A 72,089-nucleotide genomic window follows, 5' to 3' on the forward strand; every position below is an offset into this window, starting at 1 on the left:
ATCGCAAATGCTGAAGGTCTTCGAGTGAAAAGGGTAACTCGGCGGTGTCTATATCTATGTATGGGTCGACCTCAAAGTCGAGGACTCGAGCCTCACGTATATGCTGGAACCTAGCTTTCATTGCCGGATCGGAAGTTTTCTAGATTATTTGCTCAGCATCAGGGTAAGTTAGTGCTAGGTCGAGGGCTTCCTGACATGCCTTGGGTAGTCCGTATAAGTCATTGGCAAAATATTTCTTATGAAATTCCTGCATGTACTCCAGGGATTCACCGAGGAATGGAGGGTGTAGATTGCATCGTACTTTTACTAACGGTTCTTACGGTGGTAGCGGGAGAAGTTTACTTTCAGCCTTTTGTCTAAAATGCTCAAGACGAGCTCTCATCTCTCCGGGCCGAAGAAAGAGCTTGATGCGTTTCTCGGACTCTTCAATGGTGGTCTCAAAGTTGCAATCAACTGCCTTTTTCTCTTGAAGTAATTCGGTCATGATGGTCGGGGTAAGCCGATCGTCGCCGCTTCCTTCTGCCTCTTTTGGCTACCACCGGGTAGTCGAATTAGCCTGTGCTTTTTGTCGTTGAGCTATGCAATCTATCCATTGGTGACGACGTTTTTGAGACTTAAATAACGCCGTATACAGGCTAATTGGAAATTGTAATTGTACCAACGTTGGTCACGTGGCTTTGGTGGCTTAAAGGTTTTTCAACTTACTAATGAACTCGAGCTGCCTGAGTTGCGCAAGTAATAGTTTTCATTACAGAATAGCGCGTCAAAGTCAAGACATTGTCCGACTGGGGTTGGGTCTTTTGCTTATTCCTGTGGGCCGAGTCTCTCAAACACTTGTCGTCGTGGGCCAGCACCGAGTTCTTTCAGCGATTTTGCTGCGACTGTGGATGGCGGACATGAAGTTGGCACCGGAGATGCTCTTTTTTTAGGTTCAATTCGTGTTTTACAGTGGTCGTATAAAACCATTGATTAATCAGTTTCTTTGGAACTATAACCTGACATGGGTTCAACGATGGCCGGCCCTGAAGACTCCGTGGGTGGTGCATTTGAAAATAAATCAATCTTCAGTCTCGGTTGACCATTCTACTTACGGACATGTTGCACTGGGACGAATTCGGCCTTCCATTTTCCTTTGTTTTTAGGGAGATGAGCATCCAGCATACCAATTGTCGTCGTGGGGAAGGAATTGACGTCGACCGCCATCTGTTTCTCCGGGAATTTTAACTTACCCTTCTCAATCCAACTTTGAATCGCGTCATGGAACACAACACAATTATTGGTAGCATGCTTGTTTGAATTATGGTACTTGCAATATGTTTTGCTCTTCAATTCTTCGGCCTTAGGGATGTTTTGTCCTGGCCGAAGTTTGATGATTTTTGCTACCAACAATTGGTCGAACATTGCATTAGTTTTGGTGATATCGAAAGTGAAAACTTTTGATGTTTTAATCATCTCCTCGGAGGCCGAGCGGGTCTTGACATCGTTGGGACTTACTTGAGCTAATGCCTTGCAAACGTATGGTTTATCTATCACTATTTCAGCCGCGTCCACACTGGCGTATTGGGGGTCCTCACTTTCGGCCAATGTGTAGCTGACCGTGGGATTCTTGTATATTGTTCCCTGGGATGGGGACTTTGATATTTTTTTCCTCTCGGAGCAAATAATCGTACTGCTCAACGTGCTGAGCAAGTTCGTACATATCTCGAATATTTGCCCCCAGGAATTTCTTTTTGTATTCCACGTCCAGGCCGTTTAAGGCAATTCTGACGAATTCAACTTCAAGAAGAGGTACTCGGCACCAAGTTCTGGCAGACTTGAACCGTGTTAAGTATTCCATTAGCAATTCGTCTAAAGCTTAAGCCATCCTAGCCAAAGATGAAACGGACATTTCCATCCCTAGTCGATAGAATTGTTCATGGAAATTCTCGACCAATTCCTCCCAACTCTGGACGGAGTTTGGTGGGAAATTAATGTACCAAGCAAAAGCTGAACCTGTCAGTGAAAAGTTGAATAGCCGTAGTTTATGGAAGTCGCTATTGACATCCCACATTGCGCCGTGAACCGAACTACATGTTCTAACGAGGATAAAGACGATTCTCCGGCGAACAGACTGAAGTCGGGGATCTTGAAGCATTTAGGGTATTTGAACTTTTCCACATAAGCCGGGTACAGATGGATGAATTTTGGGAACTTCGGCCCCTTTTTTTAAGGCCGAGTCTATCATTCTTTGGACCTCGGTCATATTGATAGATGCTGCTTCTACTCCCTGGTCAGGTCCGTCAGATCTACTGCTTGATCCGCCTTTTTTCTCCAAGTCAATTGGTTGTAGCTGAGCGGATCCCTTCTTGGCTTGTAATGGAACATTCTTAAAAGAAGGCTGTCGAGGTTGGTCGACGTGGCCATCCTCGAAGGCTTTACTGACCAATAGTTCAAGCATCCTTGTCTGTGTATCACTATTGCTTCGTATTGCGTCTAGTAAATCATTCATTTTCTGGCCAATCGACTGCTCGACCTACCGAGATTGTTCATCAAGTCATCTTCGAAGAAACGACCTAGTTGGCAGATCAGAACCTTCCTCATCATCTTCGTCGCAATCTTTCATTATTCCTTCGATGAACAATAATAATTTCAATTCTTCTTTGTTCAGTAATAACTTAACTGTTCAATAAAATACTTCTTGTAAAAATATCAATAACCCGTTGGTTTCACGTACGAAAAAAAAAAATTCTATATTAATTAATGAATTATGACACAAATTATATAACTATTAATATGTATATGGGAAAGAATAAAAGTAACAAAGAATAAAGAATAAAAGTAACAAAGAATAAATAAAGTATATCTTTTCTTTTTTTTTTTTTCGTTCCTATTCTTCTTTCTATTTCTGAGAAAAAGAGGGCTTTCAAAATAAAGTAAAGGATTATTTCGTTTCGAATAGTTATTTATTAAATCCCTGCCGTCTGGTTCGGAATTTCTGGGTTGCGAGGCTGTCCGTCGAGACAAATTTCCTTTTCTCAGCGTGTTGCACTTGTAGCCTCGGGTGGTGCAACAATGATCGGATTTTGTGCCTGAGATAAATCTTGTCCAGGGCCTTACACTGGTAAGTCAGTTGTTGACTTTCCCATGATTGTTTTCTTCTTTACGGACCGTGTCTCAATGGTCATGAACTCCGAAGGTCTAGCATAAGGTCCCACTGGGCGTGCCAAATTATTGACCCTAAAAATTACAAAGCCTACGTGGTGCGCAGGTCGAGTAACTAGTAAACTAACTACGTCCTTCGGTTGAATACGAGGCATGCCAACTCGTCGGCCGAGCTCGGCCGAAGAGTAAAATTTGTTGATGTTACGTTGAGCGCGTTGCTGACTTTTTTATCTTACGACTGCGGCCGAGGAATGAACAAATCTTGGCCTTTGGATTCTCGAGCCTGAAGACAAGGCTGCTAGTTCTTTGAAGTTCACGAATCGTCGGCGTTGAATTCAGTCACGGTGATTATATTTGTGAAAGTATAAGCACGTCGAATCAAAATTCAAAGGTGATGTATGTCTTGATGGTGAATGTGGTTCGGCCGTTAGAATGTCGAACTCTGAAACTCACTCGTGAGTATCCAATCATAAAATCACTCGGCGTTCAATGCGCCAAATGTCGTAACTCATAACACCTCACTTCGCCAAGAAGGCTAATAAAATGACCTCTGCCAATAAAGATTCGGAAACCCTTCTTGACCGAGACTTGGATAGGTAACCAATCGGCCTCAACGTAGTGCTGTTTATCCAAACTGAAGGTGCTTCTCAGTCGGCTGATTCTATGGCAACAGTGTTGTTTATCCAAACTGAAGATGTTCATCGGTTGCCTTCACAGTGCTGTTTATCCAAACTGAAGATGTGTCGGCGGAGAAAAGAAAATGAAAAATCTCAAGATGTTGAGAGGTTTTGTGCAGGGCAATTGTGTGTTGAATTGGTGGTCCCTCAATTGTTGCATGATATCTTGTATTTATAGCACCAAACCCTCTTTAAGATCGAGTCAAAATCATATCTGGATTGGGACTTCTTGTTTTGTTCCAACTCTATTTCGACCAATCCTACCCCTATTAGGACTTTAAACTCACCTCCTTTTTGAGGCTATATTCATTGTTGATCCAGAATCCAAACTGCACTAGGACTTCTTCGACCCCTTTGCTTATCCGAATTACTCTTTCTTGCAATAGGACTTGACTATCCCTTCTGAATGGCCCGGGATCACCAAGCAGCCCATAGTATATTTGAAACAGCTTTGGGCAGAGCATAAACCTACACTTGGCCTAAACAACTATATAAAAACATATTAATGTAATTGGTAAAGCATTATGAATTGTATGTGTATTTGCTATAATAGATTAACTAAACAACCTTAGTTTTAATTCATCTTTTGCATAGATGATCTTTAGAGAAAACAAGAAAGATGTGTGGAAAAACGGCATTTCATATTCTGACACGAAGTTGAAAATTAAACAAATGTTGGATATTTCTCAACAATCAATGACAAATATATATGTATATATAGAAACAGATTCAATCACCAATCTAATCCATTTGGACCAATCGATTTTTTTTTATGTTGGATTTGATCATATTAGATCTTAGCTGTTAGATTCAATGAATTTATAAATATAAAAAGAAAAAAGTATACATATATGGTAGGCCAACCTTACTAACCTGGGGGAATCCTGGGCTAAATTTGCCCTAGAAATGAGTTTTGGTCAAAACTCATATTTGCCCCAAGGGTTGGAGCAAGTTGGAGTAAGTTTAGAACCTAAAGTTTGAGTTTTACTCTAAGAGTTGGATGAAGCCTTAGTGTAAATAACATCGTTTGTTACATAAAAAATAATAGAGAATCCCCCAATTTTTTAGGGGGGTGTGATCAAACTTGGATTTGAGAGGATTTTAAAAGACTATAAAATCCTAGTATAGTCAACTAAAAGATTTTAAAGGATTTTAAAATCCATGCAAATCTAGGTGTAGTCCATTGAGATTTTATTAGAGATTTTAAAGTCAATCCAAATCTAAGTGTATTAAAAAAATTAAGATTTTGTAGGATTTCAATAAGTGGTGGATTTTGTGGGATTTGAGAGTAAGAAGTATATATAACCAAGACCAAAAAGAATCCAACATCAATTCCTAGGATTTCAAATCTTATTCCATATGGGCAGTCCTCAAATGTCTACCAATCCCATCCAAACACACAGTGACGAACCGACGAACACCAAATGCTACTGAAGACGTATATGCAGAGAATACATGGCCACATTCATCTATTAAGAATTTCAAAAATACTCATTCCATCATAAGAAAAGGACTTATCCTAATAAATTCCATGTCAGTAGCTCAAACGCATGCTCTACACTGAATAGTGATGGTGCTTAGAAATTTGAGGTACCAACAGCAGAGACTTTGCAAATGGGAAATTTGTTTCATTTTCTTTCTATCATAGGCCTCAAAATTCAACAGCTGTTAAATCTTTGGGACGATGCCTAGAACGTGAATTCAATGCAGAAAAGGATTTGGGTAGCGATCAATGTGGCCATGTATTCTCTGTATATGCATCTCCAGATGTCAGTGTTGGTGCATAACCAGTTTTTCATCTAAATCTCCAAATGTCGATGAGAATGGGTTCGGTGTTCCTCCAAATGTTGCCAGAATTGCTAATGAAACAGATTTTGGCGACGAGGCTGATGAGGATGATTTTTCGAAGGTTGCTTCAATTGCCTGTGAAATAAAATATCTACTAAATAAATAAAAAAATCAAATGATCAAAAGGCTAGTCATTGATGAGGGTTGCTGGTGGCGTAGCAGTGCTCAATTGAGAGAGAAATGGAGCTGTGATGGTATGAAAGGGGACACGAAATAAGGAGGGGATAAAGTGGCTATCAAGTGCAGTATGGCAAGGGAAAATATTTTCTTTCTTTTTTTTTAATAAAAAAATTATATGAAAATCCACCAAAATTCATCAAATCTACAAACCAAATTCATTCAAATTCTTTAAAATTCATAAGGATTTTGTAGAAGTCTTAAATCTTCTTAGGCTTAAATGTCAACATGATCCCTATGTTTTACTCTATCGGCTAATTTAGTCATTGTTTTTTTAATTTGGCTTGTGTTTATATCTGTTAGCCAATTCAAGATAATCAGTTAAAAGACAGTTAAAATTGACATGTGATTGGCACACGAGAGGCCAAAAATGTAATTTTGTTGTACACCCACTAAACTTGGTCACAAGTACATAAATAGAGAAATTCATTTAAATTTAAAATATGAGATTATTGTTGACTTCTTGTTCGCTTTCAGTATAAATGACACTACATTTGTTCCAATTAAATTTGCACATAAACTTGATCACAAGTATATTCCTATCTGCACAAACGAAAACAAAAAGCAATTTCATATTTAACTCTAGCAAGATCACAAAGAAAACTAATTCCATGCTTTTATAAACGTAAAAAATAAAACTCATGCTATAAAATGAAGTTGCTTTGAACTCCACCAAAAACAAGTACTACATGGTCTTTCTCGTCACATAGATAAAACTTAATAGAATCACTACTGCCAAAGAAAAACTAAAACAACTCAAATTACAATCAACTATTCTTTTTCTTTGATCTTGTAGTTGCTTTCATTGTATAAACAACTTTGCCAGGTGGTATACATTGTACATCATTGGTAATCAATCAAGCAACATAAAAGTTTTTCATATAACTTTATATATACAACTCTTAACGCCAATAAATGATATAACGTTTTTCCTTTGTTGATCTAAAATAAAGGTCTACCCATGTTCACTAACTGAACCAAGGTCCTCAATCAAAAGTTGAAGAAACCAACACCATGACTCTTTAGTCTCCAATTCAGCAACCGCATAAGCATTGGGATACATGTTATCACTTGCATCAATTCCCACTGCCACAAGTAATTGTCCTCCCAAGGTATTGAATTAATATGCATGTATATATATATATATAGATGTTATATTAAATTAATACCACATCTACATGAGTTGATGTCAAATAAAACTACAAATTAATTATTTACCTTGGAATATTCCCTTAAGGTGGCAGCCATCTACACCGATCAAAGTCTGCAACCAGATCCAAACCCATGTTTGCATGCATCTAAGCACACATAAAGTCTTTGGAAATAAGGAGGATCCACCTTCATCATCATAGTGCTGCCTATATTTGTCTTTCTAACCTCTTCGCAGTAGTCCCATACCTTTTCATATTGTTGAGCATAAGTCCCCTCAATCATAGTTATAGCCTTCCTCTTAGCTTTGTAACATTGGTATGTTGAGACTTTATTTCCCAAGTCTCTATATATCTCTAATTGAAGTTTTGTCTTCTTAATCTTAGGATCATCTTTAATCCTACCCATATATCTTTCAAAAAGAAAAGTTAAAGTTATGTTTTTGTTATAGAAACCTTTTGAACATGAATGCCTAGGAGTTTAGCTCTTGATTTGAAAAATATTTTCACCCTGCATCACAGAAGCAAATAACCTCCAATTGCAACCTTACTTGCACTTAGCAGACAACCTGATCGTATTATTCCTCCCTATCTTACATTCATATGACCCTAGGACTCCATATTTTTGTATAGCTTGCTTTAACACCTTTTTACTTCAAAATTTCATCTCAACATCAAATTGTGGGTTTTCTATATCAGAGTCAACATTAAACTTTTTGCATCTACGACCATGTCTTTCTTCATCAAAGTTCAATGGCGAATGTAATTCATCTGAGTTATACTACTTCTCATCCATGTTCAAATCCTTAACCTGTATATCTGATTCCCATTTGTTTTTTTTTTGTTTCTTACTGCATCCAATGAAACTCTCTTGTGCATCTACATTGTCATTGAAATTGTCATCTTCAATCATTGCATCATTATCCTTATCATATAAGGAACTGTCTGTATCAGAATCACCAATGTCACCATTATTATCACTTTCCTCATAAAGGAAATTCTCTATATCAGATTTTTGCTCACCATCACCATTATATTTACACTCCTCAGTTTTGTGTCGGTACATCATAATGATATTGAGGCTCACCATGATACAAAGCACTTCTCTCTTCTTGAAATAAGAATTCATTGCTAAAACCATTTGGGCAATACATGTTTTCATCAACCTGACTAAACAATTCCGTAGGGAATTCATTGAATAATTCTTCATAATTTATTTGAGCTTGTGATAATGGTGGTTGGGTTAAATCTTCAATAACTTGAGGAAAATTTGCACACATAAAATGAAATATGCATTATTATTAAAGAAAGGCATATGCCGATTACACAATACTATGGTTATTAGAAAAAAAAAGCATCTAAATTCAAAGGAGCTAACTTTGGTAGTCATGATTTTGTACAACAAGTTGCAACCAATAAAAATCAAAGTAAAGTGATATCCTTATTTTCTTACCCAGCTATTGACCCTAAAAACTACAAAGCTTATGTGATGCGCAGGCCGAGTAACTAATGAGCTAACTACGTCATTCGGTTGATGCGAGGCATGCCAACTCGTCGGCCGAGCTCGGCCGAGGAGTAAAATTTGTTGATGTTGCATTGAACGCACTACTGACTTCTTGATCTTGCAACTGCGACCAAGGAAGCAATATGTCTCGGCCTCCAGGTTCTCGAGCCTGAAGACAAGGCTGTTAGTTTTATGAAGTTCACGAATCATCGGCACCGAGTTCGGTCATGGTGATTATATTCGTAAGAGTATAAGCACGTCGAACCGGCTCCAAACTATACAGACGCAGGTACTCAAAAGAGATGTATGTCTTGATGGTAAATGTAGTTCGGCCGTCAGAATTCCAAACTCTAAAACTCACTTGTGATTATCCAATCATAAAATCACTCGGCGTTCAATGTGCCGAATGTAGTAGCTTGTAACACCTTACTTTGCCGAGAGTGCTAATGCTAATAAGATGACCTCTGCCAATAAGGATTTGGAAACCCTTCTTGACCGAGACTTGGATAGGTAACCAGTCGGTCTCGACGCAGTGCTGTTTATCCAAACTGAAGGTGCTCCTCGGTAGGTTGATTATACGGCAATAGTGCTGTTTATCCAAACTGAAGATGTTCGCAGGTTGTTTTCACAGTGTTGTTTATCCAAACTGAAGGTGTGTTGGCTGAAAAAGAAAATAAAAAATCTTAAGATGTTTGAAAGGTTTACGCAGGGCAATTTGTGTGTTGAATTAGAAGGGCCATCAAATGTTGTTTGTGACTCTGTATTTATAGTAGCTATCTTTTGCTTGGCATGGCTTGATAACTTTGTAGAGTCCAATTGTTGCTCTAACCTTGTAGAACATCACTTGACTCAAACTTGTGTCCCATCACCTTAGCCGTCCAATATCTCCAAGATATGATAAAGGCTATCTCTTAATTTTCCTTCAAAAGATTACATATATCTTCCCACATATGTGGCCTGACCAAATCAATGCATCCTATTCCAACAAAAACTTCTCTTTCTCCACTATATTGGTCCAAGTGCAACCATGCATGCATGATAACTAAATATGGTTGATAGTTTTGTATTATCTGTAAAACCACCCTGATTCCATCACATCACCTCATTTTGACTAATCCAAAAGGCATATCCACATGTTGATCATCCAATATTAATTGCATCATTGTGGTATTGTTCCATGTGGTCCTGCGTGCAAGATAGGACTCTAATGTTGCACGACATTTCACATAACCTCTTATGCATGGAGTTTTACGTGTATTACAACTCTGTACACTTTAAGGATATTTTCAAGATAATTACTATGATAAAAAAAACAATAGTAATGTTAAGAAAAATCTCTAATCATCCGACGACCTCGATTATTTGAGCCGATGGTGTAATTTTGGGTCCAAACACCAGTCTACCAAGCCATCTCAATTGATTATAAAAGCACACAACAAATCCAACAAATCAAACCCTAGCCCCCAACAATATTGAAAACCAAAGACGATCGGCACCTTGGTTGTTTGGTTCAATTCGTTTACTTGTCATCTTCTCTGTAGTAGACCAAAATCTCAATCAGCAACCCCACAACTTCTGACCTAATGGATGTTGAAACCCTGAATCGCATAGTATTCAAGTGAACTGAACGAATAAAGCATCAGTTCTTAAAGATATGCATTGTATCTGTTTAGTGGGTGTACAATAAAATTACGTTTTTGTCCTCTCACGTGCCTAGCACATGTCAATTTTAACAGTCATTTAACGAATTGTTTCGAATTGGCTATCAAATATAAACACAAGGACCAATTTGGCTGAATTGCAAACACAATGACTAAATTAGCCGACAAAGTAAAACACAGGTACCATGTTGACATTTAAGCCATCTTCTTAAATTCTATCAAACCCATCACTTAAAATCCTTTAAAATCTTTCTAATATTAGTTTGACCACACCTTCCTTAAATAAATAAAAAACGGTTAATCTCAGTTTACTACCTTGAAGTTTCTTGGTTTTCAACATTTGATATATGAAGTTTTTTTTCGTCCCAGAGTGACACCTAAAGTTATAATTTTGGGACACTTTCATACATCCGTTAAGTTTTCTGTTAGAATTTTTGTTAACTGATGACGTGGTGCTTACATAGACAATGACTGGGCACCACGTGGATATTAAAATAAAAAAAATTAATTAAAAAAACTAATAAAAATTAAAAATCTTGGCCAATTCCTAACCATCACTCGCTTCCACCCAGCCATCAATCCCTTATCTTTTCTTTCCTCTACGCCCACCCACCTCTTGCCTCATCTTCTCCTTCTCCTGCCCGTTAGGGTCGCGTCGTTCTTGATCTCTCAGATCGCCGACACCAGACCACTATCCACGTTGATGTTCACGGTACGGACATGCGTAGGAGTGTCGCTGGAGATCGATGTGCTGTGACATCCCGTCCCGGAATTATCCGAAACGTACGTGTGAAATTACCATTTTACCCCTAGTTTGTTTTTGTTATGTTTTTGGTTGTTTTGTGTGGTGTTGGACCACACACACACACACACACCCTATCCCTATCCCTCTCACTGTCATTCTCTGTCTCTCTCTCCCCTTCCCGTGCTCCCTTTCCCCTTCTTTTTCATCATATACGTACGGACCAAACCCAAAACCCACCAAATCTTTGCAGATCGAAGGAACCAAGGACACCATCGAGCTCGTGAGGCTGTGAGGAGCACTGTGGTACCATTTTCAGGTAGGGAAACCACCATTTTCACGTCGATTCGAGGTTTTCCGATTTGAGCACTATTCATGCAAACTTATTCTAGCTTGTTTTTGGACTTTTGAAGCTTGTAGTTGTGTTTGTGAGGTTCACAGGAGCTTGGGAGTGCTTCGTTGGACAAATTTGGACGTCGGGAAAGCTTGGTTCGAAGTTGGCCGAGTTTTGGACAGGTGAATTCTCGTAGATTTTAGCCTTTAAAACTTCGTTAGACGTGTTCTACTAGTTCTAAGGGTTAAAATGGTGCAAAAATCATGAAAAACAAGCGAGAAAACCTAAGTTGCAGATTTTTCGGCGACGGCGACGGCGACGGGGACTGATCGGAGAAGAAACAGGAATATTCCGTTTAGGTTTAACGGAATATTCCTAACGGCAGTGACGGCGTCAGTTTAGGTTTAACGGAATATTCCGTTGGTTTAACGGAATATTCCTGACGACGCCGTCAGTGTGCATGGCACGTGGCCGCACGTGGGGGCGCGTGAAAGGTCCAAAAATTATTTTAAAAATATGGTTGTGATCCTGAGGTTGTGTAGATCACGTTGGTATATTCATTTGTCCATTTTGAGCAATGTATGAGAAGTTATTTTGAACGGATGGTTATGTGCTTTAAAGTTAACGTTTTTATAGTTAATTCGCATATAGGTGACACATATCCCGAGGACGAGCGTGCACACTCGAGGCAGGGGGGCTACGACCCTTCCACATACCAGTGAGTGGGCTTTTGTTTCCGTATACACCTATATACATATAAATTCCCAGAAATTAGTATAAATGCTTCGTTATATGCCGTTCTTTTTATAAAATTGGTGGTTATGCATGATTAGTGGCATATACGTTTAATTATATATTCAATTATGCATATGTCATATGTCATATATATATATATATATGTTGGTGCTGTGGAGGCATAGGTAAGTGCCAGGTAAGCGTTATTTAACGATTGCATTAAATAGTGGTTAGAGATGCTTAGAGAGCTCATAACCTGCACCCCCGGTGTTAGTGCTCCCGCCCAGAGTAGGGCACAGTCCTTCACGTGTTGTTCACCTCCCGCACCACACGCTCAGCTTGAATCCAAGTTAGGTGCACAGTCCTGTCGTACAGACCACTATCGGTGGTTCCGACTCGTAGGTGACCCACGATTATTCGCACAGCCTTCACGTGATCGTAGCACTAGAGCGTTCATATGTATTACACCCAGGCCTGTCGTACAGACCACTATAGGTGGTTCCGACTAGTGGGCAGGTTTAGTGATTGAGTTTGAGATTTGAGCTCTAGATTCAGCCGTACAGGTCACTTAGGGGACTCCGGCTGCCAGATTATTATGCTATTGATGTGATTTATACCTGAGCACTTGCATGTTATTATGAGGCTTTGAGCATGACGGCATACCTTTGAGCATGTTGGCATACCCTTGAGCATACTTGGCATATTTATACCTACGTATATATGTTTATTTTTCTGGGAAGTATACAGGTTTTACGGCGAGGGGTTAGAATGTATTTTATGAAATGGTTTTCAAAGAATTTGTTTTTGCCCACTCACGCTTTTGTTTTGCGCCCCTCCAGGTTCTAGTAGCTTAGCGGGTTCGGTGGTTTTCCCAGAGGACGTCCCGACATTTCTGACAGACATTCACCTATGTAGGGTCACCTTCGGGTGCACTATTGTTGTATCGTTTCTTTTGGACTGCTGTAGGCTTTAAGCTCTGAATTCAGCGTCTCACTTACGCTAGTACTCGTATTGTCACATTTTTGTATGCTAGTTTTAAATTATTCGTACTTTTATATTACTGTTTTTAGCTTCCGCACTGTGCACATGGCTACGTCACTTCCACGTGACGGCCAGCATGCCCTGATCTCTGTTGGGGTGTGTCATGTGCAGTCGGGGCACTCCCATTGAAGAGTGGCGGCCAGGGACTTGGGCTTGGCCAAGAGTAAGGCAGCGTGCCAGGAGGTCACGTAGGTCTTACAGGTAAGCTTCTCAGTGTCGGGCGAAGTCACCTTATAGAGCATGCAGACGCCATCTCCGTCCCAAGGAAGCTGGCTAACCTTTCCTTATTTTTCTTTTCGTGGCCGCTGCCCACCCCACCCATCACTTACCCGTTTCTCAAAACTATCTCCCCGATGAATTTGCCTCCACCATCGTCATCATTCCTTGCCTCGATTTTAGCCTCTCCTGCTTCCATGCGCACGATACCCGTGACCCACCAGAAACCCTTGGTTTCATCTATGAAAAATATAAACATTTTTCTCTACAAAAAATTGGGAAAAAAATTAATCTTTTTCCATCGGTTTGTTTTTCCTAATTTTGGGAATCGATATCGAAAAAATAAATTGAATTTGCATAAAATTGAAGAAATCATATTGGGGTTTTGGTTTAGTGGGAGCAGAATTGGGTAAATGTGCGGTTGCCTCCGATGAGGGTTGGTTGTTTTAAGAGAGAGTTGCAGATTTTGGTGTTGTGAGGGAAAGGAGATGCCATGGCTGGGTTTGGCGTGGGCGCAAGGGAGATGAGAGACGAGAGAAGGATGCGAGGGAGGCCAAAGTGGGGTGGGTAGGATTGGTCCAGATTTTTTTATTAATTTTTTCAAAATTTTTAATTTTTTTAAGTTTTTTAATATTTACGTGACGTTCAGTCATTGTCTATGTAGGTGCCACATCATTAGTTAACAGAGATTCTAACAGAAAATTTAACAGATATATGAAAATGTCTCAAAATAATAATTTTAGGTATCACTCTGGATTGAAAAAAATTTCATATAATTGAAAACCAAAAAACTTCAAGATAGAAATTAACCTAAAAAAAATAAAACAGAGGAAATTTTGAAAGGAAATAAAAAAATGAAACAGAGGAGAAATGGGAATTAGGGCTTACAGTGATAATAACGGCACCGATTACCCAACTCAATCGCAAATCCTTGGAAGGGAAGGAAGCCTTATGACTCTTGTTCAGCTGATTTTCTGCTTATTCATGTGAACTGAATCGAAACATGGCTGTCGTTGATGTCACCAAATCTTGCCTCGATTCCATTAGCGAGGTGATTATCGTTTGTATATGAATTTTCAATTGGATCATGTTCCTTCACTGCGTTTTCGTACTAAATCGAATTATGTTCTTTCACTGCAAATTACTGTATTCGTCAGGCTTTCAGATTCTACCCAGTTTTGGCAACTGCAAATCTAATGTTAGGGCTTAAATATGACTTCTTTTGAAAAAAAAAAAAAAATAAATTTAGGGATTGGAGGATGAATTCTTGGCTCACAACTCCTAAATTTTGCTTGAATTATTGACAGGGATTCATCCTCTCTAGTTGTTAAAATCCGACTATCCTAGTCCTTCGCCAATCAGTTGTCTGTATTTGATTTCCCATTTGACTTATTAGCGATTTTTTTTGGGGGTGTTTTTTTTTATGAATTCTTGTAATATGAGAATGTCTTAGAAGTTTAATGTGATTTCTGCCCAAAATGTGATTTCTGCTATATATAGTCCATTTGAATCTAACTTTTATGGCTGAGCAAAGAAGCTTTCGTTTCCCCCCTTATTTCCTTACTCTACGTAGAATCATTATGGTACAAGTTCTTATTATACTTGAGTTTTGGAGTAGAGGGGTTCCTGTCGAATTAGTTTGAATTAATTGCTCTCGTACTAGACATGTTGATGTTCAGTTGAAGTTTATGTATATTTGATTTATAAGATTGTTAATTCTTCATCTTCTCATTTTAGATATCGGACCACATTGAAGGTTCTGTTCTTTACTTAGATGCTGGATGTACACAGAGCTTCCAGTACACGGGAGCGTTTCCCCTGTTACTGAACCATGGAGTACGTGCTGTGTGTAGTTTGGAAAACATTTCTTCTCTTGATACGGTAAGTTGGTTTTTACAGGGCTACTATGAGCCGTGTTTTTTCATACATTTTGTCAAATGTGAAAACAAGTTCAACATTTGGACAGAGATGCCATATAACATTAAAACTTAAAAAGTGTGGTGAATTATCTTTTTTGGTTTTTGAAGTAGAAACTTTCTTGCGATGGTCACTATAAGAAAATTTTTGCCTTCGTGTGTTTCATGTAAACTCTCTTGTGTTGATGGAAAATGATATTATCTAAGAAACTGTTCTTGGGAAAAATTATAGTCTTGTTTTGTTTGGATAAAGCATTAAAAGACCATTTTTGTGTATTGGAGTGGAGAATCGGTGAAAATAATTAGTTATGTTCTTGTTTTCCTCTTTCTTTACAGTGGGTATATTGATCACATTACAACGATGGCCACCCCAAACTGATGCCCATGAGTCACAACACAACCCTAAACTCAAGGACACATTAGACTTTGTCCGTCTCTGATACCCTATCGGTTCATATATCTCCTTAGTCATCAAAATCTGCTTATCTACTAATCTATTAAAAACAGCTCGACTGCCAAAAAAAATAAAAACCATTTTTAACAGGCATAAATTCTCTAGAACTCTAGTAATTGTAGCTCGACTACTAATCTATTAACATTAACAAAGTACTTTGTTGTCCTTGACATAAATTCTCGAGAACTCTAGTAACTGTAGCACTCTAGAGGAAATGCTTCAATGTCTTTCCATGATGCCCCAAACTTCTAGGCCTCTATTTTGTTTTAATTATGATTATGAGATGTGGATGAACATTTATATTTAAATTATCATTTATCCTTTTTGTATTTAACTGCCTATATGCCTTATTTTTCAGGTGGTTGATTGGAATGCAAATTCTCATCCTGTAACGAAAGTTGTGGTGATCACTTCTCGTCTACTAAGTGATGCACATCGATATATTTTACGTTGTCTGAGCACACATCAAGCTGTAGATTGTTGTACTGTGTTCACATCTGTTTCAGAGGTACTTCTGTGGAATTACCACTTCTAAATGGAATTTTAATGTTCGCCCTTTTCTTTAGATAATCAGTTTTTTTTTTTTTTTTTTATCTCTTCTCCCTTGGCTACATACTCCGCCCCCCTCTCTCTCCCCTCCTCCTTTTATCAAATTCACTTCTATGCTCAGATGAGTAGATATGGTCAGAAGCTTGTGTAGTTGATCTCATTCTCCTTTATGAAACTGTGCCCTTCAAGAATTAAGTTCGTGATCTGTAATTGTTCCGTTACTTTTTAGGCAGAACACTGAAATGTTAAATTAGGTATGCAGATTATTAGTTTTGAAAACCGAAGGAAGGTGTTGCAGAACTAGAAGATTGTGGATATAGTTAATTTAGTTACATCCTTTCTAGTCTTCAAAAGTTTCAGCTGCCTTATCTGAGCCAAATTTTGTATAAAGCCTGTCAAAACCTCTTTTTTCTTTCTGGGAGCGGTGTTGGTAGTACTATTGATACCAGCATCAGCATTAGTAGCAGTGATTTGAGTTATCTTCCCATCCTTTATTCTCTGGACAATTCGATGGATGTTTCATCATCACAGTATTATTACTTTAGCTTTCCTAAATGTTGAATGCTTTACTGATTGCAGATAGCTCATTCAGCGTATCCTGATTCACCTCTGGGACCAGATGCATTTCATGAATATGAGTCCTTGCTTGTCCAAGATTATGAGGAGCTTGTTAAGAAAGATAAGAAAAATTCCAGACGGACAGAAGGCAGCAACTTAAAGGACATATCTCAACATGAAACTAGTTTAAGTGCAAGAGATTTCATTGAAGACAAGTCAGTAGCTGATACAGAAGATGTAGGGAAAAAACTGGTTGTTTCTGTGCATCACTTCCCCATGATTTTGTGCCCCTTTTCACCAAGAGTATTTGTTTTACCTTCAGAGGGATCAGTTGGTGATGCATACCTATCAGTTAAACATGAGGATGCTCTTAGTCCAGGGTTGCCCCCCTTAAGTACTGGATTGCTTTCTGATGGTGACGATATTCCTGCCGGGGCAACGCTTACAGCAAATTTTCTTTATCATCTTGCTGCAAAGGTGCTCTACACGCTACCCTTTCCCCCAAGTCTAATTTTAGTTCCTTGCATTCATTTCTTTAGTTTTCATCATATTTGAAATTTGATTATTTTCAAAAGTCTAGATTGCACTTATATTGTCATAGAGTTGGAAATGATAGCTTACTGTTTACAAGGTTGTACATGTAGAACAATCCAAAACCCTTGTATTTATGTTATCTAAAAGCTTTAGAAATTCCCAAAATTTCTACACTGTCGTTTTCCATGATATAGGCAGCACTTTAGACTCCGACAATGGTTCTTGCCAAAGTTCAGTTCCATTTCCTGTAAATGTATTTGATCTGTCGCATGGGAGTTGGGATACAATTGTTCTACGTTGTGTGGTGATATAATGTCAAGGCAAGGGAACATATGAAGGAATATGAAATAAAAAATACAAGAAGAATTTGAAATGTGTTGCTAGTTATTACCGCCAAGGTTAATTGTTATGTTGTCCGTTCAGAGTGCTTTGTTTGATTAGTATACCCTGACTATCGTGTGTTTTATTTAATTATGCAGATGGACTTGAAGATGGAAATATTTTCACTTGGTGATCTCTCAAAAACTGTGGGGAAAATTATGACAGACATGTCAAGTCTTTATGATGTAGGTCGCCGAAAACGATCTGCAGGGCTATTACTCATTGATCGTACACTGGATCTTCTTACTCCATGCTGTCATGGAGATTCACTTGTTGATTGTATGTTTTCATCCCTGCCCCGCAGGGAAAAAACAACATTCTCCGCCCACCTAAAAAGCTCACAAAACCAACTCAAGCATGGCCCTTCTAACCTGGAACGTGCTTCTCTTGATGTTCAAATACCACTTGCCCTAGTTCTACGTGAAGAAGATAACAACACAGATAACTTTAGGCTTTTAAAAAGCATTGAAGCTTTTCTGTGCGGGTGGGATTCTGGGAACTCTGCCTCTCAGGTTTTGGATTTGATGAACCTAAAGAACAAAGTTCATAATGAGAAGCCACTTGAGTTTGAGAATGAGCTTCTTAGTGGGTCTTTTGTTTCTACAGAAAGTTTTCGTGGAACACCATACATGGAAGCTATACTAGACAGGAGAACGAAAGATGGAGCCGTACTGGTGAAGAAGTGGCTTCAAGAAGCTCTTCGTCGGGAAAATATAACTGTGAATGTCAAATCGCGTCCTGGTTTTGTTACAAAGTCAGAGTTGCAACTTATGGTAAAAGCCCTAGCTAAAACGCAATCATCTTTACTGAGAAATAAGGGAATTATTCAATTAGCAGCAGCTGCTCTGGTTGCCCTTGACGAATCTAATTCGGCCAGATGGGAAGCATTTATGAGTGCGGAGAGAATATTGAGTGTTGTAAGTGCTGGAGACACAACCCAGAGTCTTTCTGCTCAAATTGATGATCTTATCAATAAGACGGCTCTGATGGGATTGCATGGACAGAAGAACAAGAAGTCGGAGGCCTCAAAAGGACTACTTTCTTTTCAGGATGCTTTGCTCCTTATGATTTCTGGATATATATTAGCAGGTGAGAATTTTCCGACATCTGGGTCTGATGGCCCTTTTTCTTGGCAAGAGGAGAAATTGTTGAAGGATTCTATTGTTGAAGCAATTCTTGAAAACCCATCAATAGCAAAACTCAAGTTTCTTCATGGTCTAATGGAAGAGCTCGAGACCAACTTAAGCAAAGAAACGTCTTCAGATCAAATAGACATCGATGATTTTGATGACGATCAGTGGGGTAAATGGGGTGATGAAGAAGTTGATAATAAAAATAACAGTAAAGAGCAAGTGTATAGTGACATGCAGCTGAAGTTGGAGCTGCGTGATAGGGTGGATAATCTTTTCAAATTCCTTCACAAGCTATCTAGTTTGAAGAGTAGGAACATACCATTGAAGGACGGGTCATTGTCTTTAGAAAATAATTTCAGCGGAGATCCATATGCAAGCAGAGGACTGCTATATAAGCTTCTAACAAGGGTTTTGGCGAAGAACGACGTACCTGGTCTGGAGTATCACTCGTCTACCGTGGGACAACTTTTTAAAAGTGGTTTCAGAAGATTTGGCCTTGGGCAGGTAAGTTCCCATGTCCAGATTTTGGTTCAATGGGTCCATATATGCTTGATAACCAACTTTTTTTTTTTTTTTCCAATTTTCAGGCGAAACCAAGTTTAGCCGACCAAAATATCATCCTGGTTTTTGTCATTGGAGGAATCAATAGTGTCGAGGTATGCATTTCTCAGATTCTCTTCCCCGTATGTTAACATTTCGCATGAAAACTGGTAGTTCCTTGGGAAAAAATTACTTATATTCACTTGCAAAAGAAACTTAACCCTGTTGTTTTTTATGTGTAATAAGGTTCGTGAAGCTCAAGAGGCATTATCCGAGAGTGGAAGGCCGGATATTGAATTGGTTCTTGGAGGAACAACTCTCCTTACTCCTGACGACATGCTCGACTTACTACTGGGCAAGTCTAGTTACTTCTGATTGTTTAACGATTGACAGTGGCCAATAGGTGAATCTCAAATATGTTTTGGTTAGCATTCAATTTACTCTCCTTGTCCCTGAATGCTTAACTGTGCTGAAACTTTCAGCCCTACTTTATGTACGCGTTTGATGAATGTAAGATCAAGGACTTGAGATCGTACAAATTAGGGTTTTGAATTTATCTCAAAGAGGGTGGGATGGAATTTGGCATGGAGATTTCGGTGCTTTGAGATCAAATTGGTTTGGGGGGAAAAGAGGTGGAGGGGTGGAGAATGACCTACGGTGGTTGGGGTTGGGGCATGTGAGTGGAGAGTTGGGTGCAACTTAGGTTGGGTCAATCCGAATTTGTCCATGTCCGATTAGATTTTAAACTTGATCGAGTGGGTCATTATGAAGTAAAAAGCCAGCCCATGTCAACCCAAATCCAACTCGAATTCTCTCATGCATATATTGAAGTTTGTTGTTAATTATTGTTTTGAACAATGAATAATAATGTTGCGTTCAGTTTCTTTGGATTGAAACTTTTGTATTCTGTTGTAATTTTATCAACTTTGCATAATTGAAACATTAGAAGTGGTCTCCCACCCTAACACTTGGTTTAAACTTTTGCGAGGATACTAAGTGTAAAATTGGATTTTAACTAATATATATTGACGTTATGTGGTACAAAATTTGAAAAATCTTACAAAATAAGGTGTTATAAGATTGAACTCAATAAAGTGAGATAAACTCAAACACAACCCATGTAACTCCGAATTCAATTTACACCCGAACTTGAATAAACATGCATGAACTTGAACCTAACCCTAACTCGAATTGTGAATGTTGAGTTAAAGTTGGGTTGACCATCTAACATGTCTGAGTTCCACCTTTAGAAGAGAGAGAGAGAGTCCAATGGCTTGATATTACTTCAACAAAATTCTAAGACCTGTCAAATTTTAAACATAAAATTTAGATTTTACGGCCTATGTGTCACTTTGACATCTTTCAAAGTTTTGCTGTGCATCTGATATATCAAATTAAATATTATATTATTATATTATTCCTTTTCATACTTTATGTTTTATAATTTTAAATTTGGTTACATTATTTTCTTTTCATAATTTCCTAGTTGTACACCAGAATGGGTATCTGAATTAATACCCAAGGGATAAAATACCGAGGCTTCTGAGCTGCAAAGTAATTTAAATCAGCTCGATAAGTTTCATACCGATATAACTTCAAGCCGTATGTTTTTTTCTTCTTTTCTTTTAAATTGGATTCGAAGCAAATTGAATCGATACAATATCGCTTAGCCTGTTCCTTTTTATTCAAATGCATTACAATATTCAATGGTCAAATATTCAGTACTCAAATACAAACCAAATCCTAAAATCTATTTGTGACAAAGCTCAAGAAGAAGAAAATGAGAAATTACTGACTGGAGAGAACGCCAAGCTTCCAAGATGTAGCGGCGAAGTTAAATTTTCTCTGAACCAAGAAGCTGGGTTTGCCTTCAATCTAATATTTTCAGACCTGGGTTTGCGGTTTGCAGACTGATATTTGCGATTTGGTAATTAATCAAAAAATTTTTGACGCTGCCGTCAATTTTGACAACAAAGGTAAGGGTTGTCAAACCCATCTTATACCACATCAGATCTGCCTTTTCGGATGAAAAATATTGTTGCTGTCTTTTTTTACTGTTAACAACGATTTGGACAATTTAACATCTCATTTAGAGATTATAAAGATGTTTTTGTCCGGTTATAGATTTCATTAATGTGCCAAAAAAATTGCTCTCAAATCTAATTTGAGAGTTTATCAAACAGTTTAGGGATTGTTTGATAACAATTTTGTTTTTCAGTTTTTATTTTTCACCTTTTTGAAAATTAGAATTTTGTTTGATAATTACTTTCAGTTTTCATAAAAAAAAATGAAAACTCAATAGAGTAGTTTTTAGTTTTAATTTTTTTTTAGAAACTTGAAATAGTTACTAGACAATATTTCAGTTTTCAAAAAAGTGAAAAGTGAAAAGTGAAAAGTGAAAATGAAATGATTATCAAACAACAAACTTAGAGAGCTCACAATATTGACGAAAAGCTAAAATCTGACGCTAAAAGCTCTACCAAGTGGTACTTAGACGTACAACTCTTTGAGTTTTGTTGTGTATGAAAAACAGTGTAAAATCTTATGAGGTTTCAAAACCACATAGTTAAAATTCCATTAAAAAATTGGGGTTGTTATAAACATTGTTTAAAGTGTAATTGTGTAAATCCTAGGTTATATTTGATACTAGTTATTCTTTCTATTAGACTTGTATTCATTGGTGGAGAAAGATTATTCCCTCTCTTATTACTATAAATAAAGGCACTACGTAAGGGGAATCACACATTCTCTACACAACCCTACAAACACATCTTTCTCTAATCTCTCTCTGCTGCAGCACCTCCCTTTCTCCCTATCAGATTAAAATAAGCCACAACACATTATTAGCATACTCCTACCGTTGCGCTTAGGAATTTAATGTGGAAGTTTTCTGCATCAAACCAATTCATCAATATCATTAAGCAATCAGGTTCTTCCAAAACAATAGTTTTTATCTAGATATTTTTGTAGCCCTGATAGCATGAACATTCACCATAATGCATGACCCAACTTTACATTTTTTAAATTTTAGATTCTACATAAATTGTGTATGCATTATATCCATAATTGTTAAATTATGCGAATTGACATTGTCATGAATTGCATTGAAACATGTCCATGCATTGAATTATATGTGAAAATGCATAAAAATTGAATTAATTTATAATCTAAAATTGAAAAAAAAAATAAAGAAACAAATTAGGGTTTTAGCACCGCAAGTTTCAAGTCACATCGCCAGTTTCAAGGCGCACCGCCGTGCATGATCGCCAACACCAGGCCAACAGCCTACATCGGTTTGGTGAGCCCAGCTCAATCCCAAGGCTACAATCCCAGAGAACCCAAATAGTGAGTTTTGGCACCATCGTCCCTAACCCAAACCTTCGGCATGAAGCTGAGACCTTCCCATCGATTTTTTTTTATGAAACCACAACTGTTAGTCATGTGCATAAGACGAAACTCATCGTTTTCAACAACGATCTTCGAAAATTCCACAAGAATTTCTTGAGTTTTTCCACATGATTCACTCGAATCCCTTCGATTCTCACATCATTGAAGTTGAGGCTTTACCTTCGTCGCTAAAAACTTGGTTCTCAAATGAACCATGGCTTGCCTCAACCATGAAAAACCGCCTGAAGCGGTGCCATTGACTATCTTCGGTGGATTCACACACCCAATGTTGCTGGGGTGGCCTGTAGATCCAACCTTAGTCTTAACGGGCCTCGATTTCCTTTGGTCCATATCGCATAACCCTTCTTTTGGAATTGCTTGTGTTTATTGCCTTGACCTACATCACCAACCCTTTGGGCTTTAGTGATCACCGGCCCAAGAAACAGTTGAGCCCTTCTAGGCTCCTGCCTTCTCCCATGCACCATGCCACACACAATCACAGCCTTCTGCTAGTGTATGTGTGTTTGCGTTACACTGGAACAAACCTCATACTAGGACCTCCGTGCCTAGGCCTATGTGTACCCACCCACACCGAATCCATGCCCATTTGGGCCTTTGGTCTATTAGGCCTGCAACCCGTGCCTATTCTAGCCCATTTTTGGGCTAGACTTCATGGCCTCAAATTTACTCAACCCACCTGTGGCTTTGGTCCATATTTTTGGGCCCCGAGTTTTAATTGTCTATTTTTTTAGACAATTTGGGTTTTATAACTTTTTGACCCACACTTTAATTTTGCCCCGAAGTCCAAATAATTAATTACATTTTAATTATTGACCCCGAAGATCTATTTGCATATTTTCTTGTTGCATATTTCTGTATATATATTTGTGTTTGTCTACAGGAACATATGAACTTAAAGTTCATAATTCTTTCAAAACCTGAAGTTTCTAGAAACATGTCTTGTTTGAAAATCTGAAGCTTTCCTTAAAACATCACTCATGAAAACTTGAAACTTTTTCATGTAACTTTAAACCAATATATGTCTAACCACATTCTTGTCCATTTATTTTGTGATAGGGATATGTTGAATTTGAACAAACTTGACTTTACCGCTTTAGAGATTTTCGGAAGAAACTACCTCAAGTGGGTTTAAGATGTGAAGCTCCACCTCATTGCAAAGAATTTGCGCCCCATTATTAAAGTTGAGACTGATGACCAGGTTGGCAAAGCTGAGAAAGCTACTGTTATGATTTTCATCCGAAGACACATTCATGATGCATTGCAATCTGAGTACTTTGCTAAGGAAGATCCACGAGACTTTGGGTCGCTTTGGCTGATCACTTCGATCACCAAAAGGACATCTTTTTGCCTGAAGCAAGACATGATTGGTAGCATCTGTGAATGAATATAATTATGAAGTTTGTCGAATCCAATCACTTCTCAAGTTCTATAACGAGACCTTGATCGAAGAAAATCTTCTGGAGAAGACCTATTCGACTTTTTCTGCTACCAATATTGTTCTGCAGCAACAACATAGGGTTTAAAAGTTCACTAAGTTTTTAGATTTGATCTCTGTTTTACTTATCGTTGAAAAGCAGAATCAGCTGTTGATGAAAAATCATCAAGCTCAACATACTGAGGCGACTAATGTTCTTGAAACACATCATAGCACAAACAAATGCCCAAAATGCCAACATAGGCATGGTAGGGGCGGCTAAAAGCCACCCTATCAAGGTCAACAAAGCCAAGGCTTATCTAAAGGAGGAAACCGAGCTCATAAGCATTCTAACATCGCTTCCAAGGCCTCAAACTTCAAGAATAAAGGCAAAGCACCTAATACCATGGATGTAGAAATGTGTTATCACTGTGGTTCAAATGACCATTGGTCCCGTGTTTGTCGTGCTCCCCTAAAGGTTGTAGATGAATACCATTTTCGTCGTAAGAAGTTTGAATCAAACTTTATGCAAGTGGATGAACCGGAGAGTACCAAGATGGATGTTTTTGAATTTCAAAAGGCCATTAACCTTATGGAAGATTAGAATCTTAGACATAAATTATTTTTATTTGAATTTTAGACCCCTAGGGCTGAATTCCACTAAGTGGCCGAACCCCCTTTGTTTTTGGTTTAAGTTTGAACAATTTTCCTTTTATGTTTGGATTATTTGTTGGCAATTTATTTTTGGATATGAAGTTTTTTTAATTACCATCCTCGAATACTCAAATTATTGTGAACATATATTTGTTTTTTAGAACTTTTATGCATGTGACTGATTCAAATTAATTTTTATTTTTATGTGTGACTAGTGGGAAAATTAGTTGTCTAGTAGATAGTGCAACCACACACATCGTTTTGTGTGAACACATCTATTTCACTAACTTCATACCTACGAATGCACCTTCGACAACCTTCTCAGGCCCATCCAACCTGATTGAAGGACGTAGTAAGACACGTATAATGTTGTCCAATGGTACAATCGTGATCATTGATGAGGCACTTTATTCTCCATGTTCCGGAAGAACGTTGTTGAGTTTCAAGGACATTCAAGACAATAATTACCACACTGAAACCTATGTAGAAAACGGAGTTGAATTTTTGTGCATCACTTTCTACAAATATGGCCAGAAGCGTATTTTAGAGAAGATGGAACGTATCTTGAGTGGTCTATATACTACAACCATGCACCTTATAGAGAGCCACTACATGGCTAGCCCTACCTAAGGGACTGGGCACGAAATTACACTTTGGCATGATCGTTTGGGACACCCTGGATGAACAGCGATGTGTCGTATCCTCAAATCTTCACACGGGCATCCACTAACCCAAAGTTTAGGTTCGATTCAAGGAATTGCATGTCTAACTTGTTCTATGGGAAAACTTATTATTAATCCTTCTTATGAAAAAATTCGTTCGAATCCTCCTATTTTTCTATAAAGAATTCAGGGGACATTTGTGGACCAATTCACCCTTTATGCGGACCATTTAGATATTTTATGGTATTGGTTAACGCTTCGACATGTTGGTCACACATGTGCTTGTTGTCCACAAGGAACGCTGCCTTTTCCAAACTGTTGGCTCAAGTTATTAAGCTTAGGGCTTACCACCATAATTATCCGATCAAATTTATTTCAATTGGATAATGCTAGAGAATTCACATCTAAAACTTTTGATGACTATTGCATGTCGGTCGGGGTTGAAGTTGAACATCATATACCTTATGGTCACACCTAGAACGGCCTGGCAGAGGCATTCATTAAGAGCTTACAAATGATTGCTTGATCGTTGGTCATACGTACCAAGCTTCCAATCACTGCTTAGGGCTATGCAATATTGCACGCAACCATATTGGTTCGCCTGAGGCCTGTTACAACCCAACCATATAACGTCTTTCAGTTGGTTACCAGATACGAACCCGACATATCGCATTTGCATGTTTTTGGTTGTGCGGTCTATATGCTTATTTCACCGCCCTTACGTACAAAAATGGGGCCTCAGCGAAGGATGAGAATCTACGTCGGAATATGATTTTTTTTTCAATTATTCGTTACTTAGAACCTTTGACAGACTATCTTTTTACCGCTCGTTTCACAGATTGTCACTTCTATAAGACAACCTTCCCATCGATAAGGGAAATAAGAACGTCACCGTTCCTGTAGAATGACACAAATTATCGTGGACGACTCACACTTTGTCTTATTTAGATCATTCACTGCTTAATCTGAAACTGAAGTGCAATGCATATTAGATCTTTAGAGTGTAGCTCAAAGCATGCCAAATGCTTTCACAAATTTAGCACGAGTGACAAGATGACATATTCTAGCTGCAAATGTGCCTATAAAGATGGATGTAGCAAATGTACGACGAACTTCCCTTTTGGAGGCCCGGGATGTCACTTTGGCCAATCCATTTACATTAGCGACTAGCCAATCCTCTATCCCTACACAATAGCGTGGAAGACCTCTTGGTTCAAAGGATCCAAACCTCTGGAAGAAGAAACCCACGGCACAGGCTGTTAAGCTTACCATGAATCCAATTGTCGCTTACTTATTCTATCTAACTCATGAGGTAAATTCTAGATTACGGAACTGTTCTTAAAGAGGCGAATCCACCTCCCAAGAATCATGAGATTTCAGTCCATTATGCAAGTTTGGATGATGTCTGGTGTAGAAATGAGATGATAATTGACGATACATTAGCATATGCAATAACTACTGAGATCATGTTGTGCAATGACATTAAACTCTATTCCGTTGATAAATGTCGACGTAGAACTGAGTGGTCAAACTAGAAACAAGCAATCTAAGTCAAAATCGATTCATTTGTGAAAAGTAAGGTGTTTGGACTTGTAGCTTCTACTTCTACACATATAAAGCTCGTTGACTATAAGTGGGTTTTCGTTTCGGAAGCATAATGAGAAGAATGAAATTGTGCGTTACAAAGCTTGCCTTGTTGCGCAAGGCTTCTCATATCGCTGTGAGATCGACTATGACGAAACTTATTCATCCATTATGGATGTGATTACTTTTCGCTACTTTATCAGTTTGGTAGTTTCTGAAAAACTGAGTATGTAGCTGATGGATGTAGTAACTGCATATCTCTATGAGGATCTTGATACGGAAATTTATATGAAAGTTTCTGAAGGACTTACTTTGACTGGATTAAAAAGTTCTAGACCTCGGAACATGCTCTCAATTCAGCTAAGGCGTTCACTATACGATTTGAAGCAATCCAGAAGAATGTGGTATAACCACTTGAGTGAGTATTTGACTAGTCAGGGATATGTGAACAACGAACTATGCCCTTGCGTGTTCATTAAGAAGTCACATTTCGGTTTTGCAATTGTTGCAGTTTATATCGACGACATGAACTTCATTGGAACTCCTGAAGAGATCGAGAGAACTGCTGCGCACCTGAAGTCGAAATTTGAGATGAAAGATCTGAGAAAGACTTGATACTGTCTTGGTCTCGAGATAAAATACCATTTGGATGGAATCTTAGTACATCAATCGAACTACACCCAGAAGGTGCTGCTGCGCCTTCGAGTACTTCTATGGTCGTACGATCGCTATATGCAAAACGAGATCCCTTCCATTCAAACGAGGATGATGAATAGACTTTGGAACCTGAAGTTCCTTATCTAAGTACGATAAATGCTTTATTGTACTTAACTTAATGCACTAGACCTGACATTTGATTCACTATTAATCTTTTGGCAAGATACAGTAACGCACTAACACGTAGACACTAGACTAGTGTTAAAGACATCTTCCTTACCTTAAGGGTACTACGAATTTGGGCTTGTTCTATCCTTATGAATCCTCGAGTGATGCCGTAACCCCCCTCGATTCTCGAGTCGATTCTAGCCTTGTTGGTTATGCCGATGCAGGTCACTTATCTGACCCACACAAAGCACGCTCTTAAACAGGTTATGTCTTTACTGTTGAAGGCATCGCAATATCTTAGAGATAAACTAAACATGCCTTAGTTGCCACTTCGTTTAACCATGCTGAAATACTCGCCTTACACGAAGCTACTCGGGAATGCTTCTGGCCGAGGCCAGTTGTGGGTCATATTCGAAGCTCTTGCAATCTTTACCCTGTCGTTAACCTCCCGACGACTATCTATGAAGATAATGCAGCATGCATTGAACAACTCAAGAAGGGTTACATTAAAGGAAACAACACCAAGCACATTGCGCCGAAGTTCTTTTCATCAAACCACTACTGAAGGCAACATTTCAGAAGCTTGTTCAAGGAATAGGTATGGGTAAACTTTCTGAGTTATAACATTGTTAGTTCTCTTTGGAATTATGTCAAACTCTGGGGGAGTATCTTGAAGTATACTTGCTTGATCTTAATGTACTATTTTTCCTACGATTAGGAGCTTTTTTCCACTGAGTTTTTGCTACCTAATGAGATTTTGACGAGGCACCCACCTTGGTTTGATCATACCCTTGATGATGTCCCACAGACGGTTCATCTGACTTTGCTCTAGCCATTGAGATTTTTGTGAGACTTAGTTCCATTTGCAAGTTCCTTCTTTACTTTGAGACTAACTTGTTCCCAGAATTAGCGTCGACGAGTCAGCTTCCTCAACTCTATATGATGCCGAATCTACTTGAGTATTTACACACACAAGGAAGAGTGTTATAAACATTGTATTAAATTGTGATTGTGTAAATTCTAGATTAAATTTGATACTTGTTATTCTTCGCTATTAAGACTTGTATTTCTTGGAGGAGAATAATATTTTCCCTCTCTTTTATTATTTGAAAAAACAAAAAGAATATAAAAATAAAATAATAATCTATCTCAAAAAAATAATAATATATCTCAAACAAAAAGAACCGAATTTATTTGAAAATTTTGATATTATGAATGTTTCATCATTTTTGAATCCATTCTCTACACAATCCTACAAACACATTTCTTACACAACCCTACAAACATATTGTTGGAAATGTGCCCTAAAACCAATCATATGATGATACTTTACGGACATTTCAAACTAATGTAGTTTAAATGTAAAGGGCAAAGATTATTGTTTGAGCCGTCTCATATAAATGTTATATGCTTAAACGATAAGTCCAAGGAATATGTGATTGGAAGAATGCGATCTAAAGAAGTTAGATTCATGAGACCATTCTTTCGTTGACACATCCTAAACGTTCCTGATCATAGGATTGTCAATTGGGCATTGACAGTCCGTTAAGATCAGTACGTGCTATGTCTTCTCTCAGGGAGAGTGACTAGTCTCGAGTCATTGGTGTGTGTGACATCAAGACAAGTACGTAGGTGCTCAATAGAGAATGAGTTCACTGAACACGATCAACGAAGAGTTCTCATATTCATGTCACATGAGAACTCATGGTTGGGATAATGCAAATTAGTCTTTTGACCTGAGGCATCACAGTTGTCTTGTGATTAGGTCCTTAATCTTGGATTATGTCAAAGTCACTCCATCAGGAGGGTGTCCATGGCATCGTTGGGGTTAAGCCACTTAGCCATGGAGGCAAGTGAATGCGCAACAAGGGATCTCTAACCTTCAAACTGTTTGAGGGAGAATACTCTATGATATGATTAAGAATCTTTGGCCAAAGTATGAATGAGATTTAGGAATGTGTTCCAAATCACATTCAAGGTAATCATATAAGCACAAGACTCACATTGGATAGTAGACATGAATAAACTATCAAACCAAACAATGTGGTCAAGAGTATAGTATTAGAGAAAGACCGTATTGCATTTATAATCCTAAAACTGAATAGGTTCTCCACCTCTTCTGATTAGCTTGGGTAACCATGACATGCTGCTAGGCGTCAACCATGGTTTGTGGAAGCCCTAAAAGTGTATTATCACTAACGGGAGAATTGAAAGTAAGTTTCAATTCACAATCGATTTGAAAGAGTTTGAATCGCCCACTGCCTCGCTAAAAGGAATCTAATGGATCGTACACCGTGTAAAGTAGAGATTGAATATTCAACGGAGATGAGTAAGAATAATTAAATGGTTTAATTATTTATGGCAAGGATTAATTAATATGTTAATTAATCAAACGAATAAATTCGTTAAAGACCTCGGGATAGTTTTGGACCTTAAGGCCCAATAGGCTTCGAACGTCAAGTCCATTGACTTAAGTTGTATGACAACTTAATGAATAATGATTCACAAAGACCCAAATAGCCCAATAAATCCCCTTAGGCCGGCCATTTAGAGGAGGGTAGTGAACTTGGCTTAATTGCAAGTTTGCCACTCCATTGTGAGGTGGTATAAAGACATCTTTATAGCCATTTCATCATTAGGGTTTTCTAAGGAGTAAGGATGAGAACACAAACTCTCCTTTCTCTCTAGGAATGGCCGGCCACCTTGAGGAAAACATCTAGCAATCTTACTTCCTCAAGGTCACTCATTTCTTCTACAATATGCCTTGGTGTGGAGACTTAGAGGTTCTCAATTTTGGGAACTTGGAGAAACCTTTTCATTCATCCAAATCCATGGATCTAAGATGCAAAGAATGAAGGCCCTCTCTTTGGGTGATTAGCCTTTGCTTATGCAAAGAGGAATCTACAAAGGTATTGATTTCTCAACTCACTTTGTTTTGAGTTGAGTCTTGGTTCACCTATCTACTAGGCTTTGAAGTTCATGGGTTAAGTTTTGTTTTTGAGTGCATATAAACATGATTCCGCCTTTTAATTGTTAATTGCATGTTGTTGATGTTGCTCAAATGAACTTGTTTTTCACAAATCTTCCTTCACATATATCTCTCTAATCTTTGTCTGTACCTCCCTTTCTCTTGTCAGATTAAAATAAGCCACAACAAGGATTGTTTTCTTGGCAATTGTTTTTTTCAAATCTATAAATTTAACCTCAAAAATTAAAGTGGGCGTACACCACCTCAGTTTTTTTTTCTTCATATTTTTAAATAATTCAAAAAACTTGTTTTTTCATCTTTGAAAAAATCGGCGTCAAATAATTTATTCGAAGTGTATGTTATAAACATTTTTTACACGTCTCTGCGGATGTTATTGATTCATAAACATCTTATTAATCTTGACCGTTAGTCCATTCTCTTTTTTGAACAAGCGATATTATGTACATTAAGAAGGAGGATGTGAGTTTAGTCTCATAATGAGAATGAGTTACCAATAATGTGGTTAAAACTTGCATTTGAACGCTAGTCCATTATTATTCCATCTTATGTTTGAATCATTTTTTTTTTTTTTAATACATCGAAATTTTTACACTAGAAGGAGGGGGAGTTTAACTCATCATACAATGAACAATCTAATTTAGTATCAAATTCGTCATCCATGAGTTTGAACTTAAAACATCTCACTTTTAAATAAAAAAAATACTGCTAGACTGTAGTACTGAATAGCTCTTATATTCGATTCTTAAAAATAGAAAATTCGCAACTAGTTTAGTTACTGAGTATGTCGTTATATAAATAAAAATAAATAAATAAATGAAAAATGCAATTAACCATTTTTTGATTTTTGGGTTGTACTTACTGGTTACAGCTTACTCGTCCAAACTGAAAGCGGGGCACATTTTTCTGAAGAAAACGGTGTTTGGCTTAAGGCTTAAACCTCGTAAACCCTTTCCATGGCCGCCCTGAAGCTCCTCCTCTCCTCCGCTCGCCGTCACTGCCTCTCAAACCCTCACTCCCGTCTCCACCCATCTCCATTTCTAAGCTACCACAGATCCCTAAGCTCCGAATCCGACCCAAACCCGAATCAGAACCCTCCGCAGCCTCCTAGACGCCAACCCGTGCCGGTCGAACCCGTTTCTTACACTCTCAAACCCAAAGAGCAATCCCTACCCGATCCAGATGCGACTCCCCAAGCAGCACCAACATTACCGCCGCCTCCACAAAGCCCCGGTGACTCGCCCAACTCATCGAGTCAGGACACTCGCGCCACCTGGACCCGTGAAGAGGCGCGTTTCATCAGGGATGTTCCATCTATATCTCCGGTATCGTACCCGGTGAAAGTTGCTCCCTTACCGGAAGATAGGGTCGCGGAGGAGAGCGGAGGTGGCGAAGGCGGAGCTGAAAAGGATGTGGATGGCGTGAAGGACTTGGAGGGAGAGAAGAGGAGGATCGAGGCCGATGGTCGGATGAGGAGGAGGCTTTTTAGGGTTCCTGAGGAGGAGGTGGTGGTTCCTTTTCCCGCGTTGATTAAGGTTGAGAAGAAGGAGAGCAAATCTATTCTCGAGGTCATGGACGCAATTCGCCAAGTCAAGGTCAGTGTAACGTTTCCTCTCTCTGATAAACTGATTGCTGTTTGGTTGCTGAGAAATGTGGGAAAGTTAAAGGAATTTAAGTTTTACTGTTTTGTTAGATAATTTTGGATTTGGGATATCAAATTACTTCTACTTAATCGAACTAATATACTGTTTATTTGGCTTGGTTGCAATGCGCTTTCCTTCTCTGTTTTGATTTTGTTTCTCAGAGATTAAAAGGTAGTAATGTGTTGATTGGCAGAACAAAATGTAGGTTATTAATAAGCAAAATGAAGTTTATCTTTTTAAATTTATCTTACGAGCTGTGATTGTGATCGAGTTTTAAGACTAAGTTAAGTAGGAGCATATAGAGATCATGCTTGTTTTTCACATGCATATTGCGCTAACCGGTGTTCTTGCTCTTTTAATATAGTTGGATGCCCCCCGAAAGGACTTTGTTTTGTTATTGTTTACTTAGAAGTGTTATGTTTTATTTCAAAGTATTTCTCATTTCTAATCTCTTTTTCACATGGTTAGTTGTTTTACAGGCTAATGCCCAGTGCAAATTTGATGAAACTGTTGAAGCTCATGTACAATTGGGTATTGATGCGAAGCGAAATGTAATTTGTCAACTCATCTGAGTAAAATCTTCTCTTATCTCAAGCATATGTTTTTGTGTGTCAATATAGATATGTTGACTTTTACTTTAGATATGTGAATATATAATAGCAAGTCCTGAGTTTAGATTTTCATTTCATTTCACAGTCCAACAACATCTAGATTTAAACGATTGCCCACATGTGTTTCTAGCTAGTCGTGTCCGTTTTGAATAAGGTGAAATCATTTGTGTGAGTGAGTGTGAGATGGCTGTTGGGTATTAACTGTAGGGCAGAATTCTTGAAACAATGACGTAAAGGAAATATTAACAAATGTTTATAAAGGTTGGACCCAAGATGTTTCATTGGCATTTCAGGATTTGAATCAACTCAATGGTTTGGACTCCAGATGTTATTCTTTGAAAAAAGTTATTACGTGACTAAGCTGTAACCATTATTTGTAAGTTCCTTGTATTTGTTGTTTGAAGAATTATCAATGCACACCTTCCATGCACCCAAATATGGTTAGCCTTGACTGAGAAATATTGTCACTTTTTTTACTGTACTTTGTGATCATAACGTTGCTCATTTTAGCGTAGTAATTGCATGTTTTCAGTAGGGTTGTCATGGAATGCTTCTCAAAAGAGTGATAAAGAAGATATTGTTTCTGCTTTCTACTTTGTGCTTCAAATTTCTTATGGCACAATTATTTTTAATATTCCAAACTCCTGTTTAAAAGATTCAATTTACATGGACTACCTGATTGAAGTGCAGGCGGTTCGTGGTAACATGACTTTGCCGCATGGTAGTGGGAAGGTAGTTATCTTTACTTTGGTAAATCAATCTTTCTCATCAACTTTCTAGTTGGTTACTGTATTATGTCATTTTTCAGGTTGTCAGGGTTGCTTTCTTTGCTGAAGGCTCAGATGCAGAAGAAGCTAGAGCTGCAGGAGCAGATATTGTTGGCGGTGTTGAACTGGTTGAGGAAATTGCAAGTAATGAGCTAACCATTGTTGCTACTAAATAATATGCTGAAAAAGAAACTCCTGTCCACCAGATATACTATGCAATGATATTGCCATTCTAACTTTTTTGAGTTGTGGTTTTGCAAAAAATAAAAAAATAAAAAAAAAAAAAAAAGAAAAAAAGAAAAAAAATGAAGTTTGTATTTTAAATTTGTGTTTATATGGGTTTATGTGAATCTTGCATTGATTGAGTTCAAAGAAATCAAACAATTTATCGTCTGCCTTTTATCATGCAGGCAGTCATAAGCTCAATGTTGACAAGTGTTTTGCTACAAATGAAATGATTATGCGCCTGGCAAAGGTTTTTGAGTTGTAATTCTTTACTTGTGGGATTAGTCAACTTTATTGTGTTTTTAATCAAAAGTGGATGTTTGATGTTTAACAGATTGCAAGAATTCTTAGAGAGCGTGGTTTGATGCCTGACCGTAAAGTGAGTTTATATTGTTATAATTTTTATTCAGTTTGCAGATCTATGGGAAAATTACTAATTTTTGTTATACTATGTATCGTATAGCTAGGTACTGTCACCAATGACATTACTGGAGCACTGCAGAAGGTAAGACAAGGTCATATTGAGTATAGAATGGACAGAACATCAATTGTACATGTGGGACTTGGAAAGGTACCATAATTACAAACACAATGTTTTCATTTCTTCAAATGTTTGCTGGAGACATGGATATCACTTTCTTTCTTTCTTTTCAGGTGAGCTTCACGGAGGAGTATCTGCAAGAGAACATTGGTGCATTTATGAGTTCTCTTTTGCTGGCTAAGCCTACAGGTTTAAAAAAGTGTAAGTGGCGCAAATGTCTCGTGTGTTTCCTATATTGTTGTTTTTGGGCTAAACTAAGCAAATGACTCGTGTGTTTCCTATATTCTCGGTGTCGTGTTAGCTTTGATATATGTCGTTGATGACCTAAGTTGTTGAAAGCGCAATACTTTGCTAGGAGTTGTAAATGATCAATTTCCATAAATGAAGTGCAGGTGCATGACTCTGCATAATTGTGTTTTATTAACTCTACTATGCATAACAAATCTTTGTGTTGCATTTGAGTCTTTGACCCACCTTCATGGTTATGTGGTAAAATTTGTTTGTCACCCTTTGATCGCATGAAGCACCTTGTAGTATTATAGTCGTTTCTTTTAAGGCCAAGCTGAGAATGGCCTTATATCTGTCGCCCACCGCTGAGCCAGACCTGAGCTCAACTTTGTTCGGCTAGGTTAAGCCTCTGAGCCACTTGAATCCACATAACTTCCCTATTCAATCTAGAAAATCTTAGAGCTCAGTTTGGCTTAGCTCAACCGTTAACCTATACATTCTGCACAAGCAATTGCAGTGTTAACTCCAGGGTACAGTTATGATCTTGGTTAAATCTAATTATAGCATATTCTGTGAAATCCTGGATGGAAGATAATTAGCTCAATGTGTTAGCTGTATATAATATTTTCCGTTATGCCCACCTATGTATCATTAAGAAGAAAATTGAAGAGATGTTTAGGACACTGCAAATAATCGTTGTGGAAGGACGTCCCTCTGTTTACTAGATTGTGCACTTTTAATGAATTGATGAGAATTTTTGTTGCAAGCTTTTCACTGAGCATCGGATTGGACTTTTTCTTTTGCTTAAATATGTACGTATTCTTTTCACGTTTATTAAAATCATTCACAATTTTCATTTTTCACAGCTTCCAAATATGCGGGGTATATTAACTCGTTCCATATATGTAGCACGGTGAGCTCTTAACCCTTGTTTTTGTATACTTTGGTTAAATGCGGTCTTGTAAAATTGAAACTAACCAGTCCATCATTATGTGCAGATGGGTCCAGGATTCCCGGTTTCAATACAGTCATTGTCCAAAGCTGCAGATCACTACAATAAAGTGCACCTCAAGGCTTAAGTGACGTGATTTGTTAACATTTCCAACCAAGCTCAAAGGTTCAGCATTTACTCTATTAGTCTTTTACTCTTTTAGGTAGCGACGGCTCTCCTTGTCTCTCTCGGAGCGGGATGTGGATTGACTAAATTGGAATACTATATTGACGGGTTTCCGTGAATCTGCAAGCCGTCCGAGTGTTATTGCAAATGGCATTTCGCTCTACTGCTTCACATCATCACGATCTTCGTGTTTCCCTGCAATGTGTGTGTTTTTTTTTTTTTTTTGGGTCTTTTGAATTTTTCTCTTCGTTATTTATTTGTATAAATTTTACCGTTACAATCTTCTAAAATAGATGTTCCATGATTTTGATGTGCGGCACGTTATCGCAACTTCTCGATTTGGACGAGGATGTTCAGCATACTCCTGTGTAAATGCAATGATGTTCTGTGACTATATGGAAAACGTGGAGGCGACACGGGTCCTCATTCGTCACTAGGAACTTGCTACCTGATCCGAACTTGATCTGTTAAATTTAACGGGTAGTATGAAACAATCCATTACCCGTTAAAGAAAGTATATTGTACTTCAATAAATAATAAAATGAAAAACATTAATACTAACTCTGTATTTATATACAAAGTTGTCAATACATTAGTATCTACCTACCTAAACTTTAAAAGTCCAAAACACACACACACATGCGCATGCGCGCACACACACACACACTATATTCGTTATATAAATTATATTATATCTATAATATGTACTATTGGGGTCAAATACGGAATGAACATAGATCGGGGACCCTTATAACCATATCCTAAACAATAATCGAATAATATTTATGGTTTTCCTCAATCCTAAATATAACCGAATTCTCATCCTCAAATCTGTTTAGGTGGTTATATACTGTTATCGAGTTTAACAGTTTGAATTGCCATACTTAGTTGGAAGGACTAATACAAACTTTTAGAAAATATTAAATTATAATTTTTAGATATATTATAAATTAGTATAAAATATAATAATGTTTACAATTTTTTTTCCATAGGTGCCTAGATCGCTCGATGACTACCGCATAAGGGATGACGAAAGAATGAATGTTGAATACAACTAAAGAACATATGTGTATCAGTTCATGCAATATTGAATCACTTGATAGGAGCCCTCATCCGCATGAGGTGCCCCATGACTATAGATAGAAGGAGGAATATCCCCTCCGAAGTGAAGTAGGCGCTGATGGCAGAGTTATCAATACATGTGTTTTTTTTTAGTTTAATATTTCTAATAATTTAATTATCCTAGATAATTACTTAATGTGTCACAACCCAGTTTAACTCCGCCATAGCACGATATTGTTCGCTTTGGGTCACATCCTCACGGATTTGTTTTTGGGTTTTGGCACGAGAACCTCCCAGGGGGGGTCACTCATCCTAGGACTGCTCTTGCACAAACTCGCTTAACTTTGGAGATCTTATGGGATCCAGAGCCAGTGAGTTTCCAAAAAGCCTAGTGCTATAAGGAGGGGAGCATGTACATATAAGGCACATCACCCCCTCTCCGTTGGTCGATGTGGGATCTTACAATCCACCACACTTAAGGGGAACCTAGCGTCCCCGTTGGCACATCCGCACCGAATGGTAGAGTGACTTTGATACCAAATTGTCAGATCTCAGCTTGACTCTGTCGTAGCACGATATTATCCACTTTGGACAACGCCCTCACGGATTTGTTTTTGGGTTTCGGCACGAGAACTTCCCAGTGAGGTCACCCATCCTAGAACTGCTTCCGCCCAGACTCGCTTAACTTCGAAGATCTTATGGTACCGTTTGGTACGCAGACGGGACGGGACGGGACGGGACAGGACGGGATGGAACGGGACGGGACAGAACGGATGTTCTATGTTATGTTTGGTACGTGCAAGACGGAACGGGACGATTGTTCCGTTCTGCGTTTGGTAGCGCATGGACGGAACGGAACCAAAAGATGAAAATGACTAAAATACCCATGTTCCGTTTGTTGTTTGATACAATATTTATGCGTGGAACGGGATGAGACTTTTTTTTTTTTTTTTTTTTTTTTTTTTTTAACTTGTTCAAATTTTAACACTATATGCTTATCCATTATTTGTTTTTCTTGGTCCAAATTTTATTAGGTATATGTTGTGTTCCACTTGCAAACCCCTTTAAAATTTGTAATTCTTCTATGATTTAGGTTGATGAAGTCAGACTTCTTTGAGCCAGTAAATATTGGAAGTGATGAGATGGTTAGCATGAATGAGATGGCTGGTTCTGTCTATATGGTCATGGTTGCCATGCAATGTTGAAAAATATATAAGTTTAATGATCATGCATGACCAGAACAAACAAGTATATAATTGCACCATAAGTTAACATACATCGTCATATAGGGCGGTAAAGGTAAACAAATGCCTAAAAAATTACTAATTCTACCTCAAAGTAGTGCCTCTTGATCTCCATCTCAACATCAAGGCCAGTGAACTCACACAAATGCCTATGGGTAAAGGAGTCCTCAGCTCTAAAAACAGGACCAATCTCAAAAATACGACCGAAGCCACCACGTATAGCCATTTGCTTGTGAAGCTGAGGTGACTGGGCAAGGCAGGCATCTTGACCCTTGTAGTTGAGTCTAAAAACAGCAGCTCCACCTTCACTTGAACCAGCAATCAGCTTTGGCAAAGAGCCTTCGGATATCAAGAACTGCCCAAAGCTCTACACAACAATGCAACCGACATACAGAACTAAACTCTTAACGATTTTCTCTAGCTTTAAAAAGATAAATACTGCAAATGGTGGAAAGACTACTTACATTGCCAACTTGACTCTGAATGCGGAATATCCCCTGATTCACAGGTGTTCGCAAATCAAGAACTCGGTTATTCAAGCAGGTATCCTGATTAACTCGAACAAGTGTTTCTCCGGCCTATAAACCCATCATACCACCCAACGAATATACATGTACTAAGAGAGAAAGTCCCAGAAAGCTTAACAAAGCTTCAATAATCCATTTCAAAATAAATCATCCAAATGTACCTGCAAAGCCTTTTCGATTTCGACATCACTCCGAGCAGCATCCTCAATGTTAATAGGTAAAACAGCAGCCTTACTCACACAATACAACTTCCCCACTTGAACCTCCACCTAATTAAGATCAACATCTCAATTATTTCAATCAAAACCCAATACAATCATAGTAACTTTCAATCCATTTCTTTCTTGTTTTTTTTTTTCCATTTTTTTTTCAAGAACCTAATTAATAATATTATTTATTCATCAATTTCTTCTGAAAATCCATGGATATCATCACCATCAATCGCCCCAAAATCCCTAGCAGAAAAACAACCTTGTTTCCGCCCAAACCCCATCCACGGTTTTCATTGCCTAAACCCTAGCATGGCCCGTCCAACCTAAAACCCAGCGAAGAATGCACTCGCACTCCCAGTTGCACAAATCTTAACAAAACCCAGTAATTAACAAATCAAATCTGATAATTAACAAAACCCCGTAATTAACACAACCCAAATCAGCAACAAAAGACATTAATCGCATACTTGGGTCAATCTGCAGTGCGACGGTAGTGGCTCCGTGCTGCTGCGTGCTGGCTGGGTGAAGTCGACGGCTATGGGAGAGGATGAAGAAGAAGGATGAGGAGGAAGTCTACGGGAAGAGAGAGTAGCAACAGAGAATGGATTTAGGATTTGGATGGTGTAAATATTGAAAAAGACGAGGGGTATTTTTGTCTTAAAATGTTATAAATTTGTGTCCCACGAACGTGGAACAAGTCGTTCCAGGGGGGAGAGGTGGAACCAAAAATCACCCAAAACTTGTCCCGTGGAACAGCATGTTCCACCCATTTTAGGCTCACCAAACGTGGGACGGAACGTCTCGTCCCACTCCGTTCCGTCCCGTCCCGCGTACCAAACGCTACCTATAGGATCCGGAGCCAGTGAGTTCCCAAAATGCTTGGTGCTATAAGGAGAGGAGTATGTACCTAAAAGGCACATCACCATCTCTCCGTTGGTCAATGTGGGATCTTACAATCCACCCCACTTAAGGGGAACTGGCGTCCTTGTCGGCACATTCGCACCGAATGACATAGTGGCTCTGATACCAAATTGTCACATCCCAGCTCGACTCTGCCGTAGCATGATATTGTCAGCTTTGAGCTTACCAATCCCTCACAGTTTTGTTTTTGGGTTTTGGCATGAGAACTTCCCAGGGGGTCACCCATCCTATGACTACTTTCGCCCAAACTCGCTTAACTTTGAAGATCTTATGGGATCCGGAGCCAGTGAGTTCCCAAAAGGCTTGGTGCTATAAGGAGAGGAGTATGTACCTAAAAGGCACATCACCATCTCTCCGTTGGTCAATGTGGGATCTTACAATCCACCCCACTTAAGGAGAACCCAGCGTCCTCGCTGACACATCTGCACCGAATGACATAGTGACTCTAATACCAAATTGTCACATCCCTGCTCGACTTCGTTGTAGCACGATATTGTTCGTTTTAGGCCACGCCCTCACGGATTTGTTTTTGAGTTTCAGCACAAGAACTTCCCAAGGGGTCACCCATCCTAGGACTGCTCTTGCCCAAACTCGCTTAACTTTGGAGATCTTATGGGATTCGAAGTCAGTGAGTTCCCAAAAGGCTTGGTGCTATAGGGAGGGGAGCATGTACATATAAGGCACATTACCCCCTCTCCGTTGGTCAATGTGGGATCTTACAATCCACCCCACTTAAGGGGAACCCGACATCCTCGCTGGCACATCTGCATCAAACAGCAGAATGGCTCTGATACCAAATTGTCACATTCTAGCTTGACTCTGCCGTAGCACAATATTGTCCGCTCTGGGCTTACCATCCCTCACGGTTTTGTTTTTGGGTTTCGTCATGAGAACTTCCAAGGGGGGTCACCCATCCTAGGACTGCTCTCGCCCAAACTCGCTTAACTTCGGAGATCTTATGGGATCCGGAGCCAGTAAGTTCCCAAAAGGCCTCGTGTTACAGGGAGGGGAGCATGTACATATAAGGCACATCACCCTCTCTCCGTTGGTCGATGTGGGATCTTACATAATGTATTTGTATAACTAACACTTTTTTTTTTCTTTTCAAATAACTTCGAGATCGACATGCCAAAGCTGGGTTTGTCAGATTACATAACCCGATTGTTAAATTATTGGTTCAGGGAGTGGAAGTACAAGTTGCACAACCCTTTGAAAGTCATGAAGAAGCTTTGACATATCCGCCCACTGAATTTAAGCATAGGATGGACGAGTAACACTGGCTCTATGGTTAGTTTTAGAATTTATAAATTATGGAAATGGACGTTTTTCAGGGTTAAGCAGTTGAATGAGTGAAGTAGTTTCCCATTGAGAATAAATTTCTTTTCGATTTCAATATAATTGTACGAACATTGTGGTTTTATTGATGAAATAAATTTGTTTAATATAATGAGATTAATGTAATAAAAATTAATTAATTAAATGTAAACATGTTTTAATATAATTTTTAATAATAATTACACTTTGCCAGACAAAATAAATCGTCGGGTTAAGTTTTTAAATTTATATATTTTTTAGTTTATAAAGCTTATCCGATGAATGTTTCGTTGGCAAAAATCAACAAGGTTTTTTTTTTTTTTTTTTTTGGGGGGGGGGGGGGGACTGGCCGTGTACGAACAATGATTTTTTGGGCTGTCAAAGGATTTAGTCAATCATTTTGCTTTCTTGATCATTACACTATATATCAACTTATTGAAAACGAAAGCAAAAAACCAAATTATCGTTCAGAAAAAGAGGGAAATTATCAACTGGCTCAAGCTCAGCATGGGAGTAGTTGAGTTGAACACAAGGAAAAGTAAACCATCCTTTCCTCCCACTTGGAGTTCATTTTTGTCGATGTGCATGGAGCAAAATTGACTTCATTCAAACTATTACAAAATGGATATATGCATGCCTCTCTTGACTTTTTCCCTTCCTTTAGCTATTTTTAGAAAAGAGAAGGCATGCACGCAATATTTATTAATTACATTTCTAGATATATTTGTGAGTATGACATATACTGAAGTTGATCAAATTCAAACACAAAACAGTATTTTATAATAAGTTGTTCAAAACAAAACAGCAATCTATAATTATTCAACAAAAAGTCACCTATACGAATTTGTATATCTAATTCAAAAAAAAAAAAAAACAATTTAATTTTAAATTGTATTATCAAAGTTATATCGGGCAACGTTCATGAAAGTATCATAATGTTATGGTATACAAGGAGAAATGATAACCACACATCCTCTCTTACTCACTTATGTTAAATCTTGTTCGTTGTTTCCATTTAATTATTCAATCTGAATGTCAAATATAAAGACGTGTGTAAAAGAGAAAAAATGTGTGTAGTTGTCCTTTCTCTTTTATACTTTAATAACATAGGAGTGTAGTATGAAACATTTTGAAATGCCAATATAAGTTCTTGTTACTTAGGGCTTGTTTGGTATATATGACTGTATTAGAATGGATAAGACACTATTTTTAAGGTATGTTTAAAGAAGAAATAAAAAATTGTGACCAACTTAGAGGTAGGAGATGAACTCAAGAATAAACTTATCTATTCCAATTGTGATCCATCCCAAATTATTATATATATATTTTCTCCCCTAGTGTTTAAAGTAACGATATTGCCCTCGTTGGTTTAGTGACGTAGATGTACATACGTAGATTTAAATTATTTCCCCGTCGTCATAATTAAATTGTACTTGATGTCAAGAGCACGTCGACGCTAGTTAGGGCTGAATCGGATTTGTAACGAAAAAGTTACGATTATTTAGGTGTGTAAATGGGCAAATTGTGGACCAATTATATGAGCTCCTATTTCTTTTAGCCTAGTCAGATAATTTATTTTTATTCTTTTGGGCCAAATAAAATTAGCTCTCTCTCTCTTCGCCAATCAGAACACACACACACACACACACACACACACACACACACACACACACACACACACACACTCACTTTTCCTTCTCTCTCTCCTTCTTGAGACTTCCTTTTCCTTCTTCTTCTTGCACCCGAGACACCCCCAGCTCACTTACACCTCGAATCAACACGGATCGAATAGAAAATCACCACCATCACTATCCTTTCAACTTCACGAACCTAGTGGTACCCTTAATTTCCGAGTTGGTGAGCTGCAACCCGTTAACTCGTGAAATCTGACAAAGAGCAAAGTTTCTTTGACGTGATCCCATTAAGATTAAGAGGTTTTAGGACTTGGAAAGGTTCCCACACAACTTCCCTAGCACTCTAGTGTCGGTTTGAGGTTGCATTAACGTTGGATCACACGGTTTCGAGGAACTCCAGTTTTGGCCGGAGCTGTCGAGGGATTTTCCGACCATCTTTCGTTGGATTTTGGACTTCTAATATTACGAATGTGTTCTACTCTTCAAGACCTTCAAATTCATATAGATTTCATGGATTTTGGTTGAGAAATGAAGTAGATATTAAGCTTTGAAAAATTTCCAGAAACCAGCGAACCAGACGGCGGTGGACGGCGAAGTCTGACTAGGTCCACCGGAGAAGAAGAAGAATATTCTGTCAAAGTTGACGGAATATCCTAATGGAGTCAAGTAACATCGTTAGAATTTAACGGAATATTTTGCTATTTTAACGGAATATCCCTAACGGCGTTAGGGTTTCTGTCTTGTGTGCCAGGCATATCACGTTGGTATATTCAAACATCCCATTTGAGCAATGTATGAGGACTTAATCCTAGGCTTTGTTTATGTGCTATCGAATTAACATTAAAATAGTTGTATCACATATAGGTGAGACGTATCCAGAGGACGAGCATGGACAAGCGAAGCAAGGGGCCTACGATCTTGCTACTTATCAGTGAGTGGGCATTTGTTTTCTCTCTCTCTCTCTCTCTCTCTCTATATATATATATATATATATATATATATATATATATTATGATTTCCAAAAAACATTTTTAAATGAATTTATGCCTTGTATGCCATCTCTGTACCGCTTATTACTATATTGTTGCATTAGTATGAATTGTGAATTATACTATTTGATGTTGCGGAGGCTCAGGTAAGCTTTAGGTGAGTTAGCATGTGATTGGTCATGTTGCATTGCATGTTGCTATGCATTTATGCATTTAGAGCTTATTATGCTGCACCCCGATGTTAGTGCTCCTGCCCGAGGCCAGGGCACAACTTTCACGTGATTGTTCACCTCCTGCACCGCACGCTCACCTTGGATCCAAGTTTTGGTGCTAGCCTGTCGTACAAACCACAATAGGTGGTTCCGACTTGTAGGTGACCCGCGATTTATCACACAGCTTTCACTTGATCTTAGCACTTGAGCGTACTCAGCCTATCGTACAGGTCACAATAGGTGACTCTGACTCTTGCGCAGACATATGTTGATGAGCTATAGGCCCAGTCGTATTGATCACGTTAGGTGACTTTGACTGGCATACTACTTTATATTGGTTTCACTCCTGGCTTACATCTGTTAGTGCCGAAATATTATGACATGGCATACTTTAGTTTTCATTGGCCTTGTGCCTTGATTTTTCGTACCTATGTAGTAGTATATTTTGGAAACTATATGGTTTTACGGAGAGAGGTTATTATGTTCATAAAGCTAAATATGTTTTTCAACGCTTTGTTTTTGCCCACTCACCCTTCTGTTTTGCGCCCCTCTAGGTTCTAGGTAGCTGATCATCTTTGGTGGCTCACGAGAGCTACACGGCGGTTCTGACGGTTGCATAAATAAAAGTAGGGATGTTCTCCCGGTTTGTATAATTAGTACTTAGTTAGTTTGACTACACTTTCTTTTTACCTATGCTCTGATATGGGTGTATCTTATAATTGATCACCTTCACATACTTACATAGTATCTCTAGTTAAATAAGTTTAGTTTTGGTTTTCATTTATTCACATTTTTCTTATCATTATCACTTTTGTTGTGCACTTGGCTACATCACCCTCACGTGATGGCCAGCATGCCTCGACTCTGGTCGGGGTGCGTCAGTTTGGTATCAGAGCCTAGAATAGGCAGTCCTGTATTTTTGCTTAAGTCCTAATCATTTTGGTCTCTTATGTCAGAATCGTGTCGCCGCGTAGAGAGCAACGTATTTTCTTTGAGTCTAATTTTCCAGATATTAGACAACTTGGTGCAGCTATTGCTAGTGCTATTCAGTCCTCACTACGTCCTCCCCAGAGGATCCCTTTAGAGACTGTATATAACTTGAAGCTAATTGATTTCTTTGGCAAAGAGGGGTCCAAGGGAGTTGAGCGTTGGCTCGATCATGTTGAGAAAACCTTTCGATTGATATAGCGACAAGGAAATCTTTCAAAGGACAGATGGGTCAAGACAGCCACTTGGTTCTTGCATTTGGAGGCTGCATCATGGTGGAACCAGGAATCCTATCTATTGTCAGTTTAAGATGATTCGAACTGGGAGGTGTTTAAACAGAAGTTTCAGAAGAGATTTATACCTCCAGAGTATTTGGATCATAAGAGGGATGAATTCTCAAAACTGAAGCAGGGGAAAATGTTAGCCACTGAGTATCACAGAAAGTTTACTGATTTATCCCAGTATTGTCTAGAGATTGTTGAAAATCCTGATGAGATGCTTCAACGTTTTAAGAAGGACATTCGTAAAAAGTTGTGTTATATGGCGACTTTGACTCCTGTTCCACATATCAAGAATTTTTCGAGGTATTACTTCGGGTTGAGGACTCCGAGAATGCTTCGGATGATAATGATGAGGAGGAAGAAAAAGGTAATGCTCAGAAAAATAATACTAATAAGGATAAAGGGCAGTCATCATACAGTCCTCATAAAACACAGAATTTTAAGCGAAGTGGCAACAGTTCTGGTTCATCCAGTGGTGGTTTGAATTCTGCTACACTACCAAGGGGCGGTGGGTTCATACGTGGTTCCCGATTCCAAAGGCAGATAAATCTTAATAGTTATGGTGCTCCACTTTGTCGTAGGTGTAATAATCATCTTTTTGGGAAGTGTAGACATGGTGGTAGTGGTAGATGTTTCACTTGTGGTTAGACTGGGCATAGGGCTAACCAGTGTCTGCAGAATCAGCAAAAACCTCAGCCCCTGCATTACCACCAGCTGTGCCCCTTCAGCAAATTCAGGGGCCTAGTGGCTATACTCCGACAAGTTATGGTGGTGCTCACCACTATCAAGGAGATGTAGCTCCGTATTCCAGAGGAACTTACCAGTAACCAGCTAATCTATATTATCAGGGTAGTTATCCATCACATCAGGGATGTTATGCGCCATATGCACCTTATTAGGGTGGTGGACCACAAAGGTATACTGGAGGACAGTCCTAGAACCTTAATGTTGCCTCTAGCAGTGCTGGTTCATCGAGCCAGCCTAATAAGTCCAGTCAGGGGTGAGGTAATCAAGGAAATAGAGGTCGTGGAGGTTGGCAACAGGCACAAGGCCGTGTTCATCACATCACTCTGCAAGATGCTCAGAGCAACCCTGATCTGATTATAGGTATGTTAAATATTCTTGGTCATTTTGCTAGAGTATTAATTGATTCAGTGCCACATATTCTGTTGTTTCTCATATGTTTACTCTAAAGACTCAACCACACCCTACTCCCCTTGGTTATGAATTGGAGTTTTCCATGCCTAGAGGCGAGACTTGTTATGTTAGCTGGGAGTATCAAGGATATCCTGTTTTTGTTGAGGATGTCATCATTCCAGCTAATCTTGTTCATCTGGATATTGTCGATGCCGATGTTATTCTGGGCATGGATTGGTTACATTACAATCGTGCCAAGTTGGATTGTTATGAGAAGGTTGTCACTTTCCATTGGCCGAGCTTGCCTGTGGTCACTTTTGTTGGTGAGTGTTATGGATTGAGACAAGGCATTATCTCGGCCGTGAAAGCGAAATGATTGTTGAGGAAAGGATGTCAAAGCTATCTAGCTTATGTGGTGCTGCATAAGGATACTTCTACTCATGTGGATGATGTTCGAGTAGTTTGGCATTTTCCTGATGATTTAGTTGGACTACCACAAGATCGTGAGGTGGAATTCGCTATAGATTTAATTCCAGGTACATATCCTATTTCTTTAACCCCTTATTGAATGGCTCATGCTGAGTTAAAAGAATTGAAAACCCAATTACAAGAACTTGTTGATAAGGGTTTTATTCAGCCCAGTACTTCTTCTTTGGGAGGCCCAATTTTGTTCGTACGAAAGAAAATGGAACTCTGAGGCTATGTGTTGACTATTGACAGTTGAACCGGGTAACGATTAAAAACCGTTATCCGTTGCCTCGTATTGATGACCTTTTTGACCATCTTCGGGGTGCCTATGTGTTCTCAAAGATTGGATTTAAAATTAGGGTACTATTAACTAAAAATCAAGCATGAGGATGTTTCGAAGATAGCATTTCGAACTCGTTATGGTCATTATGAGTTTTTGGTGATGCCATTCGGGTTAACTAATGCTCTAGCAGCCTTTATGGACTTGATGAATTGGGTATTTCACCCGTATCTCGACAGGTTCGTTATTGTCTTCATTGATGATATTTTGGTACATTCTAAATCTAAGGTAGAGCATACTAGACATCTCACCCTAGTTCTGAAGAAGTTGAGGGAACATCAGTTGTATGCTAAATTTAGTAAATGTCAATTTTTGCTGGATCAAGTGTCGGTCTTAGGACATGTGATATCAGCTCAGGATATTCTGGTAGCCCCTCAAAAGGTAGCTACAGTAGAGAATTGGGAACAGCCTCGTATTGTCACGGAAGTACGGAGTTTTCTTGGTCTAACATGCTATTATTGATATTTTGTGAAAGATTTCTTAGCTATAGCTCTGCCATTGACGAGGTTAAGCTGGAAAGGAGTTGAATTTGAGTGGAGTGATGGTTGGAGCGAAGTTTTCAGCAACTGAAGTATTGTCTTACTCATGCACTTGTTCTGGCGCTTCTTGATAACAGTGGGAACTTTGAGATTTATAGTGATGCTTCTTTGAATGGTTTGGGTTGTGTGCTAATGCAGTATGGTAGAGTGATCATGTATGCCTCACGACAATTAAAGCCCCATGAAATGAATTATCCCACTCATGATCTTAAGTTAGCTGCTATTATCTTTGCATTATTTGTACAAGGAAATGTGTCGGATCTTCATCAACCATAAAAGCCTCAAATACATTTTTACTCAGAAAGATCTTAATCTTAAGCAGCGGAGATGGGTTGAGTTGCTCACTGATTATGACTGCACAATTGAGTATCATCCTGGTCGTACAAACTCCGTAACTAATGCTTTAAGCAGAAAATCCCAGGGTCGACTCAACACACTTTATGCATGCAGTGTTCCACTCTTGACTGAATTGTGATCTACTGGAGTCACATTGTGTGAAGATAATCAAGGAGCTTTACTTGGTAATTTTCAAGTTAGGCTAATTTTGCTGGATTGTGTACTCGAAGCTCAGATGAATGATCCAGAATCTCAGGAGTTAATACAAGCAGTGTCTAAAGGGAAAAAAGAAAGACTTCAGGATTCAGAGACCTGATGGTATGCTTATGCAGGGTGATCGGATGTATGTACCTAACATAGCAGAATTAAAGAAAGAGATACTTGATGAGGTGCGTGTTTCGGCTTATGCGATGTATCCTGGGAGTACCAAGATGTATAATACCATCCATCCTTTCTATTATTGGCCCAGTATGAAAAGAGAAATTGCTGAGTATGTGAGTTGTTGTGTAGTTTGTCAACAAGTCAAGGTAGAAAGGAAGAAACCTTTTTGGGTTATTATAGCCACTTCTCGTACCTCAGTGGAAATGGGAAGATATTACCATGGATTTCATATACAAGTTACCTTGTACCAGAATGGTTATGATGGTATTTGGGTGATAGTTGATTGACTCACCAAGTCAGCATACTTCATACCCGTTTGAAAAAATTACTCGTTAAGTCAGTTAGTAGAACAATTCACTTAAAAAATTGTCATATATCATGGTGTTCCGGTGAGTATCATTTCTGATCAGGACTCCAGGTTCACTTCTAAACTTTGGGTAGCTTTCCAGGAAGCTCTCGGTTCGAGATTGCTTTATAGTTCGGCTTATCACCCTCAAACGGATGGACAATCTGAGAGAACCATTCAGACGCTAGAAGATATGCTGACATCCTTAGTTTTGCAGTTTGGCGATGCTTGGCATAAGCGTTTAGCTTTGATTGAGTTTGCTTATAATAACAAATATCATTCTAGCATTGGCATGTCACCTTTTGAGGTGGTTTATGGTAAACCATGCCGTACCCCGTTATGTTGGTCTGAAGTTGGTGAGACAGTGCTAGTGGGACCTGAGATTGTGGATGAGACCACGCAGAATATTTAGGTGATTAAAGATAACCTGAAAGTGGCCCAGGATCGACAGAAGAGTATCGCCGATAAACATGCCACTGACAGAGTATATAAAGTTGGAGATTGGGTATTTCTAAAGTTATCTCCATGGAAATGCGTGGTACAATTTGGTAAGAAAGGTAAGTTAAATCCTCGCCATATTGGACCTTATTAGATCACCGAGCGAGTTGGTGAAGTTGCCTATATGCTTAAGCTACCTCCAGAGTTATCAAAGGTACATGACGTTTTCCATGTGTCTATGCTTTGTCACTATGTCTCTGATCCATTGCATGTAATTTCTCCTCAGCTGCTGGAGATTAATCCAGATTTGACCTACGATGAAAAACTGGTGATGATCTTAGATTGGAAAGATAAGGTTCTTCGAAACAAGACCGTTCGTATGGTGAAAGTTTGGTGGAGGAAGCATTCAGTTAAGGAGGCCACTTGGGAAACTAAAAAGTGTATACGAGACCTGTATCCACGTCTGTTTTATGGTTATTGATGTGTAGAAATTTCGGGGACGAAATTTTCTTAAGGGGGGTAGACTGTGATGACCTGTCCCAAATTATTATATATATTTTCTCTCCTAGTGTGTAAAGTAATGATATTGCCCTCGTTCGTTTAGTGACGTGGATGTACATATGTAGTTTTAAATTATTTCCTCTCTGTTGTAATTAAATCATACTCGATGTCACGAGCGCGTTAACATGAGTTAGGGCTGAATCGAATTCGTAAGCAAAAGGTAACGATTATTTAGGTGCGTAAATGAGCAAATTGTGGACCAATTATATGGGCTCTTATTTCTTTTAGCCCAATCAGATAATTTTCCACAATTATATGGGCTCTTATTTCTTTTAGCCCAATTAGATAATTTTTTTTTCTTCTTTTGGGCCAATTAAAATTAGCTCTCTCTCTCTCTCTCTTAGCCAATCAGAATACACACACACACACACACACACTCACTCACTACACTCATTTTTCCTTCTATCTCTCATTCTCAAGACTTCATATTCCTTCTTTTTCTTGCACCCGAGACACCCCCCCAGCTCACTTACACCTTGAATCGGCATGGATCGAACTGGAAATCACCACCAACACTATCATTTTGACTTCACGAACCTAGTGGTACCCTTAGTTTCTGAGTTGGTGAGCTAACCTGTTAACTCGCGAGATCCGATGAGGAGCAAAGTTTCTCCGACGTGATCTCGGTAAGATTAAGAGGTTTTAGGACTTGGATCACACGGTTTCAAGGAACTCCAGTTTTGGCCGGAGCTGTCGAGGGATTTTTCGACCATTTTTTGTTGGATTTTGGACTTCTAATAGGTATGAACGTGTCCTGCTCTTCAAGACCTTCAAATCCATATAGATTTCATAAATTTTGGTTGAGAAATGAAGTAGATATTAAGCTTTGAAAATTTTCTAGAAACCGGTGAACTAGATGGCAGTGGACGGCGGAGTTCGGCGAGGTCCACCGGAGAAGAAAGAATATTTCGTCAAAATTGATGGAATATCCTAGTGACGTCAGGTCACACTGTTAGAATTTAATGGAATATTCTGCTATTTTAACGAAATATCCCTAACGACGTTAGGGTTTCCGTCTTGTGTGCCAAACACGTGCCTGTGCGTGGCCGGCATCCAAATTTTCTTTTAAAAATATGGAGGTGTTCGTGTTGTTGAGTAGATCATGTTGGTATATTCAAACACCCCATTTGAGCAATGTATGAGGAATTAATGCTAGGCTTTGTTTATGCGCTATCGAATTAACAATAACATAGTTGTATCGCATATAGGTGAGACGTACCTTGAGGACGAGCGTGGACAAGCGATGCAAGGGGGCTACGATCCTGCTATTTATCAGTGAGTGGGCATTTGTATTCTATATATATGCTTTACGATTTTCAGAAAACATTTTTAAATGAATTTATGCTTGTATGCCATGTCTATACTGCTTATTACTATATTGTTGCATTAGTATGAATTGTGAATTATATTATTTGATGCTGCGGAGGCTCAGGTAAGCTTCAGGTGAGCTAGCATGTGATTGGTCTTGTTGCATTGCATGTTGCTATGCATTTATGCATTTAGAGCTTATTATGCTACTCCCCGGTTTTAGTGTTCCCGCCCGAGGTCAGGGCTTAGGTTTCACGTGATTGTTCACCTCCCGCATCGCATGCTCACCCTGGATCCAAGTTTTGGTGCTAGCCTGTCGTACATACCACAATAGGTGGTTCCAACTCGTAGGTGTCTCACGATCTATTGCACAACTTTCACGTGATCGTAGCACTTGAGCGTACTTATTTACACCCAGCCTGTCTTACAGGTCACAATAGGTGACTCCGACTCGTGTGCAGACATATGTTGATGAGCTATAGGCCTAGTCATACAGGTCACGTTAGGTGACTCCGGTTGGCATACTACTTTATATTGGTTTCACACCTGGCTTACATCTGTTAGTGTTGAAATATTATGACATGGCATATACTTCAGTTTTCGCTGGCCTTGTGCATCGATTTTTCGTACCTATGTAGTAGTATTTTCTGGAAACTATAAGGGTTTTACAGAGAGGAGTTATTATGTTCATAAAGCTAAATATGTTTTCCAACACTTTGTTTTTACCCACTCACCCTTCTGTTTTGCTTCCCTCCAGGTTCTAGGTAGCTGATCATCTTTGGTGGCTCACGAGGACTACACGGTGGTTCTGACGGTTCCATAAATAAAAGTAGGGATCTTCTCCCTGTTTGTATAATTAGTACTTAGTTAGTTTGACTGCACTTTCGTTTTACCTATGCTCTGATATGCGTGTATCTTATAATTGATCACTTCACACTTACATAGTATCTCTAGTTAAATATGTTTAGTTTTGGTTTTTATTTATTCACATTTTTCTTATCATTATCACTTATGTTGCACACTTGGCTACGCCACCCTCACGTGATGGCCAGCATGCCTCGATTCCGATCGGGGTGCGTCAGTCCAACCGTCCTCAAAATAGATGGATTAAATGTTCATGCCTAATCCTCTTTTAATCTCCCAAAATAAAAAATCATACTCTTCTATCTTCAACATGCCTTGAATTTGGAGAGGCCAATTCCAATTTAATCCTTTGTACCAAACAAACCCATAATTATTGAACAATATTGTTTATTTATTTATTTTTATAAAAAAGTAGCGTGTTTAAGTAGGTGTCAACTTCAAATCTTGTATTTGATCATGTTCAACGAAATTCACTGTTTTCCAAACAAATTTAATAATAATAACAATAGGTATCAACTTGAGAATAAGTGACCATGGACTCGGTAAGTACCTCTACGGAAATGGATTTAATCCATGAGGCAGCAACTTCGTGTCTCATAATAATTAGGGAACTTTAACGAAAAGTTCCTCGTATTGTTCATTTTAACAAAAAGTCATATTTTTACATTAAAAAGTCAATTCTGATACTATTCACTTTACCTTTTGTTTTGTCCTTATCGTCAGTACTTGGTTTCTCAAAGATGAGTAGGAACTCCTACTCAAAATTCTTAGTGTTTTAATCACAGAGCTTTGTGCATATGGTCAGAACCGTTCATATTCTGAATAATACTGTAAATATCATCTATGTAAAAAATAAATTAAAACTAAGGTCGTTTCATCAATCTATTGTAGCAATTACATAAACGGTTCATAATGCTTTTACAAATACTGTTAATTTGTTTTTAAACAGTTTTATGACTAAGCGACTTTAGTTTTAATTGACTTTTTGCAGATGTGATATTTATAAGGTGATTTATAATATGAAATGTTCTAATTATAAACACGAAGTCTATAAATGGACTATGAACAATTTTGAGAAATTTTAAGTGGGAGTTTCTACTCATTTTTGAGTAGTCAAATATTGTTCGATATTGATATCTATTGGTGGGTCAATATTTGGTTTATCCTATTTTGCTTGCTCGTTGCTGAAATGGCTGTCATCCATTTGCCAATTTAATAAAAAAAGGTCATACATTTCTGATTAACCAAAAAAAAAAAAAAAGTGACTATTTTCCATAAAAAATTAAAAATTAGAAAAAAAAAGACAAAAAAGAAAAGAAAAGTCTCTCTTCAAAATATATTGAAGGTACACATTGAGTCCTAATGATTATTTAATCATCGTAGTACGTGGATTTTTGCTTTTTGTCTTCGTGTTTTACATGCATTTGGATCATCGGTGTAAAGAAGTCAACCCTGCTTTATTGGTGGGATGCTTTCTTTTTTGTATTGGAGCTAGCTCGATGCTGTTCCTCCATACCCCAGCAAGTAGACGCGTTAATCAAGCAGCAAAATTTGAATTTCCAACTTCACCAGAAACGAAACGGCCTCTCTCTCATGCATGCAATGCACAATTTCTTACTCTATATATAGAGTGCGTCCTCAAACCACCTTCTCACACCGCAAAGCAAGCCGCTTCATATATTCAGCTCTAATATTGAAGCTCATATCATATAATATAATGGCCTCTCTATCCCATTTCCTCATCATTACAGTACTCTTCATCGTCCCTTTCTTTAGCTGTTGTGTCAATGCACAGCTCTCGGCCAATTTTTATGCAAGAACTTGCCCAACTCTTCCAACCATCGTTCGCAATGCTATGAGGCAAGCTGTTTCTAGGGAGGGTCGGATGGCTGCCTCTATCCTTCGTTTATTTTTCCACGACTGCTTCGTAAATGTGAGAATATATAGTACAAAAATATTTTCTTGTCACACAACGTATATATGCTGATTAATTTGATTCACGACTTTCTGATTCTGCCTATTAATTGTAGGGTTGCGACGCTTCCATACTGTTGGACGACACGACCACCTTCACAGGCGAAAAGAATGCATTCCCAAACCGGAACTCAGCTAGGGGCTTTGAAGTCATTGACACCATTAAAACTCGCGTTGAAGCTGCTTGTAATGCTACTGTGTCATGTGCAGATATTTTAGCACTTGCAGCAAGAGACGGTGTTGTCTTGGTTAGTAACTGCAACGATGCTAATTTTGCATGCTTTCTTTTGCAGAAAATTAGCCATATTTAGTTTTCTATTGCTATTCTACAAACTATTTTTCCCAACAAAACCTATAAAAACCCTTGTGAAGTATTACTCAAGCTATGTACTTTCATTGGATGTGTGTGTGTCTATATATATAAACAACTATATATAGTAATACTCGATCTGCACATATCAATTATCAAATAGACCAATTAAGACTTTATGCTTAATATGGTCTATAAATCACAATATTAGTTTAACCACAACTGATACAATCAATTTTAACTTATGACTTTAACCCAAAAAAAAAAAAAAAAAAAAAAACTTATGACTACATTGCAAGTGCGTTGCTAATAGCTAAAACAGTGTGTTCGTCACATTCACGCTACATGAGTTCAATCCAACTTTATTAAAATTAAAGTTTTCTTATATATTTTATTTATTTATATATTTATTTTTGAAGAAGAGTAACTTGATAAAAAAAAGTTAATGATTCTTGAAAATTATTATTATTTTTTTTCTCTTTTTGACGAGTGTGGAACTTTCAACTATGGCCCCAATTTTCTGGCTTTTAGTCTGATATTGCTGCAACTCGTCATGCATGGGGACAAATTAACCAGCTGCTACGTACATTTTTTAAAATTTCAGATAGTCAATGATTGACCCACCCATTTTTGCATAGATACAATGCACTCCACATCGTAATCACATACCTTCAAAAATATATTCAATTCTCTCTGGGGTTATCAGATATTGATCACGTGATAATATTGACATGAGGACTTGTCGTTTGTTTCTGTGTGCAGCTTGGAGGAACCTCATGGACAGTAGCCCTAGGCCGAAGAGACGCCAGAACCGCAAGCCAAACTGACGCCAACAACCAGCTCCCCTCCCCATTCGCTAACCTCGCAACCCTGATCTCAAACTTTGCAGCTAAAGGTTTAACCGCCACAGACATGACCGTGCTCTCTGGCGGCCACACATTAGGCCAGTCTCAGTGTTCATCCTTCAAAACCCGCATATACAACGAGACCAACATCGACCCTGCCTTTGCAACTACTCGTAAGCGTACTTGTCCAGCTTCCGGTGGCGATACGAATCTAGCTCCTTTCGATATAACTCCGAATCGCTTTGATAATGAATACTACAAGGCCCTTGTGGCTCGCCGTGGTCTTCTCCATTCGGACCAGGAACTCTTCAATGGTGGGAGTCAGGATGCCTTGGTTAGAACTTACAGCAACAACGTTGCGGCTTTTACAAGAGATTTTGCTGCAGCCATGGTGAAGATGAGCGCTATTAGTCCTCTAACAGGGACAAATGGAGAGATCAGGAAAAATTGCAGACTAGTCAACTAAATTTTTGAGATTTACTGTAATACGGTGATATTTATATAATTTACCTAGAAATATGAACAAGTATGGGGTATGTGGCTAGGAAGTGGGCAAGAAAGTGCTGTTAACCAAATTAATCTGTGATAAAGTTAATTTCATGCGCACTGAAGAAGTATTGCAATGAAAGCATTATTATTATTATTATTATTATTATTATTATTATTATTATTATTTTTTATCCAGAAAGCATTATATATTATAGAAAACTTTATTTGTGTTAATACTGTATTGTTCAGAATTTGGAATTTGCAACATGGCATGCTAATATGCAACAACAATCTCCAGGTCAAGGCATGGAAGCTCATCCTTTTTTATTTATTTATTTTAGAATGCATTTTTGTTCACCTCTAAAGTGAGGGTTATGCTTATACTCTCATTGATTGTCGTTAGATTAGTTTAAATTTCGAAATTCGTGTCTTAAATCAACTAGATCAAACTAATTTAACCGCAATTAATGAGGGGGTGAGCATCCCCGCCACTTTTGGGAGTGAGCAAAGCCAACAGAGCAAAGGCCCTGCCAACAAGCTCAACATCAAATGCTATGCATGAAGCGCATACGACTAATTCTACTAGCCACAAACAACAGAATAACCATTGTGGCCGTGGAAATGGGAAGCAATCCCAGCCACGAGCTCAAGGTCAACAGAGCAAATGCCTTGCCAAGGGAGGAAATTCGACCCATAAGAGCAATGCCCTCGTCCCTAAGGCCCCTAACTTCAAGAACAAAGGAAAAGATACCGTTCAATCAGATTCCACTGAATTGGACATGTGCTATTGTTGTGGATCAAGGGAACATTGGTCACGCATATGCCGAGCTAATCTTGAGGTCATTGCCAAGTATCATTCCCATCGGGAGACTAATTTTGCACATGTGGAAAATTCCCACCACCACCATGGAGATTTTAGATTTTTAGGAAGCATCCACTCTTATGGAAGAATAAGTTTATTTTTCGAGACATGTTTGGGAGGGATTCCCCTTAGTGTCCAAAAACCCCCTCCCCCCAAGAGGCCTTCTATTCTCCCGGTTCCGGAAGAATGTTATTGAGCTTTAGAGATATTTGGATAATAAAATTATATTGAAACCACTGGAGAAAATGGTTCTAAATTTCTTTGTATCACTTCTTATGAATATGGCTAGAAGCATATTCACAAGAAGCTGGAACGTCTCCTGAGTGGTTTGTACATAACAACCATTTGAGCCATTGAGACCCATCACGTGGCTGGCCATGTGTCCGAGTTCCAGAGCACTTCGTTGCTTTGGTATGACTGTTTAGGACATCCAAGATGAGATATGATGCAATGTATCCTCAAAGTATCACACGGGCATCCTCTAACTCAAAGTTTGAACTCTTATCTTGGACATCTTTCCTGCAAAGCATGCTCACTGGGGAAGTTGATTACTCAACCCTCTGCTACAAAGATCATTCACAACCCTTCTAAGTTTCTTTCGAGGATTCAAGGGGATATTTGTGGACATATGCAACCAACATGTGGACCTTCATATACTTTATGGTGTTGTTTAATACATTGACATGTTGGTCACATATCTACTTACTGTCCATATGCAATGCTACCTTGCGAAACTAATACCTCAAATCATTAAGCTTAGGGCTCACCACCCTGATTATCCTATTAATTCGATTCGAATGGTGATGAGTCGATTTCATATTATATATTTTACCTTACTCTTAGCATATTTTAGTAATTATTTTGGTATAATTTTAATACTTTGCTTTATATTCTCAACATAGGACATTCGACTTCTTCTGGAGTGACAACGAATTTTGAAGTAATTCAAATTGAAGGACATTCCTGTGTTCCTTAGCTTGTTTGTAACAAAATTTCAGCAATTTCTACCAAGCGGTTATTTTCTGGCGATTAAATAAAGGAGCAGTGCACGTTGTTGGAAAGTGACGTTTTTGGGCTTAATTGCGATTTTTGGAGCCCAAGATGACTTCTGATGGGTTTGTGGCCTTTTAGAGAAGTGTTTAGAATATTCCAAACTTTAAATCCAACTCTTTTGGTCTGGTTTTGGAGCAGATATGCATCTAAAACGTGGCTGTGCAGATTTTAAGTTGATTATCCTAGTCAATTTAGGATTATGTTACCTAATTTATTTGGTTTCCTAGTTTTATTCTAAGTTCTTTCCTAGGAAGGATTGGATTTTCTATGTAGTATAAATAAGCCTTTTGGTCGGCCCTAGTTCTTCTTCTTTTACCCGATATTGGAGAGAGGAATTTGGCAAAAGCTTAGAGATTTTCAAACTTTATTCTCCAAGGTGTTTTCACTCTTTTTCTATTTTAATAAAACTTTTTTGATTTTAATTATGAATATGCATAACTAACTTTTTTTGGCTAGGATGAGGCCATGAGCCTTAGCATGAATATGTAGTCTTTATCTAATTGCTTATGATATTATACAAGCATACTTTGAATTATTAATCACTATGTTTAAACTGTCTTTGTGTCTTAATGCTTAGCTACCATTAGGATGTTTAGTTAAGTAATCAGACGCAATTTCTGTTGGAATGTCACCCTGAAATTGAGGAATGCTTCTTGTGGTTAATAATCGTTCACTTAGAACGACTGCCACATCTTAAGGGTTACATGGATTTTTAAAGGGTTTTCACAAAACATAATGAGTCATGCATGTTTGATATACGTTCTATCTTGAATGCCACAAGTAGAATATACACTAGGAAAACCTAACCTTCAAAGTTGCATGGATAATTCATAAGTAATTAATAAATCTACATAGGATTGTTAAGGGGACATCGGAACCCTAGTGCTTTTCCAAATTTATTTCTCAAAATCTTTTCTTTTTATCTGATTTCTTCTTAATTGATTACTAGTTATTTTTCCTAAATTACTTTTCTTAAATTCGCTTTTATTATATTTAAATTCAAAATTAATCCTTTCAAATCTTTGTTTTCAGATAATTAACTAAGATTTTGATTTTGCATAAATTGTTTTAAATAATCCATGTGGGAACGACTTTGCATGAGCATTTTTACTACAATTACTTAGTTCTCTTGCAATTATTTTGTATGATTTTAACCCTCTTTGTGCAGGTACTAAAAATCCTATCAAGAAATTAGTGTCGCTGCCGAGGATTGTTTTTAAACAATTTTTCCTAATCATAATTTTTTGTTAATTATTGTTGTCTAAAAAAAAAAAATTCATTTATTGATGTGGAAGCTGGTACTTTGACACTAAGGGTTCATGATCAATTAGTAGTTTTCAGTTTGTTTGAAGTAGCCAGAAAGCCAACAAAACAGCTTGATTGTGTACGTATTGATGTTTTAGATGGGTTTGTTCATGCAAATTTTTTGGCTCATTTAATAGAGGATCCATTGCAGTAGATTTTATATGGGCATTTTGATGCAGAAACAGATGATGAAGAGGTCATGGAAGTTATTCAAGCTTTAGACAGTGTGCCTACATTTTTGCCTAAATGGAGACATGTTTATGAGAGTTTAGGAGAACCCAAACAACCACTAAAATTGTCCAAAATTCAGCCACCCAAATTGGAGCTGAAGCCTTTGCCCGAACACTTGAAATACGCACTTTTATGGGCTGACCAGATATTGCCAGTTATAGTTACAACAGATTTAACACATTGTGAAGTGGAAAAATTGCTTAAGTGTTGAGAAAATATCAAGATACATTGGTGTGGACTATTCCAGATATAAAGGGAATCTGCCTAGCCATCTGTATGCACATAGTTCTAATGGAAGAAGGCGTGGAACCCACAGTTGATGCTCAAAAACGCCTTAACCTAATCATGAAGGGTGTGGTTCGAACTGAAGTAATGAAACTACTAGATGCTGGTATGATTTATCCAATTTCAAATAGCCAATGGGTGAGTCCTACATAGGTTGTACCTAAGTGTACTAGAATTACAGTGGTAAAGAATGATAACAACGAGGTGGTTCTAACGCGTTTGATTACTGGCTAGCGCATGTGTGTTGATTATAGGAAGCCCAATTCAAGTACAAGAAAAGATCATTTTCCTTTACTTTTTACTAATCAAATGTTGGAGAGGTTCCTAGTTGAGCTTTCTACCATTTGTTAGATGGTTATTCAGGGTACAATTAGATTCCAATTGCACCTGAAGATCAAGAGAAGATGACTTTTACTTGTCCTTTTGGAACATTTGCTTATTGACAGATGCCATTTGGGTTATATAATGCACCAACCACTATTTAACGTTGTATGATGAGTATTTTCTCTTGTTTGGTTAGGCATATTGTGGAAGTATTTACGGATGATTTTTCAGTATTTGGTGATTTATTTGATCAATGCCTTCGGTACTTCAACGATATCAAGAGACAAATTTGATTTTGAAGTGGGAGAATTGTCACTTCATGGTTAAGTAAGGTATTGTTCTAGGTCACTTGATTTCAAGCAAGGGAATTGATTGGCCAACCTTTATCAATGGTTCATCAAGGATTTCTCCAAGATTAGCCAACCTTTGTGTAATTTATTGGCTAAGTATGCAACTTTTAACTTTGATAAGGATTGTTTAGAGGCATTTAACACGTTGAAGATACTCCTCACTTTGGCCCCTATTATTCCAACCTAGGACTGGAGCTTACCGTTTAGAATTAATGTGTGATGCATTAGATTATGCAATTGGGGCAATCTTGGACAACGAAAAGACAAGCTTCCCCAGGTCATTTATTTTGTCACCATAACTCTCAATGATGCACAGCTGAACTATGCAACCACTGAGAAAGAATTGTTGGCAATTGTTTTTACATTGAAAAAATTTGTTCTTATTTAATTGGGGCTAAGATATTTGTCTACGCAAATCATGCTTCATTAAAGTATTTATTATCTAAGAAGGAAGCCAAACCTCGGCTTATTCGTTGGATTCTTTTACTACAAGAGTTCCCAATAATTATATGCAAGTAATATACATATGAATATACCATGACGCAATCTAATACTCAACCATGTCGTAGCATTTTCAATTATAAACAATACAGTGAGAAGTGTACAATCAATAACGCCCTACTCCCAACTACTTATTTTCAGGGATAATTATTCATGACAACCCAATTAACATTAATTTAACAAACTAATTCATAAAACTAAAACTTGCATTTACCAATTTCCTTTGCATTACTCAATTTCCCAAGCAAGGCTTTTGTCTCAAATATTTTATGGCTGCATCTAACGTCTCGTTAGACTGCCTACGTACCCTAGACAGGGATCAAGCCATTCGTAGTTCATATAGGTACTTTAAGCATTCGCAATAATTATACGAAGGTAATATATCTAATCAATTTAAAAGTGTCGATAGAACTCTCAACAATATGTACGATAAAAAGGAAAATATCCACTCACCTGGAGTCCACGCTATGATTCTCTAGCACACACATCGAGGCGTCCTGAATGATTGGTCCCTGCCACGAAGTCCAAAAGTGGACGGAAGATGGTCAATTTTGCCCACGAAGCCGGCGGGTGCCTAAAACTTCCCGACGTCGATTCGTCATCTATGGTGGTCCAACGGGGTCAAGGTTGGTTGGGTTTTGCTCCTGGGATGATGGGCTACAAAGCCCAAGTGGTGGTATCGGCAATCGCTTTGCCGATTTGCCGGAAAATCGAAAAGGGTGGCCGGAGCACCATTGATTTTCGTCAACTTTCGTGGCCTCAAACCTCCACATCCCATGGTTAATAAAGGTGGTTCTTGGGTGTGTTTTGTAGAGGGGAATGAGAGCTTCAAGATGGTGGTGGTGGCATCGAAAAACTCCACCGCAATTGGCCGGAATCGGCCTTGGAAGATGGACTCGCGGTGGTGCGGGAATGGGTGCACGGGAAGCTTTCCTCCCTTTTTTTTTTTTTTTTTTTTTTTTTTCTTCTCCATTTCTGATTGGGCTTCCCCCACAAAGTGGGGATTTAATTTAAATAAACCCTAACCTTGAATAACCAATTTCGAACGTCCGTAACTATACCGTTATAATCCGGACTCGCAAACGGCTTTCGCCTATACGTTCGTACCAATGAGTACTACGAGGATATGCTAAAAGAATAAGTCCCACATCTCTCAAGTCGATGGTCAACGGAAGTCAAAGTCCTTGCCTCTAGGGCAATTTCGTAAATTCATGCTTTTAAAATAAAATAAAAACGTAAAATTTGGAACGGGTTGTTACAATATCCTATCAAATTGATATATTTAATAGACACTGAGTTAATGTTATACTTTCATTAAGTATAAGATAAGATTTATCCACTACACTAAATATTTTAAATTGAAGATCAAATTCAATCATTACACTCTTATAGGGTCGAGGAATGTAGTTGTAAAAAATCATCAAAATCGGAGCTAAAATAACCATTATATTGTGATTTTTCGTTTATAACCATCGAAAACTTTTGTTCCTTTACCTAATCTTTGAATGTTTGTTTTTTATGATTTTTTACATATGTGATCTCAGAGTGTGTACAAACAAGTTTGACGGTTGGATCGTTGAAAAACGTTTCGTAGAATGCATATCGCATCAAAACGGTAGATTAAACAAACATTTAGAGTTAATGTTATACTTCCTCATCAAGTACAAAATAAGATTTTATGGTATCCACTAGTGTAAATATTTTAAATTAAAGATTGAATTCGTTCAATGCATTCCTATAAGGTCGAGGAGTTGTCACATCCCAGCCCGGGCTTGACTCCACCGTACCACGATATTGTCCACTTTGGATCCCGACCACGCCCTCACGGTTTTGTTTCTGGGAACTCACACAAGAACTTCCCAATGGGTCACCCATCCTGGGAATGCTCTTGCGCGAACTCGCTTAACTTCGGAGTTCCTATAGAACCCGAAGCCAATGAGCTCCCAAAAGGCCTCGTGCTAGGTAGAGATGAGAATATACATATAAGGCTTACATGATCCACTCCCCTAGGCGATGTGGGATGTTACAAGTGTAGATGTAAAAAATCATCAAAATCTGAGCTAAAATAACCATGAAATTATGATTTTGAGATGGTAATATACATATAAGGCTTACATGATCCACTCCCCTAGGCGATGTGGGATGTTACAAGTGTAGCTGAGATGTTACAAGTGTAGCTGTAAAAAATCATCAAAATCTGAGCTAAAATAACCATTAAATTATGATTTTGACATAGGAATATACATATAAGGCTTACATGATCCACTCCCCTAGGCGATGTGGGATGTTACAAGTGTAGCTGTAAAAAATCATCAAAATCTGAGCTAAAATAACCATTAAATTATGATTTTTCGTTTATAACTGTCGAAAACTGTTGTCCTGTTACCTAATCTCTGAATGTTTGTTTTTTGTGATTTTTTACATATGTGATCTCGGAGTGTGTACAAACAAGTTTGACGGTTAGATCATTGAAAAAAATTTCGTAGAATGTGCATTGCGTCAAAACAGTAGATTAAATAAACACTTAAAAGAGTTAATGTTATACTTCTATTAAGTATAAAATAAGATTTTGTGGTATCCACTATTGTAAATATTTTAAATTGAATATCAAATTTATTCATTACATTCTTATAGGGTCGAGGAGTGTAGCTGTAAAAAATCATTAAAATCGAAACTAAATAACCGTTAAATCGTGATTTTTCGTTTATAACCGTTGAAAACTTTTGTTCCGTTACGTAATCTTTGAATGTTTGTTTTTTTACAATTTTTGCCGTATGCAATCTTAGAGTGAGTATAAATAAGTTTCACGGTTGGATCATTGAAAAAAGTTTCGTAGAATGCATATCGCGTCAACACGGTAAATTAAACAAACACTTAGAGTTGATATTATACTTCCATTAAGTATAAAATAAGATTTTGTGGTATCCACTAGTGTAAATATTTTAAATTGAAGATCGAATTTGTTCATTGCATTCTTATATGGTCAAGAAGTGTAGCTATAAAAAAATCATCAAAACCGGAGCTAAAATAACCGTTAAATTGTGATTTTTCGTTTATAACCGTTGAAAACTTTTGTTCCGTTACCCAATCTTTGAATTTTTTTTTTCTTTTTTTTTTTGCAATTTTTTACGTATGCGATCTTGTAGTATCTACAAACAAGTTTGATGGTTAGATCATGGAAACTAATTTCGTAGAATGCATATCTCCGTTAAATTTGCCTAAATTTTGAAGTGGGAAAAGTAATTTGTGCTAAATTTTTATGTATGTTTTTCAAGTATTGATTAGACAATATTTAGTTTGTGTGATGACATTTTCATCATACAATTATTTTTTGGTTTCTTTATCACATATTTTACATGGGTTATTATCTATTAAACCAAGCATATTATTTCTTTATTTAAATACATATTATTTATTTATTTATTAAGCCAAACATATTAATTTTTAAAAACGTATTCTATTTAAATACATATTATTTACTTATTTATTAAACCAAACAATTATTATTTTATTTTTTAAAATCGTAACAAATTTTTTGGGGGAATTTTGGGGGATTTTTGCTGCCATTTTTTTTTTTTCTGTCGGTTATAACCAACAATAATGAAAATTTTTTGTTGGTTTTTATTTTAAAAAATGTTTTTGTCGGTTTTAACCTACAGTAATGAAAATTTTCGAAAATAAAACCTCTCCATCTCTTCCTTGCGCCGGTGCCTTCTCCCTTACCCCTTCCTTCTCCCTTCCCCCTTCCTTCCCCTTTTTATGTAGGTTCTATTTGTGCAAATATGCATCACTAATGTTTTTTTTGTTATTAACAAGGAGCAAATTTGAGGAAGACCTAGGTGGTTGGGAAAGTTTGGACTTTTGAAAGCAAAAGAAGCAAATTTGAGGAAGAATAATGACTTTAAGTAGTTGCAGTGCAAGGAACGGCGCTGTTAGGCAGTTTCTGCAATCCAAGGTGCCTCGTTTAAGATGGACTCCTAAGCTTCATCACTGATTTCTTCAAGCCATCGAAAGGCATCTCCAAAACTTGTTCTTTGATGTTAGAATTACTTGACACTCAAATTAAACCCTCGTTTGACAATTGTAGTAGAATGGATAAGTGAGGGATCGTTCTAGACCGGGGATTAGGAGGGCTTGCTAAAACCTTATAAATTGACTTAAAAACATAAAAACTAAATTAAAACAGATTTAAGACACTTGGGAACAAGGAAATAAAAAAAAAAGGGGTTTTAGTTTTGACGAAGTTGAAATAAACAAACAAAATGCAAAAATGGATAGATTGTAAACAAGTGTTGTGAAATTAGATGGTTGGTGAATTAGCTAGAGGTTCTTTCTCCACACATGATATTTATGCATATGAATCAATTTCCAGTTATTCCTTCATTGAATTATGAACGACAATGCCCCAAATTAACCGTGACATCACTAGTTAACCCTCAGATTTTCCTTATATTATTGGATTGGATGGCATCATTCGACAACCCAAAACATTCTCAAAAGTTCCCTACATGTCATCATAATAGAGATACAATCGAAGATCATTAAGAATAATGAAAACCATAAGCATTGACAAAGCATTTGGAACCATGACATCATGTTACTCATGCTAAGAATTAAACTTAACGCGATCGTGACAAGCGACCTTCACTACTTTCAAGTATAAGTTAGTAACGATTATGTGAAACCTTCTTAAACTTTAGCCACATATTCATGCATGCTAATTAAGTGTCGACCCTCAATCAACAAACACAAATAAGTTAATCATCAAATAGTTAAGCCAATTGCATTCACGAATCAAGAGTTCATAACCGAAATTCATCAATTCATATTACATAAATAATCATGGTATTGAAATCACCCCTAGCCAAAAAGGGTTTAGTTCCTCATATTTACAAAACAAAGACAATTGAAATTAAACATTGAAATCAAAGAAATGTTGGAAGTATGCCCACAAAGCCACTCATTTGATGTAATAGCTTTTTGGAATACTTATTGTGTTAAACTTTTATATGTTTAATAGAAGGGCAAAGCTTATTGTTAATCACTATTTATAGTATCTTGTGTTTAAGCAATAAGGGAATCCAAGGAATGTATTTGATCTAAGAGACAAGTGATTTAAGTTAGTTAAATTAACGAGACCTTTCTCTTATGTTCATTCCTAAAACGTTCCTAGCCATAGGATTGCCAATTGGGCATTGACAATCCGCTAAGGTTAGTATGTGTTATGTCGACTCAAGCGTGAGTATGAACTAGTCTCAAGTCATTTAGTGTTGGACACTAAGGCAAACACATAGGTGCTCGAAAGAGTAATCGAGTACACTGAACTACGATCAAACAAGAGTTCGAACATACATGTCATGTGAGAACTCAATAGTTGCAATATGCAAAGTAGTCCTTTGACCTGAGGCATCATTGATGTCTAATGGTTAGGTCCTTGATCTTTGATTATGTCAACGGCATTCCATTGGAGTGTCCACGGCATTGTTGGGGTCAAGCTATCTAGTCATGTAGGCATATGAATGTACAACAAGGGATCTCTAACCTTCCATGATGGAAGGAGAATACTCTAAGATATGATTCGAGAGTCTTTGGCCAAAGCATATGAATATGACTAAGGAAGATGTTCCAAATCTTATTCGATTGAATCATATAGAGAAGTATCACATTGGATAGTAGACATGAAACAAACTATCACTTAAACAATGTGATTAAGAGTATTGTATTAGAGAAGGACCGTATTGCATTGTAGTTGTAACTGGATAGGTTCTCCAACCACTTCTACTTAGCTTGGGTAACCATGACATGCTGCTAGGCGTCACCCATGGTTTGTGGAAGCCCTAAAGATTAGCAAACACTAATTTAAGGGAGAATTGAAATGTGGTTTCAATTCACAATCGATCGTTAAGAGTAACATCACCCACTACCTCGCTAATTGGAACCTAATGGATCGTACACCGAGTAAAGATATAAGTGAAGAAATTATATGAAATGGATAAGCAATTAAATGGTTTAATTGAAGAATGGTCAAGATTAATTAAATAGTTAATTAATTATACGAAACGTTCGTATTGGGCGTTTAAGTTAGTTTTGGGCTTCGGGGCACAAAAACGTTTTGGCCCACAAGGCCCATTATGTTTAAGTTGTATGACAACTAAAACAAAATGGGCAATTAAGCCCAAATACATTAAATGGCCGGCCATAACCTTCAAGGGTAGTGAACTTGGCTTAATTGCAAGTTTGCCACTCCATTGTGAGGTGGTATAAATACATCTTTATAGCCATTTCACCCTAAGGGGTTTCTAATTGAATTTGGGTGAAACCTATTCTCTCATTACCTTAGGTGAGGAACATCTAGCAATCTTTCTTACCTAAGTCATCCATTTCATCTTCACACAACATCTTTGGTGTGGAGACTTAGAGACACTAAACTTTTGGTGTTTTGGAGAACAAATCCTCAAATCCTCAAAGAAGAAAAGGAGCACAAAAAGGGAGGAAATCACAAGGAAGATTCAAGGAGCAAGGAGGTGACTTGAAGGCCCTCCACTTGGGTGAATCCCTTGTGCAATCAAGGATGAGCTTCAAGGGTAAAGAATCTCTAAATTCTTATTCTCTTTAATTTTGTTAAAGAGTCTTATGGTTCACCATATACTAGGCTTTGAAAGTCATGGGTTTTATGAATTGTTTTTGAATGCATGCCTACTTTAAAGAGTTATTAGTTTGCATATGTATTCAAATGTTCTTACATGTTCTTAGCTAGGACAAAATTTTTCCTTCAAGAAACACCTAAACATTCCAACAACTCAAACTTGAATTGTATGAACGTTTAGGCCCTCTTCTCTTCCTCTTCGTTGTAGCACAAGGTCTAAAGATAGTTGGTTTGGGGGGATGGAAGTGTGGAATGGAGTGGGGAATTATGGAAATAGGTGAGGAGTGGTGGAGAAAATGGTGCAGAAAATGAAGAGAAACTCACGGCTAGGGAGAAAATGGAAGTGTTTGTGGTGTGTTGTGTATCAAATGAGATGATGCTTGAATGAATGAATGCAAGGGTATTTATAGGAGGAGTGGAGGTGTATATGGCTGTTTGTTTAATGTGTTTGTGTGGAGGAATGATGAGAAAACAGCTAGGACACATGTGAAAAGCTGGAAAGCAAATGGAGTTCACGGCATTGACAGTTTTTGATGTTGGAATTGCATGTGTGTGCTGAAAATAGTGTGTGTATGCATGTGTTTGGGAAGCTTTCTTGCTCATTTTCTGGATGCAATGATGAAGAGTTTAATAATTAATGCATGTAGGTGGCTGAAATGATGAAGAATGAGTGGTGGAAATGAAAGGGAAAGCTAGAAAGACATGTGAAGATGCTGGAATTTCAAAGGGAACCTACGGCATTGAAGGTTTTGGTGCATGTGTTGGCTGTTTTGTGTTGTGAATTATGATGAATGCATGTGAGTTAAAGAGGGAGAATGTGGTGAAATGATGAAGTAGGAAGGTGGAAATGCATGTGAGATGTTGGAAAGGAAATGGGAATGCACGGCAAAGGAGTTGTTTTGTTGATGATGGCAGGTTGTATGATGGTTTTGTTGCTGGTTAAAGCTTGTGAAAGCATGTGCAATGTGTGGTGGATGAATGAGATTGCATGTGGCTTTATGGTTGAATGATTAAAGGGTGCATGTGGGTGGATATGTGGCTGAAAATGATGAATTGGACAACCTGGAAATGGCAAGGGAAATGCACGGATTAGACTTGTTGTTTGTGTGAAGTGTGTGTGAATGCATGTGAGTGGCTGATTTGTGTGTTGGGAAATCATGTGAATTAAAGGGATGAAGGTGGGTTATGCATGGCATGGGTAGGAGTGGAATGATAGCTAGGGTGTGATGATGAATGCATGTGGAATTGCAAGGAGGAAAGGTGCAGAAAATGGAAGGGGATGCACGGCATTGGGTAGTGTTGTTGGTGTGTGAATGCATGTGACTTGTTTGTGGAATAAAGAATGAATGGTGGAAATGTGAGTGAATGATGTGCATGTGTATGAATGCATGTGGAATTAAGAGGAGTATGGAAGTGAAATAAATCATAATAGGGCTAGTTTAAAGGGCTAGGGTTTAAGTACATAGAATGGGCCTAAAATAGGTTGGTTTGCATGGCATAATATGTTTGATTGGGCTAGAGGTTTTCCATGGCTCAAAGGATTTGTTTGATTGGGCTAGGCCCTTTGTTTGATGTCCCCAAAGAGCATACAAGGCTTCAATTTCGTCCATCCTCTTTGCTCCATGATTAAGCTATCCAATCCATGCCCAAAAATGCTCCAAATAGCCTCAAAATGCACTTTCTTGCTCCCTAAGCCCTTAGAACCTGAAAACACACAAAAGAAGCATAAAGGACTAAAATAACTAGAGAAACATAACGTAAACGTACGAGAACAAGCCATTTAAGTCGCATGAATATGCTCCTATCAAACTCCCCCACACTTATCTTTTGCTAGTCCTCGAGCAAAACAGAATAAAAACAAATAAACAAAACGACACTAAACACGTAAAACACAACCTACACCTTCCAACAATCGTTTCAGGGATTTCCAATGCACATGACAAGTTAAAAATCATTATTCCCACAGAATTTAGCCATCTTTACCCTTAAGTACATTCTTAATCATAGTCACCACATACTAGTTCGCAATTAAGCATTTAAAACCATGTTTTGAATGTAGTAACATGCCTTAGAGAATTTGCTCAATTCCTTACAAGATATGCACTCAATTTTCACTCAGATTTTCTAACTACACACCCTAATCTAGTCATATGTGAGAAGATTGATGTAAACATGAAAACGAACACTCACATATATGTATCACAAAGAACGCAATTTTTGGAGTTAATAAGCATGTTTAGATATGATCTCATGAATGGAATGCTACTACTTAGACGCGAGAACCAGTGACACCATATGCTTATACCAAGTTCAAACTCCACAAATTGAAACACATAACACTCAAGATTGAAGTCACGGGTTGTAATGGGGCTTGGGGCGTGTGGATAACAAAGAAGGGATATGGAAAACAAAGGTTCTTAAAGAAATAGTGAGCAAGGCAATTGAATCAACTTAGAATTCACTTCTGAATGAAAACTCAACTTTGGAACAAAAGGGAGAATTTAGACAATTTTTTGGGCCAGAATTGGTGTTTTGAGCCCTTTCTTCAATCACTCATTCTTTCATTTTTTTTTTTCAAGCTCTTTTTTCTTTCTTTCTTTCTTTTCTTTTCTTTTTTTTTTTTTTTTCTTTTGAAACTCGAAACATACTTAAGAACAAGCATTCCTTCCCCCACACTCCTTTTCTTGCATAATGTAACTCAAAAGGAATTCATTTAAGTCATGCTCACTATCTTTTAAGAACAAGGGTAAGGACGGTCATATTCTAGGTTAGGTGAAGATAAAGTGGGTTAACAAAGAACATGGGCTAACATGGCTCAACGGGGGTAAAACTTACAACATATACGAAATATGGGAAGTGAGGCTATTTGGCTATGGTGGCAACTACACAACTTCATCTTGATATATGTTATGCAAATCAATAACATGCTTTGAATGAAATGGGCATGAGTTCTAGCATTTGGAACTATATGATGAAACGCCTTCTAAGTAGTAACCAAGCAAAGAATAATGAGATCATGCAACAACTTTGGAAAACAAGAAATCACAGATTATACTCTCCAAAGAACGTTATAGGCTCAAGTCTCTCAGGGTTGTAGCGTTTGTTTGAGTTCCTTCCTTCAAGCATGTTACATAACTAATTTTTTCTTTTATGATTGCATGTGAAGTCATACATTATAACCATAACCAAGCATATACCAAGAGTAAATCAAACTTTTCTCCATGTTTATAACTCTTTTTAACAGTCATGCAATTAAAAACCAAATCCTGAGGCAAGTGTTGGAAGGTACCTACGACACAAACACGACTCAAAACACTCTTTTTAGGCTTTTCAAAACATGTTTTTTTTTTTTTTTTTTTTTTCAAATTTTTATGTGATTTTCGGAGTTATAAAACAAAACACACTAAAACAGTTTAAAACAGTGAGAAACAACATGTGAAGTGATAGGTGATAAAATCCTACAAATTTGCATCAAAACACTTTAGTAACTCCCCCACACTTAAATCAAACATTGTCCTCAATGTTAAAAACCACACTAAACACAAGCAAACATATAAACAGCAATTAAACATACTAAACATGGCATACTGTATCTAATAAAGAGAAGAGTTTAGAGATGCAAATCTGGTTATGGAGTGTTCGTTCCATCTTCTCCTTGGTGATTGCAGTGAGGCTTCATCTTGAGTTTTTCCACAGGCTACTCTTGAACTGAGCTGGAGATTCTTTTGGTTTCCTCCGATCGTTGATTTTCCTTTGTGCTACTCTTGAACTGGGCAGCAGGATTCTTTTGGTTTCCCCCGAAGGTCTGAGCTTCTTCCTCTTATCTGTTTCTTTGTTCAATCTCTCCAATTCGTATTGAAGAGGGTTAGAGGATAGCTCAGCAAAGCTAGGTAAGCAACCAGGGAATAGAGTCCAGATAGACTCCAAGTGCCAACTGATTGCTTCTTTCACTTTGCCATGCAAGTAATATCAAGGACAAAGGAAAAGACAGGGAAAGAGCATGATATGAGATACCTTTGCTTTCGCCCTTGATGATATGAGATACCTTTGTTTTCGAAGAGGCAGCGAATGAATCCACATGTTTCGATCCACCGTTTCCTCTTCCTCATTCGTACTGCAGGCATTTGGTATCTTCTTTGGGGGATACATCCATGTTTGAAAGTGTATTCTCAAGAGAAGGAGAAATCTGAGCATGTTTGAGAGGGTTGGTTGCAGCTTACATTTTCGGCCGAGAAGGAAAGTTATGCGCTTCTGGGTGTATGCCTTGCCATGAATGTTGATGTATATAGGAATTGTAATGGCAAATGGCAGTGCGGATGCGGCAATGTCTTCCACGCGTCTTCTGAAAAGCCGGGAGCTTTTGATAAAGTGGCACGCGTCTTCTGAAAAGCCGGGAGCTTTTGACAAAGTTGCACTCACTTTCTGGAAAGTCGGGAGCTTTCGGCTTTGTCACCCACGTTCGTCGGCTAAAGTGTGCAGCTGATTTCTCGCCTTCCACGCGTCTTCTGAAAAGTTGGGAGCTTTTGACAAATTTGCACACGCTTTCTGAAAAGCCTGGATTGCGTCTGAAGAGCTGGCGATCTTTACGCCGGGAAATCCGGTTTTGAAGAGTGGTGTCTCTTCATTTCTGAATCGGTGAACGCATCTCCTTTAATAGAGGTGATCGATCACCTCTATCTGCACACTTTGAAGACTTCCCAAAAATCATCTTCGGCCCGTCGAAATTTTCCTCCATCCAACCCTTTTCTTTTAACTTCTTGAACAATAGCTAGCTCATCCAACCCATCGAACATTTGCTTAGATTTGAGTCTAAGCAGTGACCCGGTCGCGCCTCGTCAGGGTAAGGTATGGTGCCCGTC

General features: G+C 38.1%; 4 protein-coding genes across 4 annotated transcripts; 3 read left to right on the forward strand and 1 right to left on the reverse strand.

The window, feature by feature from the left end:
• The first annotated feature begins 13,857 nt into the window (after positions 1-13,857).
• On the forward strand, positions 13,858-20,185 carry LOC125473635 (sec1 family domain-containing protein MIP3). The gene is made up of 7 exons (XM_048576741.1): positions 13,858-14,275; positions 14,962-15,105; positions 15,953-16,102; positions 16,723-17,178; positions 17,715-19,253; positions 19,337-19,405; positions 19,536-20,185. Exons 1-7 carry the CDS (start codon positions 14,228-14,230, stop codon positions 19,662-19,664), a joined length of 2,535 nt encoding a protein of 844 aa, XP_048432698.1. The 5' UTR covers positions 13,858-14,227; the 3' UTR covers positions 19,665-20,185.
• Positions 20,186-31,683: 11,498 nt separating this feature from the next.
• LOC125473651 (50S ribosomal protein L1-like) lies at positions 31,684-36,515 on the forward strand. The gene is made up of 10 exons (XM_048576779.1): positions 31,684-32,417; positions 32,945-33,016; positions 33,767-33,808; positions 33,885-33,987; positions 34,254-34,318; positions 34,403-34,447; positions 34,532-34,639; positions 34,723-34,810; positions 35,704-35,750; positions 35,836-36,515. The coding sequence occupies exons 1-10, from the start codon at positions 31,779-31,781 to the stop codon at positions 35,914-35,916; spliced, it is 1,290 nt and encodes a 429-aa protein (XP_048432736.1). The 5' UTR covers positions 31,684-31,778; the 3' UTR covers positions 35,917-36,515.
• Positions 36,516-38,327: 1,812 nt separating this feature from the next.
• LOC125473638 (aspartate--tRNA ligase 1, cytoplasmic-like) lies at positions 38,328-39,925 on the reverse strand. Its single transcript, XM_048576750.1, has 5 exons — positions 39,786-39,925; positions 39,467-39,572; positions 38,949-39,056; positions 38,725-38,838; positions 38,328-38,627 (listed from the first exon to the last, which is right to left on the reverse strand). The coding sequence occupies exons 1-5, from the start codon at positions 39,923-39,925 to the stop codon at positions 38,328-38,330; spliced, it is 768 nt and encodes a 255-aa protein (XP_048432707.1).
• A 13,838-nt stretch (positions 39,926-53,763) lies between these two features.
• LOC103955141 (peroxidase P7) lies at positions 53,764-55,836 on the forward strand. The gene is made up of 3 exons (XM_009367015.3): positions 53,764-53,988; positions 54,086-54,277; positions 55,102-55,836. Exons 1-3 carry the CDS (start codon positions 53,773-53,775, stop codon positions 55,648-55,650), a joined length of 957 nt encoding a protein of 318 aa, XP_009365290.2. The 5' UTR covers positions 53,764-53,772; the 3' UTR covers positions 55,651-55,836.
• Positions 55,837-72,089: the final 16,253 nt, after the last annotated feature.

The sequence above is a fragment of a genome, unplaced genomic scaffold (assembly GCF_019419815.1).
Source record: "Pyrus x bretschneideri cultivar Hongxiangsu unplaced genomic scaffold, Pyrus_bretschneideri_v1 Contig90, whole genome shotgun sequence".
Taxonomy (NCBI): Eukaryota; Viridiplantae; Streptophyta; class Magnoliopsida; order Rosales; family Rosaceae; genus Pyrus; species Pyrus x bretschneideri.

What these genes read in the sequence shown, in the direction of transcription:
- LOC125473635 (XM_048576741.1), top strand. Translation starts at nt 14,228, where the DNA reads ATGGCTGTCGTTGATGTCACCAAATCTTGCCTCGATTCCATTAGCGAG. An exon ending in GCCTCGATTCCATTAGCGAG is followed by an intron (nt 14,276 to 14,961) that starts GTGATTATCGTT and finishes TTCTCATTTTAG; the next exon opens with ATATCGGACCACATTGAAGG. An exon ending in GAGGAATCAATAGTGTCGAG is followed by an intron (nt 19,406 to 19,535) that starts GTATGCATTTCT and finishes ATGTGTAATAAG; the next exon opens with GTTCGTGAAGCTCAAGAGGC.
- LOC125473651 (XM_048576779.1), top strand. Translation starts at nt 31,779, where the DNA reads ATGGCCGCCCTGAAGCTCCTCCTCTCCTCCGCTCGCCGTCACTGCCTC. An exon ending in TGCCGCATGGTAGTGGGAAG is followed by an intron (nt 33,809 to 33,884) that starts GTAGTTATCTTT and finishes GTCATTTTTCAG; the next exon opens with GTTGTCAGGGTTGCTTTCTT. An exon ending in GTTTGATGCCTGACCGTAAA is followed by an intron (nt 34,448 to 34,531) that starts GTGAGTTTATAT and finishes TGTATCGTATAG; the next exon opens with CTAGGTACTGTCACCAATGA.
- LOC125473638 (XM_048576750.1), bottom strand. Translation starts at nt 39,925, where the DNA reads ATGGTGATGTGCCTTTTAGGTACATACTCCTCTCCTTATAGCACCAAG. An exon ending in GACGAGACGTTCCGTCCCAC is followed by an intron (nt 39,573 to 39,785) that starts GTTTGGTGAGCC and finishes CTCTTCCCGTAG; the next exon opens with ACTTCCTCCTCATCCTTCTT. An exon ending in TTCAGAGTCAAGTTGGCAAT is followed by an intron (nt 38,628 to 38,724) that starts GTAAGTAGTCTT and finishes ATTGTTGTGTAG; the next exon opens with AGCTTTGGGCAGTTCTTGAT.
- LOC103955141 (XM_009367015.3), top strand. Translation starts at nt 53,773, where the DNA reads ATGGCCTCTCTATCCCATTTCCTCATCATTACAGTACTCTTCATCGTC. An exon ending in TCCACGACTGCTTCGTAAAT is followed by an intron (nt 53,989 to 54,085) that starts GTGAGAATATAT and finishes TATTAATTGTAG; the next exon opens with GGTTGCGACGCTTCCATACT. An exon ending in CAAGAGACGGTGTTGTCTTG is followed by an intron (nt 54,278 to 55,101) that starts GTTAGTAACTGC and finishes TTCTGTGTGCAG; the next exon opens with CTTGGAGGAACCTCATGGAC.